Raw genomic sequence first — 72089 nt, 5'->3', positions numbered from 1 at the left:
CTTATAATTTTTCAAAACATATACATTACTATGAACAAAAAACAAGTTTAATAAAAATAATGTTTTTTTTTATTATTATTAATATTACTATAATCTATAATTGATGATATATTCAACTTTTAATCCACTTTTCATTTTTTAAATAGAAGTTTATCAAATTGAGTCTAAACTTATTAAATCCTCATTAAATCCTCATTAAATCCTCATTAGGCACCATGTGCCACACACTAGATCTTAGCAACTCTTTTAGTCAATTGTGGGCATCATAGAAGGAAGCCATAATGTAATAATTCTTCAAAGAAAATCAATGTAAACCAGTAGGGATACAATGAATGAATGAGCAAATCATGCCTTGGAAAATAAAATAATTACTCTTACAGAAAAATTTGTTCTACAATTACTAATTTAAAAGTTAGAACAAAATGAGAAATATCCTTGTGAGACTCCATGCACCTCTATCCAGTGCTCTTCACAAACTATGCTATATCTCTCTTCATTCTCCATAAGCAAATTATTACCTTGACTGGATTTAGTGTTAAAACTGTAACATCTTCATCATTGTTAAAACCTCTTCACTTTCTATTTAAATTTCAGCAGCTCATTCCCCTTGTCTAATGCCTCCTAAGTATACCATCAAGCATAGACAGGTAGAAGTCCATAAATCGTCTCATTCAGCCATAAAAAGGAGTGTTTTCAACTGAATTGTAATATGTTTAAAACCAGAGTTTAATTGTCCTGTCTCAAGGAGAGCACGTTCTGAAAAGCCTCTTAAAACTCGTTATCTAGCCGGCTGACAAAGTGGACAGCGCATTGTGCAAATACGTAAACGAAAGATCATGTGGTTTGGGTTTCATTCTATGGTTTGAGGCGCAAGAAAGTGTATGGAGCAGCTTAAGCTCATTCTTAAGAGCTAACATAATCATAACAAATGAACAATCTGAAAGAATTATCCTAGTTTCCGCAGAAGTGCATTAACGCATATTACATGAATAATTCAACAATTCATGTCACTGTTATATCCATTCGTGTGAATTCGAAAACACAGATGGAGTCGGAAAACTTGGGGCGAATATCAGTTACGAATCCTAAAAGCTCTCACAGCAATCTTTGTCTACTGTGCTAATGTACTAAGTTGTCGTTTTGTTAACCGAGCATACTCGCCATCTAATTTAATTAGCTCATCGTGACTGCCCATCTGCACCATTCACCCAACAAAAAAAAAAAAATGATTAGCAGCACATCACTGCCACTTGTAATCAGCAAAAGTAAACACTCCACATCTACAAAAATTCAAGGACTCCCGCAAAATGGAAAGAAATATACCTCAGCAACCTGGCCATTTGTCATGACCACAATACGGTCAGCAGCGCGTATGGTTGATAGCCTGTTCCAAGATCAGAGAAAATTTCCCTTAGCATACAAAATCCATCTTAAATGATAGATGTGCACCAAATTCTAACAATCACTCGTGTCTTGTACACCACTTGTTATGACCAACGATCTTCAATATACAAGGTCAATTGTGGCGTTTGGAACTTCAATTTAGAACATCTTTACCTGTGGGCAATGACTAGAACGGTGCGCTTATTTTCGCCCACGCCTCCCCGCATAGCTCGATCTAGTGCTTTCTGCAATACGCAATAACAATACTGTGTGAGGCAAGACATCCTGAAAGAGAAACATTCATCATAAATTTTATGAATAACGTCTTATGAGAAGCTTAAGGACCGATAGACGCACACCTTCTTGCACTCACATTACAAGAAGAAACAGATTCTAGACAATGAGAGCATGGTGTGGAATGAAAAAAGCTCATTACCTGCACAAGATGTTCACTCTCAGCATCAAGCGCACTAGTAGCCTCATCAAGGATTAAAATAGCAGGATCTCTTAAGAGGGCTCTTGCAATGGCAATTCGTTGCTTCTGACCCCCACTCAACCGTGAGTTATCAACCATAGTTTTATAACCGTCTGGAAGGGAGATAATGAAGTCATGAGCGTTTGCCAACTTAGCAGCTTTCTCGATCTCCACTTGGCTGGCATCGTCAGACCCATACGCAATGTTGGAGGCTATATTCATACTAAAAAGTCGAGGTTCCTGTAACAAAGTACGAAACAATAGAGTATCGGAATATTAGAGTAAATATAAGACAAGATCGAGATACAATTAAAAAATTAAAAAATTAAAAAAACTGATTTCAGGATATTCTAGCCTCAGTTATGTGCACTATGATCAGCATGTAACGCAAGCAATTCCAACATGGCATAAAAACCTTCACATGAATTTACACGGTCGATAACTTCAACGGTCTTGTGCAATACATGAGCTAATACAGAACTTACCTGGCTCACAACCCCACATTGCTTCCTGAACCACTTTATATCGAGCTCTGTCAGGGAGGCCCCATCAACCACAACCTGCACGGCCATTTTGTGAAATTACCAAAACAAAGATACAGGGCAATATTCAACTGGCATATAATACAGACAACTAGCTCCTAGACCAAATGCACACGTGCACATATGACTTTCTGTTCATCGAAACAATCCCAAGCATGCACGATTTACACCATACTGATCAAACAATTCGTCAACCCTTAAAGATTCGCTAACTACATGCAACCAACAAATCTATGTCCATGCACGACAAAAGTTTGCCTACACTAAAGGCTTACCTGTCCATTTGTAGGCTCATAAAGACGTAGGAGTAAACTCACAAGAGTACTTTTGCCACTACCACTCAGGCCAACCTGCAAAATGTGGAGCGTAACTGTTGTTAAAATTTCTATCCCATTATCGCTAACGATGACGCTTCGAGCTTTACTTTCTCAAGTACACTTGGCCAGGTGTATGTTTCTAATTCTATGCCTTCAGAAAAAATTGAAATGCGTGGTTGGTTTCATATGGGACTCACCACAGCCACAATTTCTCCAGGCTTAATGTCTAAATTTACATTTTTTAGCACATGAGCCTGGGGCCGGGTCGGATAACTGAATGAGATGTCGACAAATTGAATGCGTCCTCTCACCTGAGGAAGAACAATACCTGATGCATAAGAAAAGAACTTTAAAATTAGCGCCGCAAAACAACTAATCCTGTAACTCTAACCCAGAACGTTCAACCAAAAGAACTGTCATAGCTAATGATGAACGAGAATAACAGTACCTACAGAAGACAGCTGCGGGCACGGTGGAAGCTCAAGAAGCTGAAAAACCTTCTCACTAGCACCTATAGCTTGCATCAAAGAAGCCCAATGGTCGCCTACCCACCAGGTGGAATGTACAACCCATTCAGAGTAAAGAATGAACTTTGTAAGTTTCTCAGCACTTATTGCACCGGACATCACAAAGCCGCCTCCGATTATCAGTGCCACCACCTACACAACGAAGATGGCATTGTGACATACGTTCAGCTTCTGTTGCTGAAGCAAGATGTCGGTATGCATCAAGAAATGACTCGCAAGTTACTATTTGGTGTATCCGTCAGAAACTAGAAACCAACGTCAACACTGTAATTTGTACGTTAGATCAGCAGTTTTCCAATTGATTGTGGCCCCTCAATACTTTCGAAGACTACACTACAAGTAGACTTTGCGAAACACTCATCGGAGTAAAATGTATATGCTGTTTGATTATATCCCACTGTTTGGGTACTACCCAAGAAACGCTATCCCTTTAACTAGTCACAAATTTATTAATGAAGAATCCGACGTCAGATCTTTAAAATTCCATTCTTCACATTCCAATCCAAAAAACATGAGCACAAAAGAAACAAGAAATTCAGACACAAAACATTGCTGGAAGATAAAATGGATCTAACCTGAGTAGTATGGTACAGTGTGCAGGAGCTTAAAGTGCTGAAGCCATATGCGATATTCTGGCGAAGGTTGATCTCCATGAGCTTCTTCAACCAATTACTATACCTGCTCTACATCACATGAACTAGGTTTAGCTATGCTATTTACGGATAGCTTATAATACTTCTGAAGATACAATCAGACAATGTATGAGAGTGGACCTGTAAACTTCCTCTTTCTCAGTCCCAAAAGTGCGAACTACTCTCAGAAGTGATAATGCCTCTTCTGCTACTTCATTGGCTGACGCAATTGAATCTTGAGCGAACCTTGCCGTTCGCTTCTGATACCTGAAGCACCGTAAAAGGTTTACGCTGAGAATGAGGCACCATCACGGTGAACTTCCTAGTGAACCACAGCACTATAATTTGCTCCTCGTTTAACTGTTGATACCTGAAGGATTTCAAGTTCTCATTGCTAGAAACTCCATAAGACAACAAGCAAGACAAATTTCCTAAGTAATTTAACAAAGAAGCAAACTCTGTAATGCATTCAGCTTTAACAGACAGAAACATTGAGTTGGAAGTGGGGCTCCGACCAGAGTCCTTCATAATTAGCCACAGCATGTCAAGAAAGTATACATGCGAACAAAAGATTTCAAGAACGAATCACAGACCGGCCGTAGATCCTGGTTAAGAACCACATAAGGCTGCAAACGCCAAGAGTGGTCAATGCAAGTTGCCATGAGAGTGTTAGAAGATACACGAACGCCCCCAAACCCTGCATATGAATGACCTCAAAAGAATCAAAATGGAAACCTGTGATAATGATTGATAAAATCCAGGATATTGTGAAATTCGTTCGATGGTCTTAATTAAGTGATAATTCTAACTTAAGCCTAGCAGGAAGGTTACGAGACATCAATATATAACAATAAAAAATGTTAAGCGCAGTAAAATCTTGAATCCTGAGGTGACTTTTGTCAGATTTTGGGCAACGAATGATGAAAAAGGAAGTAGGGAATGTAGAGGAGGCCAGAATCCGCTCACCTGAAGGCCATTGCGAAACATAATATTCAAATCATTGCCAATAATCCGAGAGACCTGCTGACAATCTGATCCCAATCGGCTTGTGAGGGACCCAACAGCCTCCGTATCAAAAAAGACGATATCCTGTAATAAGAATAAACTTTTTGAGGGATACTTACAGGTAGTATGTATTTTAAAGATCAAACACAACAATGAGCTCAGCTGCAACACACATACCCTCCAAATTTCCTGATAAGTATAGTAATAAATTCACAAATCAAGGTCAAGACGAAACAAAGTATGTGTCTCGTCATCTACATTAACAAACATTCACATCGATGTTGAGGTAAAAATGACAAGACCTGTGATACAAGAGTAGAAAACAACAGTTCTCGCATACGCTTGACCTGCAATCAGAAGAATTCCGTTAGCTTGTGTTAGGGTCCAACAAATAATACTACAGCCCACGAGACTGAGAACCATGAGGATTTTCATGGAAGAGCAGCTACTTACCAGAATTTGATTCGCGATACCAAAGCAACCACCTCTTATACCGCTGCACCATACAAGAAGACATCCTTACACAATGAGTAATAGTGATCGCAAACCTGTTCTATTCACAGCCAAATAGATGAAACAAAGTCATTTTCAAGGAATGTCTGAAAGGGAGAGAATGCTCTTTCAGAAAATCTAACATTTAACTTCAAAGTACATGAACAATAGTTTCATTTTAATACAACATGGAGAAATACAAAAATTTCAAGTGGCAAACCAGACTCAGCATCACTATTGGCAACACAATTGAAATGGACTCAGAAATCAACCTGAAAAGACCGTATGTGCAACTCATCATGACCAGCAATCTTGCATTGTTGTAGAAATCATTTGTCATTCCTTTTTGTGCCGAGAAGATCATTGCTGCCACGAAATGAGGTATTGTGATCTCAGACAACTGTGTTTTCACAGATACACAGTGGATGAGCACCGTCAGAGCACAATTAATCATCCTTGACACTGCAGGAATGATTAAAACAATAACTCCCTGATTCTGACAATGACATTAATATACCAGTAAAAGATCATCGCTGCTTCCTATATAGTGACGTAAGGTGAGAAACTTACAGCTGCAATAACAAGAGCAGTGAAGGCAAAACCGATAATGAGCTTGTCAGGAGAAACAAGAACCCACAGCCTGCTCATGGCACCAGTAAAGGTAATGTTGAAAGTCCGTTGGTGCTGTCTTTCAATGGCCTGCCACCAGCTTCCATTTGGGAGGAATGCCTTCAAGGTTTTCAAACTCAAAAATATTCGCGCCACAAAAGCAAGTTCCTCTGCATACAGAGCGGATCCATTTCTTTCCTTACCTACATACGATATAAAAGGTTGATTGCATCAGAAATCTAGCAGGATTCAAGACCCATGAAAAATCTGTAAGAACGAAGATATCAAGACAGAATCGGGTATCTAACCGCATGTTGATTTGCTCCTGCCCAATGTAACTGTTGTTTCTATTAAGGTATGAGCACACGCATTCAGCACTCCTCACCTTGACATTTACACAATGCATGGTGCAACTGAACAAAGAGTCGGAGAGGACAATTACAACGAACCAGAGTATCTGACGGCTACGTAAGTAATTAGGCATCGCCCAAAGACAGCTATGGTGTTTGCCTCTTTCTCACGAGTGACTCTTCAAAATATACTAAAAATCACTTTAGTTTCAAGATATTACATCTGAGATTATGATGTAGGTTATGAGACTTATATTCCTGTGCTCCAAAAAAATATCACCCCGCTTAGGACAAGACATCCATTTCTTTCAGCCTCAACCAGAGAGAACACATGTTGATTGACGGCTAAATCATAGTAATGATGTACCTTTTTTGAAATCGTAAGACCCATTGGCACCCAAGTCCGCAGAAGAGAAGAGAGCGCCGCTGTCAGCTGCACAGCGCACGGAAGGGTGATAGTGCACTTTCCTGCGCCCAAGCTCTGGCAATCCCTTCCCATTCCACCTATCCAGCGAATTGATAGTGTTTATAGGTAACAGATCAGTGATCCCATCCTTCAGTTTCTCGAAGCCTTTGTCTCGCACCCTGCTCTGACTCTGATTATACCACCTCGCCTCATGTGCTTTTCTTGCTGATACTTCCACATGGTTTGCTTTCAAGTGCCTGGTGCATTGATGTTTTCTTGAGGTCGACCTGCGTATCTCCTCATAATTAAGATACGAGGGGCTTAATGTGCCGTGCTGCCATGACAGCAACCCGAGAGGTGCCGTGCCCATGAAAGCCTACCTTGCTTATGTTATGACTCGAATATAGCTTTACTTCACGAACCCACCCATGGACAGCAGATTAACAATTACCCAGACCATGTTACATCTTCATGTCGCAAGATAATTGAGCATGATCCTGGTTTCCAAGCTCGAAGAAATTGAAGGTGCTAAACTTCACAAAAAGCCACTTCTGCGCCTGGCACAAAAAGGACAAAAAAATATGGCCTTCAATTCTTAAATCTCCAATAGCTCTAGACAAAGAAGTCATGCTCACAACTGAAGCAAAATGAGACAAGGTGAACAAGGTGACAAAACAGCAAAAAACTAACAGCAGTACCAACTTCGTGCAATACCGTAGTACGAAGCTTCTTCAACCTTATTATTCTGTTTGTTCTTTGTTTGTCTAGAAAGGAACAGAATAACATTTGCTTAACATCAGTAGAATCATAACGGCTCTACAGAATAATCTTAAAACAAGCGAAATTCAAAGAATGGACGGTCCAATGATCATGGAGGTCAAAAACCCCATCGAATATCATTTAGGTCTCGACAAACTAATTCCCCACATGATGCATCCAGTTAGCTAAGACAGCACATGGACTCCATGAAACATGCGGATTGGTAGAAATGAGTGCGCGTGAATCCAACAACATATGAGAAAGCGAGAGACTCTACTTAAGATCAGAGCTACAAACCGTGTGTTCCGAAATTCCAGGAAAGAGGCATGGGCTTGACAGACAATATTCCAAATGGTGAAGCTAAGTGCCAGCACAAGAGCCCTTTTACCGTCTCTAAAACCTAATCCAACCCAAAACATCGCTGGTTAAAGGGCACTGGAGTGGAAAGCTGCAACGAAATACAGAATGCACGGGTGAAATGAAAGTGGGCAACCACTCATCTTCCCTAGATCCTCGCCCTCGAAAGAATATAATATGACAGCTGAATGGCGCAACCACCTTACCTGCACTAACCTCTTTATGGTTCTAGACGACTATAACTACGCTGATTGACAACGACAGAATGCACCCAGTTCGAAACATGTCGTCGAATCTACCTAGAAGTATCTTTAGAAACCAGCTACAAATTAGCGTGCACTGGTCTGAACCAACCAATGAATCATACAATTTTGAACTCACACATTATCTAAACGGACCGAAAACAAACAATTGGCTACAAGCAGCACACCATCCGCACCCAAACTATGCATACTCCTCAAGAGTAACCTCAGCAGACCTAAAACTTACACACAAAGCAACAGAGCATCGCAACGCATCGAACAACCGAAAACAGAAGAAGCAAGAGATAGAGGGAAAAAAAAAACAAAACAAAACAAAACAAAAAAACAACAACAACAGCAACAACAACGGATGCACGCGCAAAGCCAATGCACCTGAGAATCGAACTCAAATCCTGGATCTCAAGCTACCTCTAGAATCATGGGAAAAAACAGCTCCAGTTAGACACTCTAGTGATGAGTGGGGCAATAGGAGCAGGCTGGAGGTACCAATGTGCAGAGGGTGAGGCGGGATGCAGAGGAGTAGAAGGAATCCCAGGGCAGAGAAGGCGAAAAGGAAACTTGGATGTAGCGGGGCAACCTTACAGTGGCAACGCAAACGAAGGAAGGGAAGGGAAGGGAAGGAAACGAATCAATACGAAACGAGAGGAGGACTACGGCGAGGACGACGGCGAGGCCGACGACGACCAGGGGAGCAGCAGGAGGAGCAGGAGAAGCAGCAGTCTGGCAGAAGCCCCCGCCCCACCTTGACTGCTTGATGACCTAGCACCGGGTGCAGCCCGCTGGATGGCGGTGGTGGGGATGGATGAATGGATGGATGGATAAGCAAGCTGCTAGTGCCTATTCCTTGCTTGCTTACCCCATTGCCTTTTTAGGTTACTTTTTGCCAGTCCCAGTCCCGGCCCCAGCCTGCTCCTGGCCCTGGTGTGGCTGGCTGGCTGGCTGAGTGCCCTCCTTTCTCCCTTTCTCTCCCTTCCCTTCCCTTGTGAGGGGAGTTGGTGATGCCCTCCTCCACCTGGCACACCCTGATTGCTCTCTTCCTCTGCTATACCTCTCTCTCTATGTTTATGGTTTTATGATTTATGTTTTATGTTCATGGTTTTATGTTTTTGGTTTTATGGTTTGATTTATGGTTTTGCTAATATAGTATGATTCAGGGGGTGGCATACACTCTCTCCCTCTCTCTCTCACTCTCACTTGGTTGTGTGCATTGTCTTTGTCAACCATTCACACATCTTGTACACCCACACACATACTCACGATATATATATATATATATATATATATATGCATACATACATATTTGTTATAAGCATCCATTCATTCTCTCCTAACCAACTCTTCCCCTTCCCCACCCAACAACACTTGCAACCCTGCTCTTGTACTCACTTTCAAATTCCATCCCCCCCCCCCTACTTCACTTCTATGTCTGTCTATTTTTAAAAAACATTCTTACTCATTACTATTCCCATGTTCATTTGTTCACTTACTCATTCAGAAGTCTATATATATATATATATATATAAATAAATGTATTTTTATCCAAGTCTTCACATTCTTGAAAGAAGGATTAATTTTAAATTCCATGAAACAGGTATAGGAAGTTCAACACTTGTATTTATTTTTAGGTAACAAATTGTTCACAAATATACACCTAAGTTTCTACAATCTGTGTATGTATAAATACATATACATACATATGTTCAAACAAAATTTGTAAGAACTCTTGTGTGCTGCCAAATGAAAATACGTTCATCATTATAATTTTTTTAATATAGAATGGAAACAACTTCATTCTATAAACAAACAAATGAATGGATGAAATTGTGGTTGCTCAGCACATCCAGAATGATTCAGATGCATATTTTATTGACATTGTTATATTACAACCATAATTAAATTTTAATATTCTACAATGTGCTGTGTGTATCATATACTACTTGTAAGGAAAAGAAAATGAGACAGAATTATCATGTAAGAAATTTTTTTTATTGTTACAAATATAGTGATGGATATGTGTGTGTATATAAATAAATAAATAAATAAATGCCCACACACATGCTTATGTATGCTTTTTGTTTAAAAAATAATAATTAACAATCCAACTGCAATATTTATTTCATTGAAATAAAAAATTTAACAACATAATTAGAATAAATAATGAACAGAAATTACCTGTTCAAAATTACTCTTTACAGATTTTCATTCAAAAATCAAAAAAACCCAAGCAGTTCTGAAAAAAATCTATATTCATATGTGATATTTTTACAAGAATATTACAAATAATTTTAAACAATTTTCACATGTGCTTCATCTTGCACATGCTACACACAATACATTGGTGTTCAATTTATTTATTTATTTATTATTCTGTTGATCATCATCCAATTTAGTAAATAATTTTAAATTTGAAATATCACATATCACTTTCATTTATCAATTATCACAAATCACATATATCAAACATTAAATAGCACATATCACTTAAGTACATCCTTTTATATGTATTCCAAGTTCCAAATTGGCACCATCTTATTTTGTGATTTTAATGTATATAATAGTACCTACATTCCACCGCTTACTACTCATGGCAACTGCACAAGATTGTAATAATCCTATATCAGTAAAACTGGAAGTTAATGACACTACAAGAGACTCTTGAGTAAACAAAGTCCCTCAACCAAGTCACAATCATGGAGAGTTCGCAAGTCACAGTGCTCTAAAATTTAAAACTGGTATAAGTCAATAGTGAAGGATATCATATCAATATAATCTTGTGATATCAAATAAGTTCAAAATGAAACTACACTTTTTGATAAACAACTTAATAATATCCCAAACACATTCTACATGATTCAAGGTAGATATCATAATTGCTTATGAGAAAGTTTTCACTCTTGCGAATCCTCGTTGCTAAAATTTGACTTCGACCTAGTGAGTTTCGCGGCAGCAATAACAAAGCTTTTGAAATTTTGAGAGGACACCTCCATATCATTCCAGTCATGATAATTCACATCATACCATGACGGCCACAACTGGCAGCAACTATGACATCGAATAATCGAAGAGAAGTGTGTCCGTCACTCGAAGTCTTGATTTCTTTCCTGTTTCTCCCCTCGTGCAAAGACTCAGCGTGAGTCAGTTTAGTGGAAGAAATGGAACATACAGTCCATCGGCTTAACTCATGGTCTAGAGCATTTCAGGTCTGCAAATCTACAGTAGTCGCAGAGGTAACAAAAAACCACGCCAATATAGAAACAGTGGGTAAGGTACAAGAACACCGACCCAAGAACATAAAGAGCAAAAATGCTTCGAGCAAAAGTTAGTTTTGTAGAAGCTCTACTCACAACTAACTACTCATGGTAGGGACTAGAAGCCATACCTTGCTATGCTATGCGATGCTAGTAGTATATTGGGCTATTTATTCTTCATTGCAAGCGACTGCAGTCCCAACAAAAACAACGTTCCAAAATGACACACATGTTCAATTCTTGGAGATGATTGATCTCAGTCTCCAACTCTACCACGGACTTCTTCTTGCGCTGATTTTGACTTAATCCTTCGTTCCTTCGTTCCTTTTGAAATTAACTAATGCAGAAATGCCCAAGTTGCATCTCCCTCTCCACATGAGCACAATCACTACATACCCAAATCAACCTGGTTATGAACCACCCAATCAACACAAATTGAACCAAATTTTAGTGGATCCAAACGAAACAGTAATTGTTTATCTACTCACTCATTTTGTATTTATTTTGGTTCATCTATACAAAAAAAAAAAAATTATTTTCCTAAAATTTAATATGTTGTATAAGTTGAAATACAAACAGTTTTTGAAGTGTATATCTTTAATCTGAATATTAAAAGTATATATATATATATATAAAACTTTACTTAATCTAAGCAAAGATTTTATTTTTTTTGTTTTTTTTGTTTCTTTGTTTTTTTGTTTTTTTGTTCTTTTTTTTTTGTTAGAATGTCAATCCAAAGTATCTATTGTCTTGTAGTTTTATAATTTTGAGTACTAAAAAAACTATCTAAATAATAATAAATAAATAAATAAATAAATAAAAACCAATCAAAATAAACAAAAGATAATTAAAATAAACAAAACACCGAAGTTTTTTAATGCACTTTAGAATGCATTAGAAAACCTCAATCTTTCTTACTTCTATCCCAGTATATTCAATTGGAGATTGTTTGTGATGGCTCATTTATAAATAAAAATTTAAGCACCTTGCCATCAAAATGTCAAATGTACTTTGGAAACTTATAAGTAACACTCATAGTTTAATCAATAGAAATTTACTCAAAATTCAATACTTATTTATTTTTGGTATTTTTTAGTATTGATTTAATTTCAAAAATAAATTAAAATAGATCCTTTAGCAACCAATTGAGTCAAAAAGTATTTATAATTTCTTTTGTATTTTTAATATATTTAGAAAATTATGAATTTATTTTAAAATACCAAAAATAAATATTATAATCAAATAGATTTATAAAATATCTATACTAAGATATCATAGATTGTTTTTAGACTTATTAACTAAAAGTCTAAAGATATATTTAAAAATATACTAAAAAAAGACCATATCAACTATCAAAGCACTTTAGTTTTAAATTTTGACAAGTTTTTTCTATCAAAATCATATTTATTGAGAATTCTATTGTAGATGTTACTTCTAGAAACAAAAATACATAAACATTAGAACAAGTACTGAAATTTTGATAGCAACAAGTTTTGCCTAAAAATAAAACTTGTAGAATTTTTTTAAAATACAAATACAATCTAAACTATGCTTAACATGATTTATTTTGTAGCTTTTTGTAGCTCAAAGATGGTAGTAAATTAAGTAAAAATAAAAGATTTCAACAAAGAAGTGTGTCCAAATTTGACACCAAATAGCACTATATATAGAAGAACAAATATTTTATTCTACCATAAAATATAATTTTACATTAATAAATAAATAAAGTAAAATCAATAGTATACAATTTATTTGTATTGAAGATATTTTATAATGTTAGAAATTTTTAATTTAATAACCAACACACACACATATTCATATATATATAAATAAATTCCATACTTGCAAGTAAAAACTTAGAAGTTACAATTTTAGTCCTAATACTGAGATTTTATTTATCTTTCAAAATAGGAATTAAATCTTTATTTTGAAGTCACCACATAATGTACTATTTTTATGTATATAATCAAAAACATTCAAGAATAATCTAAATTTTAAAAATAAAATGCATATCAATCTTTTGATAACTTCTAGTCTTAAGAGTATCAATTTTACTTGTGTTTTAATCTTTATATAAATTACATACTATTGGAGATGTATTAGAATATTTTACACTTTGATGCTATTTTCTATTACTTATTAGTATGTTATAATTGATGTGCTACAAGATTAAAATAAAGATGAATGGTTTTTTTTTTGAGAAAAAAAATTACATAAAATAAACAAAAGAAAAAGAAATAAACAATATAGAAGTTTTTGTAGTTAAAAACTTTATCTTTACATAGATATGATTTTTTTTTATAGATCTTCTACTACTTTAGTACTTCACAATTAGATAAGAAACATAGATTCAAACAAAAACAAACCAACTTTATAAATCAACCTATTTATATATATTTATCACAAATTTGGTTTGATTTAGCTATAAGAAGGCTATTAATGTGATTTGAGACTAAAGCCGTATTTAGATTCTTGTATTCATAATTTTTTTAAACTTTCAAGTATATAATAGAACACTTAATAGTATTAAAATTTTATTCTATGAACCTCCTTAGTGTTCAAACTTAATTATTATTTGGCAAAACTATCCTTGAACAAAACACCCAAAACTACAAGAAGAAATAAATAAAACAAGATGCAACAAGTTTGAGTTCATTATTTTTTATTTTATGCATAATAATCAATAATACAAAAAATATATATATGAAAAAAAAAATATCTATATATAAGTATATAAATCTCAAAAATAATAAAATTAAAAAAAAATAAGCTTCAATTTTTTAAATTTTGCCCATTTTAAAATTTTAACAATATCTTGCAAGACCAGCTACATAATCCCTATTTGATGATGTTTGTATACTTGTGGCCATTTATATGATTTTTAGTTAATACTCAAATAATCAGAATATGAATTTTAATTAAAATAAATATATAATCATATAAACATGTATACATATTTTAAAGATAAAATATAATAAAAATACTTAGTTAAACTATCACAATTACTTGGACGATATTCTTTAAACTTAGAAACAAAATTTCTTTAAATTATTACTTAATTGAATAAATAAAAAATAATAATACAAACTGAAAGCTTAAAAATAAGTAAATAAATAGGATCTCAAAAAATAAAAGAACCATCAACGTTGTCTTAACTTGAAGACAACTAATTTTGTTTTACTCAAATAGTTATAGATTGGTTGTCTTTATTTTAAGTTTAATAATTTTTTTTGTTATTAATACAAAATCTAAGATAGTATAGCTCCAAAAATTTTGTAACACATAAATTTCTTTTTTAAACTTAGATGTTTCAAATTTCTAGGTATTAAAATTTCTTGAGTTTTAGTTTTGAAGCACCAAATATTTTTAAAAGTTTGTAAATAATGGAATAAAAGACACATAGTGAGGCTACAAGCCTATTGTTAGTTTAGCAAAATGATGAGATTTAGAGCCCTAGTTGATGTCTTTATTTAGAAATATCAAAAAATATTAGTAGATTAGAAATCTTACAAGGCTCATCTTCTTATGGCTTAATCTTTGAATGGTGTTTGAACATGTATGTATGGGTGTTAAACATGCATTGATGTAATATTATGCATTTCTGTACAAAACTGTGTGTGGTTATTTGTTTAAATTCTTGCAAGTCTACCTTCAAGTTGGTATGAATTGAGACTTTTTTATCATAACAAAAACAATTTAGCACTTGCATATATATATATATATATTAATGCGGTTGTGAGGTATACTTAAATAAATCAACTTAAATAAATCTCAACATATTGTGGCTAATTTCTTAGATTTCTATAGATATTTTGTAAAGACAAATATATAGAATTTGTAAGAAATAAACCTTGGTCGACTGTTTGGCCAACTCTATTAGGTATAATATGTAAGCAACAATAGAAAGAAATCAAAAACAATTACAATATCCATTGTTTATATTCATATTTTAGCTTTTTGTCCAATAACATAAAATTTTATTTTTATAATTAACAAATTGGCAAACATCATTTAAAAAAATTAAAACCTAGTTTAGAAGAATCAATGGATAGTATTTACTTCTATAAGTCATATATATATATATATATATATATATATATATTTATATATATATGTAAAATAAACCAATATACCTTATCAATATCAACAGTACAAAAATATAATTAAATTTAATTAGAATTAAACCACTAAAAGTAAATGATATTTTGTAAAAATAAATAAGTTTATACTATTACAATAAAGATTTTGTTCTTATTTGTTGATATTGTGATTTTTTCTTTTTTTATTTTAAAATTAGTCTATTATCTATCTATGTACATTCATCCAATGTTGCATTGTTTTTCATAAATTGTACTACCATAAATCTTTTAAATCCATTAGTATTTACTAAATCTCTCCATACCATTACAAACAAGTTATTGGTATTTTCTTTTCAATGATTAAAACTAAAAGTTCAAATCATTTTAAAAAAATCTAAGTATTCAAATAATTCTATTATCAAAAATACAAACAATATCAGAATAAAATCAAAGAAAATAAATTTATATCTCTTAAGAAAAGAAAAAGCTAAAAATAAAAAGAATTGGACCTTAAAAACATCCACAACTACTTCTCTTAAAGACCAATAAACATTTTTTTCTAGAAATAAAACAAAATTGTAGACCTTTGCAAAACACTACACACCAACAAAAAATTACAAAAAATAGAGAAAAATTTAAAGTCATGCACACCAAACATGTAAGTGCAAACCAAAACCAACAAATTTTTTCATTGTCTACAAAGCACCAAACTTTAAAAAAAAAAAAACAAAAAAAAAAAAAAAACAAATAAATAAATAAATAACAAGACTAAAATAGCACAACAAAAAAAGAAAAAAAGAAAAAGAAAAAAAGGACCTGTTGCACTTTTTTACAATGCAACCAAGTATAACCAAACATGAATCAACCAAAATTTGCTACTAAGAATAATAAAAACATGATAAACTAATGGAGTACTACTACCACAACAAAACCAAAAGGCACCCAACTTTAACACACTTATATGAACAAAATAACAATAAAATAAAATAAAACAAAACACTTTACATATTTAAATGAAACACAAGGAGATTTTTTGCTCCATCATGTTTGTGTCTAAAACTCTAACTACAAACCTCAAACATAACCATCCATTTTAGTCATGTTTCATTTCCTCAAATTATAAAAATCGTGTATTCAAAACATCAACAACACCAACAGCAAACAAATAAACAAACTCATATAAATACAAGATTGTTAATATGGTGGGAAAAACTTATATTCTAAAGATCAATCTTGTAACAAGCTGCACACTATTGCCAATTCTAAAGCAATATTGATCCTCTCACCTTTTGGTTTGCAAATTGCAGCTTCGATGTCAATTCAGTTCCTTGGTATTTGCTACAAAACTACCAAAATTTGAGCACATGTGACCCAAACTTATACGTGTTATACTTTGAGGTCCTAGCATCCGCTCACCCTAACTTCCTAAATCCGCTCAGCCTTTCTTACAGCACCAAACGCATCACATAACATACTTAAAACTATTCAGAATGCATTATGATGGTATACAAGTCTTTTGATTACTATCGCACAATAGCTAATCAGACCATCATTGAGGATCCAAATAAATCAACTGCATAAAATGCTATAGCCAGGTGATGTGGATTACGCAATGATGCATAATCTACTACAAAGTCCGATCGATAAGTGGCTAGTGCCTATGTCATTAACTTCTTCACACCACAATTTACCATTGCACTTAACAAATCGACTAGCACCCTACAAAGAACTATAAGATGTCCAACCAAACCACACAATCCAAAAGCCACATTTATCAATACTACAACACTGAACAAGAGTACCCAATGTTTGCACACTCTGCTGAAAGTTTTATCCTGTTCGAACTTCAATTTACACCCCACAATTTGCCACAAATAACATAATAAATAAATAAATGAAAAAAACCTCATGGCCTTTGCACTCAACCTATTCCAACCCCAAAAAACAACTAGCCACATTTCTAAATTAACCACCTCTCTCAAATAGCACAAAACAGGCACAATATAACCAAATGAACTCAAAGAAGTGATTCGCTTCCCAAACATTCGCCTCCACGAATGTACCGTTAAGTCTGATATTCAAGATAACATGGTACATTAACATCACACTTCCACATCCACAAAAAGACTCAACCTTCAGTGCCTCATCCACATGCCTTCCACTTAACAAAAACAAAGTGAGTAAACATTAACACAACTTCAAGTTCACAAAAGCAAGGACAACTAACACAATCAATGCAGCGGCTAACACCACATACGTAACAATCAGAATCATGCAAGACCAGAGCATCAACAACCATCATACCGCCATCGCACGCCCTCATGCATACAGCACAAAAAGAAACGCTGTTGTCTCAGAACCGATGATTTCAGAGCTATATATATATATATATATATATATATATATATCTTTTATTCACCACTACAGATGCACTGGGTCCGCGAAAAGCGACCACGAAAAATTCGCTTCCTGGACGTTGCTATTGCTCACATGCAGGAGGGGTAGTGATTGCGTCGATCTAAATAATTTGAACAAACGACTCTGTTACACACCACCACTGGCGACGCGGATTCCAACCATCCAACACCACAGCCAACTCAACATGATCTCTACAGCCTGGTATTGTTTCATGTACCCACAGCCCAACGCCTCTACTTTTACAATTCACACGTGGAACGCACGACAACTCCTCCTGCAAAGTGACACAACAAATTTACAGTCACGACCCAGTGCCATCCTACAGCTACAAATCCTCATCATTTGCGTGTTCTAGGAGGTAGTTCGCAGCTAATTGCTCGTTCTTATCGCACGCAAGGAATGCCTCGATTACAAGCGCTCGATTGAATCCCATGGCCTCCAACTGCTCAGCCAACACAAACTGTCTTCAGCACCATTGCAATCCACCCATGCTCTACTTCTTCACATGCACCAGGTTCCCCCAAACTTTCAAACACCTGCCGCCACTACACTTACCTCCACTCCACGTCGCTATCCACACCAAACCACAAAATACACATCACTGCCAACAGCCACGTCTTACGATCACGTCCACACACTTACCCGTTCAATGGACTCTCTCTCTTCAGGGGTCACGTTCACAGACTGCGGATATCCTCCTGCCAGCCGCCCCACAGCATCCCTACAAAATTCCGGGCCGCATTGTCCCTTGTGTCAGCGACGTTCTCCGCAGCTTTTTCACACTACCACCTCACACAATCACTACCTATGACGTGAGCGGTGCGTCCCGCAACACCCTGCGCCTCCCCAGCCGCATACCACCGACACATCCTCACCACCCTCGCACCGCGGCCATGCCACGGATACCAAAACCACAATGGGGGCTGCACTTACCCTCCTTCCGCGCCTTCAGCGCCCGCCTCATTGATCAGCCGCAAAAACTCCGCCTGGTTTTCATTAATCAGCCGCAGCAGAGCGGGATTTTGTTTCCCCAGTTCTTGTAACATAGGCTGTCGCAGTTCGTCAACAAAAGCATGTAAGAACACATGCGCACCTCACCCTTCACTGACAAACGCTATCGCCAACCAAACCTCCACCAACAGACCACGCCATCCACAATTGGCTACTCCCAACCACATGCTCTGTCCGTCCCAACATGCTCGAATCATGCTGCACTCACCTGCAAAATCTGAGGGTTGGCTTGCACCATGGTCCTCAACGCTTGAAACTGCCGTCATTCACAAACGGAATCACATCAGCGACAAAGCATGCCCTACACTCATTGCGATCCACTACACCGACAGTATTGACTGGCACAAAACACCAGCACCACCCACACAACCATTCGCCGCAGGACATGCGCGTTACAAAACCCCCACCATACACATCCAAGTTCATAGGTCTCGAGAGAAAGAACCTGTGGGTTGTTCCGCAGAAAATCCAATGCTCCTAACCCAGCACCTCCTCCGCCTGCGCCCGGCATGCCCTGTCCAACAAAACAACTCATCTCTTTTCAGGCTCGCACCGTCAGGTCGCAAAGTAGTCCAGCACAGCCCTCCATCGAAACAAACGCCTGCACTCACGTACACTCGCTCTTGATAAACCGGTGCCTATGCCAAGGCTGCATTCAACTAGTCCTTTCATTGTACCTAACCTCACAGTCCACGTGGCACCTCTACTACCATCTCCACCTTATACGCCACACCAGTCCTATGAAATCTCACCCACATTGTACCTGAGGAAACAGATCCAGAGGGGCGGCATTTGGTCCTTGAGGATTCGCTGCTACTGCCGCTGCGCCTGCGGCACCAGGGCCTGCTGGCGCCGCCGCGACAGGTGCTCCGCCCGCAGGAGGACCGCGCGCTACAGGAGCTGGAACTTCCGCAGCTTCAGGTATCCCCTGCACAGCACCCATACCAACCGTACCACAATTAGAACGGCACGTCCCACACCTCCACTGCTCTCCATCTCGATCTTCCCCCTCCATGCATCATCACATACCGTTTTACGCGTCTGCTCTTCCACGGTCACTCAACCTCATTTTCACATACCGATCGTCACATCTCCATCCCGAAACAATGACCTGTTCAAGAACATTGCAAAAACACAACGTGCTCCTGAAATATCATACCAACCATCCTGAACCCTCCACTGTCACGCATGCTCACTTCATCATTCGCAACCTTATCTCACACCCTCACTGCACACCCTCTCTCGCGGAAGGAGAAGCTTACAGAGTAAAGATACTCCACGGCTCTCTCGGGGTTGTTGAAAGCAGCTCGCAATGCGCGTAGAACAGTGTCGCGATCCCACGTTCCTCCCCCCATGTCCATAATTTGCTGCACTGTTGACTCAAGAGCAGACCCTGCGACAAGGTTTGATGCAGCCTGACCATATCCATCTCCCGTGCCTCTGCACAGCGCAACCCTCCGCTAAATCAACAACACCTCCAGCCACCACCCTCCCCCAATTGCCGACTCCAACACCTTAGCACTACTGAGCCCCCGCACTCATCAAGTAGTTGCACTCCCACGCCACACATTTGCACAATCAAGGCGGCACAAGTATCCCATTCTCTCGGTTTCATCGCTGCACTAACAACCACAATAGCTCTCGTTCTGGCCTCATCTCACAAGCCTTGCTCTACAGCACCTCCTTCGCTACTCGTCATCATCCCTCAAGGGGGTTATTACTCACGCTGGAGCTCCTGCACCCGGGGTTGCTGCCACCGCAGCCGGAGCCGGAGCAGGTGCCGCTGGCGCTGGCGTGGACGTTGATGCAGGAGCTGGAGCTGGAGCTGGAGCGGGTGCTGCAGGAGCCTGGTCACCGGAAAATCAAATAACTGAATCACATCAATCAGCAACAACACTAGCCGCATCCGGCACACCCGCTTGCTACTGCTGCTAGCAACTGTCTTCCTCACCCTCCACGCGCCACTACTCCCTGCAAATCGCTTCCAAATATGGACCCAATTCAGCCGCGCCTCAACTACACAATACCTGGACAGGTCCCGACGACGACGCGGGTGCGCCACCTGCTGGTGCCGGTGTTGCTTTCGTCTGCCAAAAAAACACATATGCCGCGCTGATTCAAAATTCCGACATCGTGCAATCCGCTTGCGCATCACAATTCCTTCTGCCCCTGGCTCCTACTCCCAGTCTCACACGCAAAACCCATTCGTCTAACCAAATGCACGATCACATACATTCCGCAAAGCCACCGCCGGGCGCCACGAACTGCACAACCCACCTGCAACTGGACCCAATAGATTACCCACGCCAGCAACGAAGCCTTACCTTTGTCAACATCACAACGAGGAAGCCATTCTCTGCCACCTTGTTATCAGCCATGGTTGTCTCGTCTTTCAGAACTTTCCCTTGATGAATGAGAAGTTGCTGCGCGCAAGGGAAGGCATCCTTTCCTTGCAACTCTTCTATCTTCCTCTTCACGGAGCTGACCTGTATGCCACACACATCATCTCGCACTTCATGCACCACATCACCCTCGCAATCAATCCTCCCCATCCTTGCACGCTCACACACGCACACGCACACGCACGCACAGACTACTACCAAAACCAGCCTACGACAACGCAGGTTACTGGGAAATTACTACAAAGGCACTCGAACATCATCCAGATTTCATCAGCGCCAGCCATGTCCCAAAACCTGGATGCATAGCAAATATTTTCGACTAATCGCCCAAATCATGGGCATTCATTCAACCAGACCGCGCATTACGTGGGGATTCATCAGCCGCGGAGCTACCTCGCCCACGTCTGCAATGCTTGTACACGTTACTAACTAGCTGTCCAGAAATCTCTCCTTACCCTAGCTTGTCACACGCGCTCCAAATCACACACCCAGAACAATACCACATGCTCTCGCTCCCCTGTTCTACACGAACAACCCCCTGGAATTTCAAACCCACGCGCCCTCGTGGGAAACAAAAACCGGATGTGCGCGATCATGCACGAATCAGCAGCAGTCCAACAACCACATCTTCTGCGATCAAACCAGAGTGCACGCAAAAGAGAGCAGCCCGCTCACGACCGCCCTAGCCATAATCCCACACCTCTATGCTAACCCCGTCCTGGGCCCTTTAATGCCGTGATGAACTGCATCATCGCGCACACGAGTAGCACAACACGCTCCACACACTAACACCATGCACTATGCAGGACGCACCAACATAGATGCCAGAAGTACTGAAACGACCAACAATTTGGAACACAAAAGGCTACGACAATATCCCAGTTCAAGCTCGAAGCAGCCCCTCGCACCCACGCATCCACAAGCACCCGACGCCCCAACTAGCTCTAGCTATTCCACCACAGACGCGGGAAGCGTCAGAGAGAACGTAGCCCACACCGCAAGCCATGTTTACCAGCTCGTCTTCCGCGACGTGCAGATCAAAGTGGTTCCCCTTCAGAGTCTTCACGGAGATCTTCATGGTGTGCCGATCCAAAACCCCCGAGCTCGGACGCGGACGCACGCAACAATCTGCGACCGCCGATGATGGATCCCCACCTCTAGAACCACAACAGAACACACAATTGGCTGCGATGATGATGTCCCCTGCTTCGCAAGCCCTAGCGCTCCCCACACACTCAATTAGTTCCCGGAGCAGCACACAAGAGGGAAGACGAGAGAGAGCGCCTTGCCTTCCTTCCTTCCATTGCGTTGCGATCCGTTGCCGACTCGGTCAGACGCTCGTTCGTTCGTTCGCCATGCTTGCGCAGTGAGTGGTTTGGTTTCTTTCATCTCTGCCCGGATCCTGGCTGCCCGCGCCTTGTGGCGTCCCACCCGACGTCGCTCGGCTCGGCAGCGCTGGCTGCCAAGTGAAAGGGCCTTGGTGCAGCATTGTCTTGCCGCGGCTCCCGCCCCCTGGGGCACACAACCCCTGGCTTTGGCTTCTTGCATGTCTTTGGAAACTTTAAGTTGACGTGTTCTTTATATTTATTTGTTTATTTACTAATTTATTTACATAATCCTTTCTCTTGTGTGGTTTTTCAAATGGATCATGTCATTGTAACTTTCATATTGACCAACTTCATCAACATTAAGAATGAGTAAGCATCCTTGAAAACCTTGTTTTTCACAGAAATTTTAATACACTGAACATAATATAATATGAAATTTTCACTTGTGAATTTTTTTTTAAACCAAAATAAAAGGAAAATCTACAACATAAACATAAAAATTTTACAATACAAAGATTAATAGTATAGAATTAATAGTAGCTTTAAGTTACTTTAATAATAATAATAATAATAATAATTAGATGTTAATACATATTTTGCACTCATTATCTAAAAGTAATTACAAGATAGTTAGATAAAATAATTTTAACTATTTGGTGGTGTATATAAAAAGAGATGAATAAAAAATTAAAAAAACATTCATATAATGAATATCCATGATCATCTAATTGCAAAGATTATCAATAAAATGATTGTTTGTTATTTATGATTTTGAAGAATGTTAAATATATCCATCATTTTAGTAAATTTATCCATCTTATTTTAATCATTATGAAAAACATGATGATTCCCAACCTTTGCACAGTCTGATCCCTCCATTCCCAATTCTTACTCCAATCCCTAGTTTCCACTTAGAAGTTTTGTATTGCAAAGCAAGAAGGTTGATACAAACTTGTGTGTTTGACCACATGGTGTGATAAAGCTATAACAAAGGAATGGTGGAGAAAAAGAGGGGAGACAAGATTCTTTGAGAAATATATGGATCATGCCTTCCAAATTGTTTTTGTGAAGGCCCAATACCAAATTCTCGATGTTATGAATCAAGGCATTTATTATAAGCACAATAGATTATTAGGTTGAGTAATTTTCTAGTTTAAAGTGGATATGTATTTCATGTGGTTTCAATATACCTACAATAACTAAACAATTGGTTGACCAAAGTAATTAATCATCCACAACAAACTCTAAACCACCACTAACTTAAGCAATTTGAATGAAAGTATACATGTTTTTTCTTGTCAATATCAATGGAATAATTGGTTGTATTTTTTATGTTAGAGCGAGCAATGAATGATTTCAATGTTTCTTTGAAGCAATTGTGAATAAGATGCAATAACACAATTGTGCATTCCTTATTGACACACACCTTTTGGTGCAATATCACAACACCTTTGAATAATTTGGAGTCCTTTCTTTTATTAATTGACAACTTCATACTATAACAAAATGTTGATCAAAATTTATTACTGCAAAAATTAAAATGAAATTTAAATATACTCAAATACATGCCTTATTGATCAAATATAGTAACTATAATAGTAAATTTTAAGAATATTCTTTTTTACACTCTTGTGTCACTGAAAAGAACAGTTTGTCACTGAGAGATATTACACAATTGAAATAGAATTGCTATTTCTAAAGAGAAGAAGATGAGAAAGTCCTAGAATAATACTAAAATCTAAAGACGCCTTGTCAAGTGTGGGGAAGGCTTCATTTTTACCTCTATATATACTCTTTAACTAAGAGCTACATGGCGATATTATATAGGACCTCGAATATATGTTGACTTTGTTAGCCACATGTCTGAACTTGCAAGATATGTTATTTTAATTATGTGCCACATAGCGTTTGTTTCATAAGCTACTATATGGAATTAACTTGTTGGCCTAGTTTCTAACCTACAAATACATCTAAAGTCAAAATCGCATGTACAAAAGTTTTTAAGAAGCTTTTGTAGAAGACTTTTTGTAATTAATCTAGATTCACATACTTCTAGTTAATTATATAAGTAACTATTGAAGTAAATGTATACATCGATGATATCACCACCTCTTTCTGGGCACAAGTTCTATAAAGAGTAATCTTGATATGTTAACGAAGTCCAAGATGCGGCAATTGATATTTGCAATATACTCTAATCTTTGCTCTCTTTGAAGATGGTTGATAGGCCATCTCAGCCATCGATAGTATCTCATACCAAGACAAGAAGATTATCGTATTATTTGCTTGTTATTCAGGCCTTTGTAACTTCTTTCAAATAAAACATTTAGAACACTAGTAGAAGTTATTTCTATCCCTAATAAAATCACAAAACATTGAAAGTTTCTTCCAAGGTCGTAATACTAAACACATTGTAGCTTGCCATCTATTCGAGGAAGGACATGTTATTCTTCAGAATCTTCATCTCGATTTTATCATCTTGAAGGTTGTAACTATCACAATATCTTGTTTGATAAGTCCTCAAATCAAAGCTCTTGAGTTGAATCTGTTGGTTGTTAGTTCTCCATCTCTTTTGTGTTACAAATACACAGAAGCTACAAATAAAGATAAAAGATAGAATGTTATCTTCTTTTGATCTTATTTCTTTTATAACAAAGATTTGTTATTCTTCATCTTGGTTTTGGTAGATTTTGTGGATGAAAGGCATCAACTTTCTTTATTGTATTTGCAAGATTTTTTAATAGCTCCCATGTACATTCACTAATATCATATTTGTACCAATGAATAAGATATTTCAACATATTTTGGCACTGCCTTGAGTCTAAGACTTCTTCCACTTCAAACTCTTGATTATTATTTACTTCTATAAAAGAATGTGGCATTTGTCTTCTTCCTAAGATATTCACTGTCTTATACGGCTTAAGAAGGGACATATGAAATACAGAGTGAAATTCCATAGACTCCAATAGATGTAATTGATAAGTAACATGATTGATTTGTTCACAAATAGGAAAAGGTGATAGCCTACAATAGTCTAACTTATCACAAAGACGGATAGTCTTGATATTGTGACAAAGTAACCATATCTTATCACCTATGTTGAATTAAGGTTATTACTTGCAATAGGCATCCACATTGGTCTTTTTTCATTCTTGAGTTTTTTTTTTTTAATTATATCTTCATTGTTACATGTAACTCTAACCAACGATTTGCTAAATCTTCCGCCACAAGATTATCAACTTTTGAAAAGTCAAAAGTACCAAGTCATGGATGATAACCATAATTGATAAAGAAAGATGTTTGTTGATTAAAAGAATGTACCAAATTATTATATGCAAACTCTGCCAATGACAAAAGAGTTGTTCAATCATCTTGATGATAGTTGATGGTACACCTCAAATACTGCTCCAAAACTTAATTCACCAGTTTTGTTTGCCTATCAATTTGAGGATGAAAAGCCAAAGAAAGCTTTATATGTACTTTTAGAATCTTGAATAGGATTTTCCAAAGTCTTGATACAATTGAATCCCCTATCTGATATAATATCATTTGGTAATCCATAATAGCGATAGATATTGTCAATGAAAAGCTTAATTATTTCTTCACCTGAAATAGATTTTATACATGGTAAAAAATATATTATTTTAGTAAAGCAATCTATAATTATAAATATAGAGTCATATAAACTTGAACTTGAAAGATTTGGATTAAAATCCATAGAAACAAAAGACCATGATTATTCTGGAATTGGTAATGGTTGAAAAAGTCCATAAGGTCGATGGCGAGGAGTTTAGGATCTTGAATAAATATCACATGATTGTACAAAGTCTTTGATTGCCTTCCACATTTGAGACCACTAAAAATCTCTTGATATTAGCTCCAAAGTCTTATTATATCCAAAATATTTGGGGGCTGAAAAATCATGAGAAGTTTGAAGGACACGTAATCATGCCTTGCCTTTTGGAATATATAGGTAAACTTTGAAATATAGTAGGTTGTTTTTGAATTCAAACTTTGAAGTGTCATAGTACTTAGAAGAAGTATTCTTAATATCATGAACAAGAGGATCAGAGGACATACTTGATTGAATTTGCTTAATAAAGATTGAATTAATAGTCAATGTTGATTTTATTGCTCAAAGATAAAAATGCTCGGACTTCAAGAGAATCATTCTTTGTTGATCAAAAGTTACATCTCTTTCTTTTGGTGTAAAATAAGAATGTCTAAAAAGGACGTCTGGTAGACCTTATTGTATTTTGAGTTGATAAGTAAACTTAAAATTGAATCTAAATAAAGACATGCTCCAACAAGCTTAACGACTATTCAAAACATGTGTTGACATGAAGTACTTAAGGTTCTTATGATCTATATACATGATGACTGGACTTGAGGTGCTTTCTAGATAATGATGCCATTCTTGAAATGAATCCATGATTGCAAGGTGCTCTTTGATATAGATCACATAATTAATCTCGGATGCTAAAAATTTTCTAGAATGGAAAGCTACAACACCCATAATAAAGTCTAATGCATCTGTTTCCATAAAAAATGTCTTAGAAAAGTCGACACAATATAAGATTGATACAAAAGTAAATTTCTTCTTTAAAGCATCAAATGATACTTTTGCTTCTTTATTCCTCTCAAATTTGTCTTTATAAGTCAATCATATAAGTGGACCTTCAACTTGAAAAAAGTTCTTAATGAAGATTTGGTAGTAATTAGCAAAGTTCAAAAAGAATTGCATATCTTATATTATTCTTGAAATCTTTCAATCTATAATAGTTTGGACCTTCTTAAAATCCATCATAAGGCTTTTGTTGGAAATGATGTATTCTAAAAAGTCAACTTGAGTAATATAAAATACATACTTTTTTAATTTGTCATATAATCCTCCATCTCTAAGTTTTTGTAATACGCAACGAACATGGTGTTTATATTCTTCCGTCTTCTTAGAGTAGATTAGAATGTCATCTAAATATCAAAGGACAAAATTATCTAGAAACTCACAAAAACCATCATTCATAAGATGTTGAAAAGCGATTAGTGCATTTGTGAGTCCAAAAGACATGACATTACATTCAAAATATCTATATTTAGTTCAAAAAGTAGTCTTCCATTCATCCCCTTTTTTGATAAGGTTTAAATTGTAAATCTATTTTGGTATAGATCTTTGCTTAATTGAGTTAGTCAAGAAGTCCTGATATCAAAGGCAAATGATACCTATTTTTAATTATGATCTTATTGAGTCCTCGATAATCCACACACATACTTAGAGATCTGTCTTTCTTCTTTACAAATAAGATAGGAGCACCAACTGGAAATTTAGAATGGCATATGAAGTTCTTTGCCAAGTTCTCATCAATATATTCCTTTAATGCAACCAACTCAGTCTACGATAAGCTATAGATTGGTCTGAATGGTGGTTCAGCTCCTTCTTGCAAATCAATTGAACAATCATAAGGTCAATTTAATACAAAGATGGATCTATTTATTATTTTTCATAGTTTCCAATCTTTTATTTTTGTATTTTAATTGCATGCTTTTTATTCTTATTATTATAATTTTATAGCATTAATAGTTAATTTTCAAATAATAATTTGTATTAAAATTATTTAGATATTTACTTCGATTATTTTCTTAGCATTGTCTCTAAAGTCAATTAATTCTAATGAAAGAGATAGAATCTATGTTTATTAATATTATATTTAATTTTTATGTTTTGATTAAATATTATTGTTATTATTTTATTTTATATTATTTTATTAATTATTTATAATTGTAAAACAATCACTCGATATTGCAAGAACTATTAATGTTTCAACTCTATTTAAATTTGTCCATCATATTTTTTTTTACTGCTACAAGATTTTAGATTTATTTTGTGTACCACTAAATGATCAATCTTTAATTTGCATGAGATCAAGGTATAAGTTGATTTTATTCTTAAACAAATATTAGCCAATTATTTAATTAAAATTTGAATTAACATAAATTGAGCATAATACATATGGTATTGTGTTGGTGTTGACTAATTAAATTTATGCTTTAATCCTAATTGGATGGCATTGCAACACATCTAAATACCTAAATCTTAACTTATTTTTATAAAAATAAATACATGTATTATGCTTAAATTATTTTGATGTTTTAGTCATTTTATTAAAAATGTACTAAGATAGTTTACAAGAACTATTTAAATTTGAAACATTATCAAAATCACTACATTTGTTTGAATGCATAGAAAATATGTGATGTGTGATATTCATCCTTTATTTGTGAATTCTTTAATTATTGATGCAAATTTACTTATATAAAAATATAAACTTATTCTTAACTTATTCTGAAATCAACAATAATAGAATAGATATTGGTAAAACATGTATTTATGCATTATTACAACATCACATGTATAATGCATCTATTTCAATTGACAACTATCAATAATTTATAAATTTTTATTATTTTATTATTTAATATTCTTTGTACCATATTAAAATATTGAAGTATTAAATACTATCAAAAAGGGTCAATATAGAAGGTGTGAGACATGTGACAATCACATGCGCCATTAGATGTAATACATAACAATCATGTAGTTTGGTGCAAAGAAGTCATTGGGAGATATGAATAGTCTTCTTTGATGATGATTTAATGAAGGTATGATGATAAATATTTTCATCTAAAAACTAAACATATATAGGCAATACATTATTTACCTCTACTTTATTGTGGAATGCACTTGCAAAATGATAAGAATGTTTTAGAAGGAGAGAGAGCTTCTAAACAAAACTATGTATTGATGTAGTTGTCTCACTTATATACAAGAGAAAGAAGAGAAGATAAATAATTTCTCTTCACTACATTCTAAATATTGTAGCTATAGTATTTACTCTGATTATCATAAATATTATAGAAAGCATGTCACAGACATAGACATGTAAATCAATAATTACTTATATGATTTAGATAATAGAAGGTAAAAGTAGGTCAATTCCATAATATCTTCTATAGTAGCTTTTTAGAAGCTTCATAGACGCTGCTTTGACTTTATAACTGTCTTTAATTAATTTTTTAAGTTAGAAAAGAGGTCTACAAGTTGGCCATGTGCCACACATATTGATAGCTTAAAGAACAAGCTAACTATGTGGCCCACATGTAGAAAACTTGCCTTCTAAGCTAAGGCATGTGTCCTGCAAAGTCAACATATATTAAAGTTCCTATAAAACATCGCCACGTAGCTTCTAGTTAGATAGTATATGTAGAGGTAAGAGTGAAGACTTTTTCACTTTTTTCAACTCTTTTCTTGCTTCTATTCTAGTTTCAAGAGTCTTAAGTTTTCATTTCTTTTGGCAATAAGCCATTCTAGTTTCTTTTTAATATACGTACTTCCTTATTTTTATTTTGTCACTTTTTCTTTGACATAGATTTCATTGGTTTATGCATCATCTTTCAATTCACATTCTTGACAGATTGTTGGCTACATTTAATACTCTCAACAATCTTCATTGCTTATCATAATATTTATATAATATAAAATTTTCATAGAATTATGATCTATATTTTTTTATAATCTTATATAATCAATAATTGTTGCCTTATTAAAATCTTATCTAATAAAATCTTATTGTATTCAAGGACAAAAATTATAGATGAAAGAAATAGAATACAATATCATTTTTATTAATTATTTACAGAGTTCATTAACTTTCTTGCTCAAGAAAAGCAAATTGCCTCATGCCTATACCATGAATAAGTTGGCAATGGTTGCACAAAGAAAGAGCTTTGGTGAGGAGATCAACAAGATTATTTGTAGATTTAATTTTCTTTATTTTAAGAGCTTAATCAATAACTAAGTCATGGATACAATTAAAATATTTTGAATCAATATGATTTATCTTGTTGCCTTTGATGAAATTGACTTACATTTGTGCAACACAAGTATTATTGTGTTTATGCAAAATAGTTGGAGAAACATCATATGAAAGTCCACAGATTATTTGAATGAATTTATCAATTAATCACAACCAAATACATTTGTACGATGCTTCATGTAAGGCAATAATTTTTGCATGGTTGGATGAAGTTGCAATCATAGTTTATTTCACTGATTTCCATGATATTGCAGCTTCATGTCTTAAGAATACATAGCATGTTTGAGATTTAAATGTTGCAATATCATATTTATATTATACATTATAATATCCAACCAATTTTGGATCTAAAAATTTTATGTAATATATTTCTAAGTTTTCAGTATTTTTTTAAATAATATAATAAATATTTGATGTGATTGCAATTTGGTTTAAATCATCTATTGCAATAAAGATTTTTTCAACAATTTTATGCTTCTATGCAAGAATCAAAATCTCTCTCCTATTTAAAATAGGAGTTGAAAAGAGTTAACTATTTTCACTTATATTTTGGTGTCATATTATGTGTTGTCATATTTAAAAATGCACTGGGTATTTGGTTATGGAAGGTGGGATTGTGTTTTAGAAGTATCTAAGAATCTTAATATGTAACACCTTTATAAGATGAATGCAAATTGAATTTTAATTTAAAAGTACTTAAATCTAATACAAAGTGATCAAAAACACTCTTTTTAGTAATCTTAATAATAAATAAACTCCATTTGCCTTATTACTTTTGTAATTAGGTAATTTTGAACTTTCTTTGCAAACCTTAGCTCTAATCAGCAAGCTTTTGTAAGCTGTAACTGCTAATCTAATCATCCACATACAACAAATTTTTTCATACAAATGCCACTATAAGTTTTTTATGTGTACAAAAAGAATTGACTCCAATCCAACTTACTAATCGTGAAAAAATGCCCAAAAACTACACTGATGTTTTTTGGCTGCCAACTTAAAAGTTGATACAAATGTTTCAATAATGATTTCTCCTTCTCAAACTATTAACTTTAATTCAAAATTGATGTGTAGCTTGATCTTTAAGTCTTCTAATACCATGCCAAATTTCACTTTGATCTGATTAGTAGATCTTTAGATATCATAGAAATCCTACTCAACCTCAAACTGCCAACTTTCGATACCTTCTTGTACTAAAACCCAAATATCTCTCAACTACACTATTAGATTATTACAAAATTTTACATATATTTAACACACCCAATTAATCAAGCACATATCAAATTCTGAATTATATATGTGACATCAATTTTATGAATTAGCCGAGAGTGCTAGCCCTAATTGTATTGTATAAATTCCAAGTCACCAATACAAACCCTAACTTTGAACAATAATTGGAAAGTCAAACCAAATCTTATAAAAAAAAGCCTTATGTTTCAAGAAGAAGCTTCAAGCTAGCTTTTTAATTCTAATTGCCAATCTTTGAATGACTTTATATTTTGTCCTAGTGGGTCATTTTAATGGCTAGAAATCTGATTTTGACCCTATTTCACAAAAAGTTGACCTCCAGATATCAATCCAACCTATCTTAGGGGTTTTTTAGCCCAATCTTATCCTCAACTTAATACAAGTATCAACCATACTTATTATTTATCTTTTCTAATCTAATTTTAATAATTTATGGTCTTTCTAAGGCAATAAAAGAGTCTCTATTGCCTAGAAGGTAGAATTATTAACCAACCTTTAACCTACTAACTATTAAGAGAAGAAAATTCACTAAGAGGCTTTTATAAAAGCTATGTTTAAATACCTTGAATTATTATTGAATCAAGATAATTAGATATTAATTAAAAAATAATTTTTATTATATTTATCACTATATAGTTATGTTACAACATGACATTGGTAGCTGATCAAACTCCAAAGTGTTGAGGGTGCAAACATTCTATGTTTATATTTTATGATGGAGCTCACATGCAATTTTACCATTGTTGTTCATTCTTAGAAACAAATTGCATTTGCTCTAGACGTAGTCATCAAATTTCTAGTTTAACAAGTTGAAGATTTTTTAATAAAAAATCATCTATCGTGTAGGATAATATATGTTGTTGCAGAATCAATGAGTGCATCATTTGACTTATTATTTGAGGTTTTGTCATTTCTATAAGTCTTTAAATCATCAATATCAATTGATTCCATAGACGCATCCATGATATGAACTTCACAAATCTTAACTTGAAGTTTCTTATTTTTTTGGAGCTTTTTGATTAAGTATTTTGAAGTTCGGCATGCATGTGTTAAATGTCCAATCATGCCATATTTATAGTAAGAATACATCTTTGATTTTTATTTTCTATTGTAATTAGTAATAAAATATTTATTCTTTCAATATAGATGGAAATAGTCACAACCATGACTGCTTTAGTACTTATGATCACTTTTTCTATGTTTGTATAATTTTTTTTTAGACTTTGAAATATTAATTGCATGAAATTTTGGAACCATGGTTCCAATACGACAAGCTTCTGTATTATGCAAAAGTAGCTCATTTTGTTTCTTTGCAAGAAGTAGATAGGATATGAAATCAGGATAACTTTGAAATTTCATGTTCTTATATTGTTTTGCAAGTATTACAGATGGGAGAAGAAATGTAGAGAGAATTTTCTCAATCATTTCTTCTTCAAAGATGCTTTGTCCAAACAATTATAGTTGTGAGACAATATGACTAGTTGTGAGACAATATGATACATTTCACTGTTGAAAGTATTTAAATTTTGAAAATCTAAGATACATAAATATGTTCAATCACGTGGAAGGAAAATAGTCTTTTGATGATCAAACTTGGAATTAAGATTCTCCAAAAGCTTGGCTGAATCTTTCATTTCAAATATTGATGTTGCAATTCAAGTATAAGATGGCTATGAAAGAGAAGAAGTACTTTCCAACGGATAGCAAGAGAAATAGAAGTACTTACAAGAAGATATTTTTTAAATAAAATTGCATCCGAGAGTTGTTTTGCAAATAAATTTCTTTTGTCATTTTTGTCCATAATAAATAATTGTTTCTATCACCAGTCAATGGTAGAAATAGAAGAGTTTGAAATGTTAGGATGCAACGGTAATAATTGAAACATAGTAGAGGTAGTTAAAGATGTTAAAGTACTCATTATAAATAAATATGTGAAGAAAATACAAGATCAAGTAGAAATGGTTGAGTTAATGCACCTAAAAAAATATAAAGTTAAATAAAATGATAAAATTTAACTTGAAATCAAAAATATTTTTTTATTTTTTTTTATTTTTCACAAAAAAATAAAGGTCTATAGTAAACTATGACAAGAGCAGCATATGATGGAAAATAGATGGTGACAACAATAGTGATGGCGATGGCAGATAGTGAAGGTAGGTGAGAGCAAGCGACAAGCAACAACAAACAAGAAAGCAAGCAGGCAGGGCAATGCAATGTAGGGAAAAAAATGAGGGGAAGATAAAGGACAAGATGTATACAAGTTTTTAAGAACCAAGTGTATTGCACAAGAGTCGTGTTGATAATGTATTTAGAATGTTTTAGAGAGAGACACAAAAATAGCTAGAAGGAATGTGCACATACATACCAAACACACACATACACACACATACACACAAAACACACACATACATACAAAACACACACATACACACACATACATACAAAATACACACATACACATACATACATACAAAACACACACATACACATACATACAAAACACACACATACACACAAGAGAGTATAGAGAAGAAGAAAGAACTTCTACACAAAACAAAACTGTGTCTCACTTGTATAGAAGAGAAGGAGGAGATAAGTAATTTTTTCTCACTACATTCTAAACACTGTAACTACAATAAATGTTATGGAGAGTGCCGGTCTCAACAGAAATGCTCTCAACACAAAAAAAGACTTTTCTACAAAAATCGGTCCGAAATCGGTCCCGAGCAGTGCCGTCTTCAGAACATCTCGGTGAATCGACGGAGCCAACGAGGCAGCCAACGAGGCAACACAGGATCCATCATACACTTGTGTTACGAAGGTTCTGAAACTCCGAGTAGTAAGGCCGTGTCTTTGAGTTGCTGCAGCTCTGCTGTGATGGACTGGATTGTGTGCATGACATCGGGGATGGAGACTTTCAACCTTGTGTGGCGTGAGGGTTAAGCTGATTTGTCGGTATTTTTGTAAAAGTTACGGAATTGATTCCCAGAATGATATTTATGCCACCCGTTGATAGCAATGCATTGATTCCGCGTTGTCCCTACTATCTGCGATGTCCCTTCTCAACGAAATTGTCTATTTCGGATTTCGGTGGAACTTAATTTAGATAGTTCTAAAATAATTCCGACACAAATGGCTTAACCCTCACGCCACACAAGGTCGGCTCCTTCAACGGGTTCAGTGTTGCATGTCGAAATCCTCCATTCCTGATGTCGTTGGATCCATAAGTGTTGATCGCAGTAGCCTATATGAGCTTGGAGGCGGTGCTGTTGTTGATTTCTTTCAGAATGAGGGTGGAGGGTGTTGTTGACTCCGTCTTGAAATTGTGTTCGAAGGTGTGGCAGCACCGTTCTGTCTATCTTTTTAGGCTTCTTTTTTGCCTTTACGGGTTTCTTTCTCTGCAGTTTGAAGCTAGTGATTCATTGTATTAACTTTCAGAAAAAGCTATGAAAAGATGATGGGTCTGTTCATTATGTGGGTTTACAACAAAATCTGAAGCCCCAGCTTTATTTAAATGTGACGTTGGAATTTGCCGCGAACGAAAATTGTTGTAGAGATCGAAGTTTGGGCTGTTCGCAATGTTATCCCGAAGCATGTTCGGCTTCGAGACGCGGAGACTGGGCTCCACAGACTCGTTGAATCTTATGTCACTTCTAGGAATAATGACGCTCGCACGAAGCTTCATTCCTCTAGAGATAGAATATGCCATTCGCCAGTTCTGGACCCTGCTTCAGCGGTTTGGAAATTCTTTTTGCATCTTCCGTATTTATGAGCAAAAAAAAAAAACTGCACGGAGAATGATCTCTACAGGGTAGTGGAAACATATTTGCAGGCCTCTGGACTGTGCAAAACAGCCGATCAATTGGTCTTAACAACGCCATGTACGAATGAGAAAGACATCAATTTTAAGCTCACTGGTATGCAATCGCCGTCCCCTCGCAGTAAATCACTTACCAGATTTTTGTCCTGCAAAAAATTGTGCTGGGTTTGGGGTTTTGGGTTTGGCATGACGGGGATTGTCCCTTGTGCGCAGGTGCAGAAAGCGTTGAAGACAACTTTGAGGGTGTTACTGTCTGGTGGTCACGGTCCGCGTCTTCTGAAAACGCAACCCGCGGAACGAAGCGTGGAAGAGGAACTTTCTTAAGAAGAGGGGGACGAAATGGCAATGAATCGCTGCGTTTTTTGGACCCATCGGGCCATACAGATGCAAGAGGGTCATCAGACACGATGAAGTTCGATTTGAAGATGCGTAAGAAGGACAAACAGTTTGTGTCGACGGATTATCTAGACCATGTCCTGTCAGTGGCCGCGGATTTCAAGCACCAGCAACGGGACATCAACCTGTTTGGTATACAGTGCGGCAGGTGGAAGGGCCAATCGTTCAAGCATCCTTCCACTTTCGATACCCTCGCCATGAAGCCAGAGCTGAAGGCTGAAGTGAAAGCGGACCTGGACGCATTTCAAAACAGTGAGAAGTATTTTCGCCGGGTTGGACGGCCCTGGAAACGCGGCTATCTCTTGTATGGACCTCCTGGCACTGGAAAGTCAAGCATGATTGCCGCTATAGCCAATTACCTGAAATACGACGTGTATGATTTAGAGCTTACCGAGGTATGCTATCTCCAGCGAATTGAATAGAGCGAATGTCGATATAGACTCCAGATCTTCTGTAATCCTCCACCTCTGTGTACAACGTATTTGTGGATGGATGCCAATTAAAACATGTACTCACTGTGATCAATTTGCATTGATTAATTTCGGAACTTGACGAAGTGAGAGGGTGTTTTGTGATGCAGGTTCAGAGTAATGACGCCCTGAAGCGGCTGCTCCGGGACACTAAGAGCAGGTCTATTATTGTCATTGAGGATATTGATTGCTCGCTCGACCTTGCAGGAAAGCGCGACACAGAACCTAATTCTAGTCGATCGGAGGGTGTAAGGTGGCGCATGAGAGGGGGCAGAAGCGGGGGCAGAAGCGGGGGCAGAGGCAGGGGCAGAGGCAGCGGTTCGGGGCCTAGAAACGTAACTCTATCTGGTCTCCTTAACTCCACAGATGGATTGTGGTCTTGCTGCACTGACGAGCGTATCATCATGTTTACTACCAACTACGTCGAGAAGCTCGACCAGGCCTTGATCCGCCCCGGTCGAATGGACATGCACATTCACATGTCCTACTGCAACTTTGAATCTATAAAATCACTTGCATACACGTACTTGTCCATCGAGAGCCATCCTTTCTACGACACCATAAGAAATCTACTAAACGAAGGTATCCTCATCACTCCAGCTCAAGTGACGGAGCATTTGTATGCAAATCGAAGTGATCCGACTGCTGCAATGCAGTCTATCACAGCGGAGCTGGAGCAACTCAACGACACGGCCTTACGACCCGGAGTCTCAGAACCTTCGTGACACAAGTGTATGATGGATCCTGTGTTGCCTTGTCTGCCTCGTTGGCTCCGTGATCCAAGATCATCTAGTTGCAAAAATTATCAATAAAATGATTTTTTGTTATTTATGATTTTGGAGAATGTTAAATATACCCATCATTTTAGCAAATTTACCCATCCTATTTTAACCATTATTAAAAACATGAGGATACCCAGCCTTCGCTTTCTCCATTCCCTCCGTTTCCTCAGTTCCCAATTCCTACTCCAACCCCCAATTTCCACTCAGAGGTTTGGTATTGCACCTTCTAGTGTAATACCACAACACCTTTGAGCAATTTGGAGTCCTTTCTTTTATTAATTGACAACTTCATACTACAACAAAATGCTGATCAAAATTGATTGCTGCAAAAATTAAAATGAGATCTAAATATACTCAAAGACGTCTTATTGACCAAACAAAATAACCACAAGTGCAAATCCCCAAAAATGATAGGTTTCAATAACATGAAAGATTTATAGCAAACAAATGCAAGACATCAAGCCATGTGGTTATAACCAAAACGATTGTCACTATTGAGAATACAAACTACCATACCACATTTTCAAAAAGGCAAGGTTCTATATCCATCCCTCTTGGATTTTGTGCTTCCTTCGCTTTTGAAACGTGAGATGCTTGATTACAATGTTGTACCTTTAACTACCTCCATAAAGCTCCATTGCCTTGTTCTTCCTCCACATGACAAATTTCACGCCTCTATTCTTATTATTTACTAGCTTTTGCAATAGTTTGTAAGTGGAATCCATGAGGTGTATTTTGATGGTTGATGAACATATTGTTATATTTGTATTTTTATATTTGCATCTCAAATAGATCGTGTTTATTTTTTGGATACTTATATACTATAAATAGAAGAGGAATTAAAAAGACGTTGACAAGAATGAAGGCTTTAAGCTTGTATTGATATTTAGTCTTAACTATGAGGTACATAACAATGTTCTACATAATCTCCAAAATGTAATAAGTTTGCAAGACATGTATCTTTTTTTGCAATGCAAGTTTTTTATATGTGTACCATATAGTTTGCTTGTTTTATAAGATACTTATGTATGGTTAACTTGTTGATTAAGTTTCCATGCTTTCAATCAATTACAATCACATGTTAAGTCAAAGTAATATCCAAGCAGCTTCTAAAAATCTTCTTTAGAAATTATTATAAATAAATTTTATTTTTTCTTGCTTTTACTTAATTATAAAAGAAAATTTTAAAGTAAATATGATTATCTGTGAGAAAGACAAGCTTTGCAATATTACTCATGAAAAAAGATTCTTTAAAAAATCAATTACAAGCAATGCAACGGGTGGTTTGTATCTTCTACAATGTTCTTGCATAGGCTCTAGTACCAAATTACTAAAGTATGATCATTGATTCACTAGTGATTCCAAATGAAGTAATTGTTTGTATTAATAATACTTAGTAGATTTCTTTTGTATCTATATACATTAACCACTTGAATTAAGACGACATTTATCTCTAAGTTCCTTTGTAGGATTCAATCATGAAAATATTCTATTTATAGTATAAAGCATCCAATAATTGAACACAATCTTTTCTAGCTGGAAGAATAAAGATGCACATTAGTAACAATGCATTAACCAACAAACAAAACACACCTCAAAGATTCCACTCACAAACCATTGCAAAAGATAATAAATGATAAAAATGGAGGTGTAGAATTTGTCATGTAGAAGAAGAGTGAGGCCATTTGTTTATGATGAGGATCTTCATGAATTTGTCAACATTCTTAAGATAGAAATTTTATGGATCACCAACATCAACCATGGGAGCACTACTTCTATATCTATGGAAGAAGTCCAGAGTCTATATCAAAAAGTTGTACAGTTGAGGGAAACAAGTCAATTAGCCTCACAACCAAATTCAAGGGATCCTACTTCTACAAGCTCAAGGGATGCAAGAATTAGTATGCCCAAAAAGTTTGATGGAACAAGAGCAAAATTTTGAGAGTTTTAACAACAAGTTTACTTCTACTCAAAGTTACATCTTTTCCAATATATAGATGGATTTACTCAAGTCGGCTTTATAAAAGCACTTCTATCTAAAAGTATTCTTTCTTGATTTGTACCTTTGATGGAAAAGGATTCATGACTCCTTTATGATTTAAATTCATTCTTAGAAGTGTTTACTGCAACATTCAAAGAAAGTCATTGAAAACGAGTAGTAGAGACTAAATTCTTATCTTTACGACAAAGATCACGATCAGCCACCATATATGCTGCTGATTTCCAAAACCTCGCTTACAATATGGACTGGAATGATAAAGCACTTATTAATCAATTTTGATATGGATTGAAGAATAGCATTAAAGATTTTTTATTAATAATGCCAAAAGTAGAATCTTTAAATTAATTTATTGCTCAAGCCATTAAATACAACAATCAATTATTTGAAACGCGTGAAGAACAAAGACTTGGCTAGAGAGGAACAAGTCAAGTAATGGCAGCAACTTCTAAGTTTTTTGAAACATATTTATCAAGGCCGAGACAAATGTAAATTGATATGATATATTTTAAACCTCTCACAAAACAGAAAAAGACTCGACGTTGCCAAAAGGATTTGTGTTTATATTATGGAGAAGTTAAGCACACTACTCAATATTATCTAAAGAAATAACACAATTACAAAATGAGGAGCATAATTTCCAAAGAAGATAATCTGTCAAAAAATGAGTTTTTCTAGCTACAATAGAGACAATGTGATTGGAATCATGTGCAATATCTAGTAAAATTTATATTCTCTTCTCGGATCCCTCATTTTGTTTTACAATAGATATGTATTTAGGATCTAAAAATCACAAAGTCTTTGCCTTATTAGATTGAGGAGTCTCAGCTTGTTTTATAGACGAATATTTTGTCAAAAATCAAAAAATATCTTTAATCAAGAAAACTAAACCCGTACATATAGAAGTCATAGATAGTAGTTTCTTCTCTTCAAGAAATGTTATACATGAGACTGTTCTTTTAGATGTAGTAATTAAATATTATAAAAATGTGATAGTATTTAATATAATAAGAACTTCTATCAATTCAATTATTTTAGGATTATCATGGCTAAAAAAAATTTATCCTAAAATAGATTGAATTTTTGATAATCTTAACTTTTCTAGTAGTATAATTTAAGATCACATTAGAAAAGTAGAAGAACATAAGTCTAGTACATTCAAACCTTTACTAATAGATGCGAGAGCTTTAATTCATGTTGTAAAAGAAGGATCATCTTTTATTATATATGCTACACCCATTTCTAATAGAGGAAACATGTCAAGTGGTCCTTCTAACCAATATCAAAAATTCAAAGATATTTTTGAAAAAAAAAGAATAGACATATTCTTTGTATTAAATTGACCTTATGATTGTTCAATTGATTTGCAAGAAGGAGTTGAACCACCATTCAGACCAATCTATAGCTTATCGTAGACTGAGTTGGTTGCATTAAAAGAATATATTGATGAGAACTTGGCAAAGAACTTCATATGCCATTCTAAATTTCCAGTTGGTGCTCCTATCTTATTTGTAAAGAAGAAAGACAGATCTCTAAGTATGTGTGTGGATTATCGAGGACTCAATAAGATCATAATTAAAAATAGGTATCATTTGCCTTTGATATCAGGACTTCTTGACTAACTCAATTAAGCAAAGATCTATACCAAAATAGATTTACAATTTAAACCTTATCAAAAAAGGGGATGAATGGAAGACTACTTTTTGAACTAAATATAGATATTTTGAATGTAATGTCATGTCTTTTGGACTCACAAATGCACTAATCGCTTTTCAACATCTTATGAATGATGGTTTTTGTGAGTTTCTAGATAATTTTGTCCTTTGATATTTAGATGACATTCTAATCTACTCTAAGAAGACGGAAGAATATAAACACCATGTTCGTTGCGTATTACAAAAACTTAGAGATGGAGGATTATATGACAAATTAAAAAAGTATGTATTTTATATTACTCAAGTTGACTTTTTAGAATACATCATTTCCAACAAAAGCCTTATGATGGATTTTAAGAAGGTCCAAACTATTATAGATTGAAAGATTTCAAGAATAATATAAGATATGCAATTCTTTTTGAACTTTGCTAATTACTACCAAATCTTCATTAAGAACTTTTTTCAAGTTGAAGGTCCACTTATATGATTGACTTATAAAGACAAATTTGAGAGGAATAAAGAAGCAAAAGTATCATTTGATGCTTTAAAGAAGAAATTTACTTTTGTATCAATCTTATATTGTGTCGACTTTTCTAAGACATTTTTTATGGAAACAGATGCATTAGACTTTATTATGGGTGTTGTAGCTTTCCATTCTAGAAAATTTTTAGCATCCGAGATTAATTATGTGATCTATATCAAAGAGCACCTTGCAATCATGGATTCATTTCAAGAATGGCATCATTATCTAGAAAGCACCTCAAGTCCAGTCATCATGTATATAGATCATAAGAACCTTAAGTACTTCATGTCAACACATGTTTTGAATAGTCGTTAAGCTTGTTGGAGCATGTCTTTATTTAGATTCAATTTTAAGTTTACTTATCAACTCAAAATACAATAAGGTCTACCAGACGTCCTTTTTAGACATTCTTATTTTACACCAAAAGAAAGAGATGTAACTTTTGATCAACAAAGAATGATTCTCTTGAAGTCCGAGCATTTTTATCTTTGAGTAATAAAATCAACATTGACTATTAATTCAATCTTTATTAAGCAAATTCAATCAAGTATGTCCTCTGATCCTCTTGTTCATGATATTAAGAATACTTCTTCTAAGTACTATGACACTTCAAAGTTTGAATTCAAAAACAACCTACTATATTTCAAAGTTTACCTATATATTCCAAAAGGCAAGGCATGATTACGTGTCCTTCAAACTTCTCATGATTTTTCAGCCCCCAAATATTTTGGATATAATAAGACTTTGGAGCTAATATCAAGAGATTTTTAGTGGTCTCAAATGTGGAAGGCAATCAAAGACTTTGTACAATCATGTGATATTTATTCAAGATCCTAAACTCCTCGCCATCGACCTTATGGACTTTTTCAACCATTACCAATTCCAGAATAATCATGGTCTTTTGTTTCTATGGATTTTAATCCAAATCTTTCAAGTTCAAGTTTATATGACTCTATATTTATAATTATAGATTGCTTTACTAAAATAATATATTTTTTACCATGTATAAAATCTATTTCAGGTGAAGAAATAATTAAGCTTTTCATTGACAATATCTATCGCTATTATGGATTACCAAATGATATTATATCAGATAGGGGATTCAATTGTATCAAGACTTTGGAAAATCCTATTCAAGATTCTAAAAGTACATATAAAGCTTTCTTTGGCTTTTCATCCTCAAATTGATAGGCAAACAAAACTGGTGAATTAAGTTTTGGAGCAGTATTTGAGGTGTACCATCAACTATCATCAAGATGATTGAACAACTCTTTTGTCATTGGCAGAGTTTGCATATAATAATTTGGTACATTCTTTTAATCAACAAACATCTTTCTTTATCAATTATGGTTATCATCCATGACTTGGTACTTTTGACTTTTCAAAAGTTGATAATCTTGTGGCGGAAGATTTAGCAAATCGTTGGTTAGAGTTACATGTAACAATGAAGATATAATTAAAAAAAAAAAACTCAAGAATGAAAAAAGACCAATGTGGATGCCTATTGCAAGTAATAACCTTAATTCAACATAGGTGATAAGATATGGTTACTTTGTCACAATATCAAGACTATCCGTCTTTGTGATAAGTTAGACTATTGTAGGCTATCACCTTTTCCTATTTGTGAACAAATCAATCATGTTACTTATCAATTACATCTATTGGAGTCTATGGAATTTCACTCTGTATTTCATATGTCCCTTCTTAAGCCGTATAAGACAGTGAATATCTTAGGAAGAAGACAAATGCCACATTCTTTTATAGAAGTAAATAATAATCAAGAGTTTGAAGTGGAAGAAGTCTTAGACTCAAGGCAGTGCCAAAATATGTTGAAATATCTTATTCATTGGTACAAATATGATATTAGTGAATGTACATGGGAGCTATTAAAAAATCTTGCAAATACAATAAAGAAAGTTGATGCCTTTCATCCACAAAATCTACCAAAACCAAGATGAAGAATAACAAATCTTTGTTATAAAAGAAATAAGATCAAAAGAAGATAACATTCTATCTTTTATCTTTATTTGTAGCTTCTGTGTATTTGTAACACAAAAGAGATGGAGAACTAACAACCAACAGATTCAACTCAAGAGCTTTGATTTGAGGACTTATCAAACAAGATATTGTGATAGTTACAACCTTCAAGATGATAAAATCGAGATGAAGATTCTGAAGAATAACATGTCCTTCCTCGAATAGATGGCAAGCTACAATGTGTTTAGTATTACGACCTTGGAAGAAACTTTCAATGTTTTGTGATTTTATTAGGGATAGAAATAACTTCTACTAGTGTTCTAAATGTTTTATTTGAAAGAAGTTACAAAGGCCTGAATAACAAGCAAATAATACGATAATCTTCTTGTCTTGGTATGAGATACTATCGATGGCTGAGATGGCCTATCAACCATCTTCAAAGAGAGCAAAGATTAGAGTATATTGCAAATATCAATTGCCGCATCTTGGACTTCGTTAACATATCAAGATTACTCTTTATAGAACTTGTGCCCAGAAAGAGGTGGTGATATCATCGATGTATACATTTACTTCAATAGTTACTTATATAATTAACTAGAAGTATGTGAATCTAGATTAATTACAAAAAGTCTTCTACAAAAGCTTCTTAAAAACTTTTGTACATGCGATTTTGACTTTAGATGTATTTGTAGGTTAGAAACTAGGCCAACAAGTTAATTCCATATAGTAGCTTATGAAACAAACGCTATGTGGCACATAATTAAAATAACATATCTTGCAAGTTCAGACATGTGGCTAACAAAGTCAACATATATTCGAGGTCCTATATAATATCGCCATGTAGCTCTTAGTTAAAGAGTATATATAGAGGTAAAAATGAAGCCTTCCCCACACTTGACAAGGCGTCTTTAGATTTTAGTATTATTCTAGGACTTTCTCATCTTCTTCTCTTTAGAAATAGCAATTCTATTTCAATTGTGTAATATCTCTCAGTGACAAACTGTTCTTTTCAGTGACACAAGAGTGTAAAAAAGAATATTCTTAAAATTTACTATTATAGTTACTATATTTGATCAATAAGGCATGTATTTGAGTATATTTAAATTTCATTTTAATTTTTGCAGTAATAAATTTTGATCAACATTTTGTTATAGTATGAAGTTGTCAATTAATAAAAGAAAGGACTCCAAATTATTCAAAGGTGTTGTGATATTGCACCAAAAGGTGTGTGTCAATAAGGAATGCACAATTGTGTTATTGCATCTTATTCACAATTGCTTCAAAGAAACATTGAAATCATTCATTGCTCGCTCTAACATGAAAAATACAACCAATTATTCCATTGATATTGACAAGAAAAAACATGTATACTTTCATTCAAATTGCTTAAGTTAGTGGTGGTTTAGAGTTTGTTGTGGATGATTAATTACTTTGGTCAACCAATTGTTTAGTTATTGTAGGTATATTGAAACCACATGAAATACATATCCACTTTAAACTAGAAAATTACTCAACCTAATAATCTATTGTGCTTATAATAAATGCCTTGATTCATAACATCGAGAATTTGGTATTGGGCCTTCACAAAAACAATTTGGAAGGCATGATCCATATATTTCTCAAAGAATCTTGTCTCCCCTCTTTTTCTCCACCATTCCTTTGTTATAGCTTTATCACACCATGTGGTCAAACACACAAGTTTGTATCAACCTTCTTGCTTTGCAATACAAAACTTCTAAGTGGAAACTAGGGATTGGAGTAAGAATTGGGAATGGAGGGATCAGACTGTGCAAAGGTTGGGAATCATCATGTTTTTCATAATGATTAAAATAAGATGGATAAATTTACTAAAATGATGGATATATTTAACATTCTTCAAAATCATAAATAACAAACAATCATTTTATTGATAATCTTTGCAATTAGATGATCATGGATATTCATTATATGAATGTTTTTTTAATTTTTTATTCATCTCTTTTTATATACACCACCAAATAGTTAAAATTATTTTATCTAACTATCTTGTAATTACTTTTAGATAATGAGTGCAAAATATGTATTAACATCTAATTATTATTATTATTATTATTATTAAAGTAACTTAAAGCTACTATTAATTCTATACTATTAATCTTTGTATTGTAAAATTTTTATGTTTATGTTGTAGATTTTCCTTTTATTTTGGTTTAAAAAAAAATTCACAAGTGAAAATTTCATATTATATTATGTTCAGTGTATTAAAATTTCTGTGAAAAACAAGGTTTTCAAGGATGCTTACTCATTCTTAATGTTGATGAAGTTGGTCAATATGAAAGTTACAATGACATGATCCATTTGAAAAACCACACAAGAGAAAGGATTATGTAAATAAATTAGTAAATAAACAAATAAATATAAAGAACACGTCAACTTAAAGTTTCCAAAGACATGCAAGAAGCCAAAGCCAGGGGTTGTGTGCCCCAGGGGGCGGGAGCCGCGGCAAGACAATGCTGCACCAAGGCCCTTTCACTTGGCAGCCAGCGCTGCCGAGCCGAGCGACGTCGGGTGGGACGCCACAAGGCGCGGGCAGCCAGGATCCGGGCAGAGATGAAAGAAACCAAACCACTCACTGCGCAAGCATGGCGAACGAACGAACGAGCGTCTGACCGAGTCGGCAACGGATCGCAACGCAATGGAAGGAAGGAAGGCAAGGCGCTCTCTCTCGTCTTCCCTCTTGTGTGCTGCTCCGGGAACTAATTGAGTGTGTGGGGAGCGCTAGGGCTTGCGAAGCAGGGGACATCATCATCGCAGCCAATTGTGTGTTCTGTTGTGGTTCTAGAGGTGGGGATCCATCATCGGCGGTCGCAGATTGTTGCGTGCGTCCGCGTCCGAGCTCGGGGGTTTTGGATCGGCACACCATGAAGATCTCCGTGAAGACTCTGAAGGGGAACCACTTTGATCTGCACGTCGCGGAAGACGAGCTGGTAAACATGGCTTGCGGTGTGGGCTACGTTCTCTCTGACGCTTCCCGCGTCTGTGGTGGAATAGCTAGAGCTAGTTGGGGCGTCGGGTGCTTGTGGATGCGTGGGTGCGAGGGGCTGCTTCGAGCTTGAACTGGGATATTGTCGTAGCCTTTTGTGTTCCAAATTGTTGGTCGTTTCAGTACTTCTGGCATCTATGTTGGTGCGTCCTGCATAGTGCATGGTGTTAGTGTGTGGAGCGTGTTGTGCTACTCGTGTGCGCGATGATGCAGTTCATCACGGCATTAAAGGGCCCAGGACGGGGTTAGCATAGAGGTGTGGGATTATGGCTAGGGCGGTCGTGAGCGGGCTGCTCTCTTTTGCGTGCACTCTGGTTTGATCGCAGAAGATGTGGTTGTTGGACTGCTGCTGATTCGTGCATGATCGCGCACATCCGGTTTTTGTTTCCCACGAGGGCGCGTGGGTTTGAAATTCCAGGGGGTTGTTCGTGTAGAACAGGGGAGCGAGAGCATGTGGTATTGTTCTGGGTGTGTGATTTGGAGCGCGTGTGACAAGCTAGGGTAAGGAGAGATTTCTGGACAGCTAGTTAGTAACGTGTACAAGCATTGCAGACGTGGGCGAGGTAGCTCCGCGGCTGATGAATCCCCACGTAATGCGCGGTCTGGTTGAATGAATGCCCATGATTTGGGCGATTAGTCGAAAATATTTGCTATGCATCCAGGTTTTGGGACATGGCTGGCGCTGATGAAATCTGGATGATGTTCGAGTGCCTTTGTAGTAATTTCCCAGTAACCTGCGTTGTCGTAGGCTGGTTTTGGTAGTAGTCTGTGCGTGCGTGTGCGTGTGCGTGTGTGAGCGTGCAAGGATGGGGAGGATTGATTGCGAGGGTGATGTGGTGCATGAAGTGCGAGATGATGTGTGTGGCATACAGGTCAGCTCCGTGAAGAGGAAGATAGAAGAGTTGCAAGGAAAGGATGCCTTCCCTTGCGCGCAGCAACTTCTCATTCATCAAGGGAAAGTTCTGAAAGACGAGACAACCATGGCTGATAACAAGGTGGCAGAGAATGGCTTCCTCGTTGTGATGTTGACAAAGGTAAGGCTTCGTTGCTGGCGTGGGTAATCTATTGGGTCCAGTTGCAGGTGGGTTGTGCAGTTCGTGGCGCCCGGCGGTGGCTTTGCGGAATGTATGTGATCGTGCATTTGGTTAGACGAATGGGTTTTGCGTGTGAGACTGGGAGTAGGAGCCAGGGGCAGAAGGAATTGTGATGCGCAAGCGGATTGCACGATGTCGGAATTTTGAATCAGCGCGGCATATGTGTTTTTTTGGCAGACGAAAGCAACACCGGCACCAGCAGGTGGCGCACCCGCGTCGTCGTCGGGACCTGTCCAGGTATTGTGTAGTTGAGGCGCGGCTGAATTGGGTCCATATTTGGAAGCGATTTGCAGGGAGTAGTGGCGCGTGGAGGGTGAGGAAGACAGTTGCTAGCAGCAGTAGCAAGCGGGTGTGCCGGATGCGGCTAGTGTTGTTGCTGATTGATGTGATTCAGTTATTTGATTTTCCGGTGACCAGGCTCCTGCAGCACCCGCTCCAGCTCCAGCTCCAGCTCCTGCATCAACGTCCACGCCAGCGCCAGCGGCACCTGCTCCGGCTCCGGCTGCGGTGGCAGCAACCCCGGGTGCAGGAGCTCCAGCGTGAGTAATAACCCCCTTGAGGGATGATGACGAGTAGCGAAGGAGGTGCTGTAGAGCAAGGCTTGTGAGATGAGGCCAGAACGAGAGCTATTGTGGTTGTTAGTGCAGCGATGAAACCGAGAGAATGGGATACTTGTGCCGCCTTGATTGTGCAAATGTGTGGCGTGGGAGTGCAACTACTTGATGAGTGCGGGGGCTCAGTAGTGCTAAGGTGTTGGAGTCGGCAATTGGGGGAGGGTGGTGGCTGGAGGTGTTGTTGATTTAGCGGAGGGTTGCGCTGTGCAGAGGCACGGGAGATGGATATGGTCAGGCTGCATCAAACCTTGTCGCAGGGTCTGCTCTTGAGTCAACAGTGCAGCAAATTATGGACATGGGGGGAGGAACGTGGGATCGCGACACTGTTCTACGCGCATTGCGAGCTGCTTTCAACAACCCCGAGAGAGCCGTGGAGTATCTTTACTCTGTAAGCTTCTCCTTCCGCGAGAGAGGGTGTGCAGTGAGGGTGTGAGATAAGGTTGCGAATGATGAAGTGAGCATGCGTGACAGTGGAGGGTTCAGGATGGTTGGTATGATATTTCAGGAGCACGTTGTGTTTTTGCAATGTTCTTGAACAGGTCATTGTTTCGGGATGGAGATGTGACGATCGGTATGTGAAAATGAGGTTGAGTGACCGTGGAAGAGCAGACGCGTAAAACGGTATGTGATGATGCATGGAGGGGGAAGATCGAGATGGAGAGCAGTGGAGGTGTGGGACGTGCCGTTCTAATTGTGGTACGGTTGGTATGGGTGCTGTGCAGGGGATACCTGAAGCTGCGGAAGTTCCAGCTCCTGTAGCGCGCGGTCCTCCTGCGGGCGGAGCACCTGTCGCGGCGGCGCCAGCAGGCCCTGGTGCCGCAGGCGCAGCGGCAGTAGCAGCGAATCCTCAAGGACCAAATGCCGCCCCTCTGGATCTGTTTCCTCAGGTACAATGTGGGTGAGATTTCATAGGACTGGTGTGGCGTATAAGGTGGAGATGGTAGTAGAGGTGCCACGTGGACTGTGAGGTTAGGTACAATGAAAGGACTAGTTGAATGCAGCCTTGGCATAGGCACCGGTTTATCAAGAGCGAGTGTACGTGAGTGCAGGCGTTTGTTTCGATGGAGGGCTGTGCTGGACTACTTTGCGACCTGACGGTGCGAGCCTGAAAAGAGATGAGTTGTTTTGTTGGACAGGGCATGCCGGGCGCAGGCGGAGGAGGTGCTGGGTTAGGAGCATTGGATTTTCTGCGGAACAACCCACAGGTTCTTTCTCTCGAGACCTATGAACTTGGATGTGTATGGTGGGGGTTTTGTAACGCGCATGTCCTGCGGCGAATGGTTGTGTGGGTGGTGCTGGTGTTTTGTGCCAGTCAATACTGTCGGTGTAGTGGATCGCAATGAGTGTAGGGCATGCTTTGTCGCTGATGTGATTCCGTTTGTGAATGACGGCAGTTTCAAGCGTTGAGGACCATGGTGCAAGCCAACCCTCAGATTTTGCAGGTGAGTGCAGCATGATTCGAGCATGTTGGGACGGACAGAGCATGTGGTTGGGAGTAGCCAATTGTGGATGGCGTGGTCTGTTGGTGGAGGTTTGGTTGGCGATAGCGTTTGTCAGTGAAGGGTGAGGTGCGCATGTGTTCTTACATGCTTTTGTTGACGAACTGCGACAGCCTATGTTACAAGAACTGGGGAAACAAAATCCCGCTCTGCTGCGGCTGATTAATGAAAACCAGGCGGAGTTTTTGCGGCTGATCAATGAGGCGGGCGCTGAAGGCGCGGAAGGAGGGTAAGTGCAGCCCCCATTGTGGTTTTGGTATCCGTGGCATGGCCGCGGTGCGAGGGTGGTGAGGATGTGTCGGTGGTATGCGGCTGGGGAGGCGCAGGGTGTTGCGGGACGCACCGCTCACGTCATAGGTAGTGATTGTGTGAGGTGGTAGTGTGAAAAAGCTGCGGAGAACGTCGCTGACACAAGGGACAATGCGGCCCGGAATTTTGTAGGGATGCTGTGGGGCGGCTGGCAGGAGGATATCCGCAGTCTGTGAACGTGACCCCTGAAGAGAGAGAGTCCATTGAACGGGTAAGTGTGTGGACGTGATCGTAAGACGTGGCTGTTGGCAGTGATGTGTATTTTGTGGTTTGGTGTGGATAGCGACGTGGAGTGGAGGTAAGTGTAGTGGCGGCAGGTGTTTGAAAGTTTGGGGGAACCTGGTGCATGTGAAGAAGTAGAGCATGGGTGGATTGCAATGGTGCTGAAGACAGTTTGTGTTGGCTGAGCAGTTGGAGGCCATGGGATTCAATCGAGCGCTTGTAATCGAGGCATTCCTTGCGTGCGATAAGAACGAGCAATTAGCTGCGAACTACCTCCTAGAACACGCAAATGATGAGGATTTGTAGCTGTAGGATGGCACTGGGTCGTGACTGTAAATTTGTTGTGTCACTTTGCAGGAGGAGTTGTCGTGCGTTCCACGTGTGAATTGTAAAAGTAGAGGCGTTGGGCTGTGGGTACATGAAACAATACCAGGCTGTAGAGATCATGTTGAGTTGGCTGTGGTGTTGGATGGTTGGAATCCGCGTCGCCAGTGGTGGTGTGTAACAGAGTCGTTTGTTCAAATTATTTAGATCGACGCAATCACTACCCCTCCTGCATGTGAGCAATAGCAACGTCCAGGAAGCGAATTTTTCGTGGTCGCTTTTCGCGGACCCAGTGCATCTGTAGTGGTGAATAAAAGATATATATATATATATATATATATATATATATATATAGCTCTGAAATCATCGGTTCTGAGACAACAGCGTTTCTTTTTGTGCTGTATGCATGAGGGCGTGCGATGGCGGTATGATGGTTGTTGATGCTCTGGTCTTGCATGATTCTGATTGTTACGTATGTGGTGTTAGCCGCTGCATTGATTGTGTTAGTTGTCCTTGCTTTTGTGAACTTGAAGTTGTGTTAATGTTTACTCACTTTGTTTTTGTTAAGTGGAAGGCATGTGGATGAGGCACTGAAGGTTGAGTCTTTTTGTGGATGTGGAAGTGTGATGTTAATGTACCATGTTATCTTGAATATCAGACTTAACGGTACATTCGTGGAGGCGAATGTTTGGGAAGCGAATCACTTCTTTGAGTTCATTTGGTTATATTGTGCCTGTTTTGTGCTATTTGAGAGAGGTGGTTAATTTAGAAATGTGGCTAGTTGTTTTTTGGGGTTGGAATAGGTTGAGTGCAAAGGCCATGAGGTTTTTTTCATTTATTTATTTATTATGTTATTTGTGGCAAATTGTGGGGTGTAAATTGAAGTTCGAACAGGATAAAACTTTCAGCAGAGTGTGCAAACATTGGGTACTCTTGTTCAGTGTTGTAGTATTGATAAATGTGGCTTTTGGATTGTGTGGTTTGGTTGGACATCTTATAGTTCTTTGTAGGGTGCTAGTCGATTTGTTAAGTGCAATGGTAAATTGTGGTGTGAAGAAGTTAATGACATAGGCACTAGCCACTTATCGATCGGACTTTGTAGTAGATTATGCATCATTGCGTAATCCACATCACCTGGCTATAGCATTTTATGCAGTTGATTTATTTGGATCCTCAATGATGGTCTGATTAGCTATTGTGCGATAGTAATCAAAAGACTTGTATACCATCATAATGCATTCTGAATAGTTTTAAGTATGTTATGTGATGCGTTTGGTGCTGTAAGAAAGGCTGAGCGGATTTAGGAAGTTAGGGTGAGCGGATGCTAGGACCTCAAAGTATAACACGTATAAGTTTGGGTCACATGTGCTCAAATTTTGGTAGTTTTGTAGCAAATACCAAGGAACTGAATTGACATCGAAGCTGCAATTTGCAAACCAAAAGGTGAGAGGATCAATATTGCTTTAGAATTGGCAATAGTGTGCAGCTTGTTACAAGATTGATCTTTAGAATATAAGTTTTTCCCACCATATTAACAATCTTGTATTTATATGAGTTTGTTTATTTGTTTGCTGTTGGTGTTGTTGATGTTTTGAATACACGATTTTTATAATTTGAGGAAATGAAACATGACTAAAATGGATGGTTATGTTTGAGGTTTGTAGTTAGAGTTTTAGACACAAACATGATGGAGCAAAAAATCTCCTTGTGTTTCATTTAAATATGTAAAGTGTTTTGTTTTATTTTATTTTATTGTTATTTTGTTCATATAAGTGTGTTAAAGTTGGGTGCCTTTTGGTTTTGTTGTGGTAGTAGTACTCCATTAGTTTATCATGTTTTTATTATTCTTAGTAGCAAATTTTGGTTGATTCATGTTTGGTTATACTTGGTTGCATTGTAAAAAAGTGCAACAGGTCCTTTTTTTCTTTTTCTTTTTTTCTTTTTTTGTTGTGCTATTTTAGTCTTGTTATTTATTTATTTATTTGTTTTTTTTTTTTTTTTGTTTTTTTTTTTTTAAAGTTTGGTGCTTTGTAGACAATGAAAAAATTTGTTGGTTTTGGTTTGCACTTACATGTTTGGTGTGCATGACTTTAAATTTTTCTCTATTTTTTGTAATTTTTTGTTGGTGTGTAGTGTTTTGCAAAGGTCTACAATTTTGTTTTATTTCTAGAAAAAAATGTTTATTGGTCTTTAAGAGAAGTAGTTGTGGATGTTTTTAAGGTCCAATTCTTTTTATTTTTAGCTTTTTCTTTTCTTAAGAGATATAAATTTATTTTCTTTGATTTTATTCTGATATTGTTTGTATTTTTGATAATAGAATTATTTGAATACTTAGATTTTTTTAAAATGATTTGAACTTTTAGTTTTAATCATTGAAAAGAAAATACCAATAACTTGTTTGTAATGGTATGGAGAGATTTAGTAAATACTAATGGATTTAAAAGATTTATGGTAGTACAATTTATGAAAAACAATGCAACATTGGATGAATGTACATAGATAGATAATAGACTAATTTTAAAATAAAAAAAGAAAAAATCACAATATCAACAAATAAGAACAAAATCTTTATTGTAATAGTATAAACTTATTTATTTTTACAAAATATCATTTACTTTTAGTGGTTTAATTCTAATTAAATTTAATTATATTTTTGTACTGTTGATATTGATAAGGTATATTGGTTTATTTTACATATATATATAAATATATATATATATATATATATATATATATATGACTTATAGAAGTAAATACTATCCATTGATTCTTCTAAACTAGGTTTTAATTTTTTTAAATGATGTTTGCCAATTTGTTAATTATAAAAATAAAATTTTATGTTATTGGACAAAAAGCTAAAATATGAATATAAACAATGGATATTGTAATTGTTTTTGATTTCTTTCTATTGTTGCTTACATATTATACCTAATAGAGTTGGCCAAACAGTCGACCAAGGTTTATTTCTTACAAATTCTATATATTTGTCTTTACAAAATATCTATAGAAATCTAAGAAATTAGCCACAATATGTTGAGATTTATTTAAGTTGATTTATTTAAGTATACCTCACAACCGCATTAATATATATATATATATATATGCAAGTGCTAAATTGTTTTTGTTATGATAAAAAAGTCTCAATTCATACCAACTTGAAGGTAGACTTGCAAGAATTTAAACAAATAACCACACACAGTTTTGTACAGAAATGCATAATATTACATCAATGCATGTTTAACACCCATACATACATGTTCAAACACCATTCAAAGATTAAGCCATAAGAAGATGAGCCTTGTAAGATTTCTAATCTACTAATATTTTTTGATATTTCTAAATAAAGACATCAACTAGGGCTCTAAATCTCATCATTTTGCTAAACTAACAATAGGCTTGTAGCCTCACTATGTGTCTTTTATTCCATTATTTACAAACTTTTAAAAATATTTGGTGCTTCAAAACTAAAACTCAAGAAATTTTAATACCTAGAAATTTGAAACATCTAAGTTTAAAAAAGAAATTTATGTGTTACAAAATTTTTGGAGCTATACTATCTTAGATTTTGTATTAATAACAAAAAAAATTATTAAACTTAAAATAAAGACAACCAATCTATAACTATTTGAGTAAAACAAAATTAGTTGTCTTCAAGTTAAGACAACGTTGATGGTTCTTTTATTTTTTGAGATCCTATTTATTTACTTATTTTTAAGCTTTCAGTTTGTATTATTATTTTTTATTTATTCAATTAAGTAATAATTTAAAGAAATTTTGTTTCTAAGTTTAAAGAATATCGTCCAAGTAATTGTGATAGTTTAACTAAGTATTTTTATTATATTTTATCTTTAAAATATGTATACATGTTTATATGATTATATATTTATTTTAATTAAAATTCATATTCTGATTATTTGAGTATTAACTAAAAATCATATAAATGGCCACAAGTATACAAACATCATCAAATAGGGATTATGTAGCTGGTCTTGCAAGATATTGTTAAAATTTTAAAATGGGCAAAATTTAAAAAATTGAAGCTTATTTTTTTTTAATTTTATTATTTTTGAGATTTATATACTTATATATAGATATTTTTTTTTTCATATATATATTTTTTGTATTATTGATTATTATGCATAAAATAAAAAATAATGAACTCAAACTTGTTGCATCTTGTTTTATTTATTTCTTCTTGTAGTTTTGGGTGTTTTGTTCAAGGATAGTTTTGCCAAATAATAATTAAGTTTGAACACTAAGGAGGTTCATAGAATAAAATTTTAATACTATTAAGTATTCTATTATATACTTGAAAGTTTAAAAAAATTATGAATACAAGAATCTAAATACGGCTTTAGTCTCAAATCACATTAATAGCCTTCTTATAGCTAAATCAAACCAAATTTGTGATAAATATATATAAATAGGTTGATTTATAAAGTTGGTTTGTTTTTGTTTGAATCTATGTTTCTTATCTAATTGTGAAGTACTAAAGTAGTAGAAGATCTATAAAAAAAAATCATATCTATGTAAAGATAAAGTTTTTAACTACAAAAACTTCTATATTGTTTATTTCTTTTTCTTTTGTTTATTTTATGTAATTTTTTTTCTCAAAAAAAAAACCATTCATCTTTATTTTAATCTTGTAGCACATCAATTATAACATACTAATAAGTAATAGAAAATAGCATCAAAGTGTAAAATATTCTAATACATCTCCAATAGTATGTAATTTATATAAAGATTAAAACACAAGTAAAATTGATACTCTTAAGACTAGAAGTTATCAAAAGATTGATATGCATTTTATTTTTAAAATTTAGATTATTCTTGAATGTTTTTGATTATATACATAAAAATAGTACATTATGTGGTGACTTCAAAATAAAGATTTAATTCCTATTTTGAAAGATAAATAAAATCTCAGTATTAGGACTAAAATTGTAACTTCTAAGTTTTTACTTGCAAGTATGGAATTTATTTATATATATATGAATATGTGTGTGTGTTGGTTATTAAATTAAAAATTTCTAACATTATAAAATATCTTCAATACAAATAAATTGTATACTATTGATTTTACTTTATTTATTTATTAATGTAAAATTATATTTTATGGTAGAATAAAATATTTGTTCTTCTATATATAGTGCTATTTGGTGTCAAATTTGGACACACTTCTTTGTTGAAATCTTTTATTTTTACTTAATTTACTACCATCTTTGAGCTACAAAAAGCTACAAAATAAATCATGTTAAGCATAGTTTAGATTGTATTTGTATTTTAAAAAAATTCTACAAGTTTTATTTTTAGGCAAAACTTGTTGCTATCAAAATTTCAGTACTTGTTCTAATGTTTATGTATTTTTGTTTCTAGAAGTAACATCTACAATAGAATTCTCAATAAATATGATTTTGATAGAAAAAACTTGTCAAAATTTAAAACTAAAGTGCTTTGATAGTTGATATGGTCTTTTTTTAGTATATTTTTAAATATATCTTTAGACTTTTAGTTAATAAGTCTAAAAACAATCTATGATATCTTAGTATAGATATTTTATAAATCTATTTGATTATAATATTTATTTTTGGTATTTTAAAATAAATTCATAATTTTCTAAATATATTAAAAATACAAAAGAAATTATAAATACTTTTTGACTCAATTGGTTGCTAAAGGATCTATTTTAATTTATTTTTGAAATTAAATCAATACTAAAAAATACCAAAAATAAATAAGTATTGAATTTTGAGTAAATTTCTATTGATTAAACTATGAGTGTTACTTATAAGTTTCCAAAGTACATTTGACATTTTGATGGCAAGGTGCTTAAATTTTTATTTATAAATGAGCCATCACAAACAATCTCCAATTGAATATACTGGGATAGAAGTAAGAAAGATTGAGGTTTTCTAATGCATTCTAAAGTGCATTAAAAAACTTCGGTGTTTTGTTTATTTTAATTATCTTTTGTTTATTTTGATTGGTTTTTATTTATTTATTTATTTATTTATTATTATTTAGATAGTTTTTTTAGTACTCAAAATTATAAAACTACAAGACAATAGATACTTTGGATTGACATTCTAACAAAAAAAAATATATATATATATATATATATATGTGTGATTAATGCTTGTTTCTCACTGTCCGCAATGCATCATTTGTGTTGAAAATGTGTTCTTTCTTGCTTTCCACAGTTTTAATTGAAAGTCTGCCAGAGAGCAACAAATCATATATAGGAGCTCTGAAGGATTTGGACTTGGTCCATAACGGAGATCACCAATAAAAGTCAAAAAAATGTTTCACAAAATTGACTACAAAGTTGAACACAGTAATAAACATTCCAGTCTACCATCCTGTACGGAAGGTTGCAGGTAGGAGTCAGGATTCTTCCTTTCCGCCTGTTCCAAGCTTTTTGCTATAAGCAGTCCATCACATTAATTTCTAGAAAGCTCTACGTACCCCTTTCCTCGAAAGTGTCCACTATGGGCGACGCCAATGCAGCCCACGTCAACGAAAAAAATGACAGTTTCCCAATAAAAAAGTCTCCGAACCTCTACGCCACAAGTTATGAATCTATGTTTTCTACGTGAGAGTACAAGTGGAAGCTTACAAGAGGTAACCGACAGCAAGGGTTTTGCATCGAGCAAGATGTTACTGGATAAAAAGGCAGAGGACTTGCTCGTTGGGTGAACGCGTAATATCCTGAATATAATGGACTGAGGTGGTATTTGTGACGACTTTCCAACCACCACGAAGTCCGGACGCACATCCTGACTGGGTTCAAAGGTTCCCTGGGCGGTTGAAGGGTTTAGGGCTTAGAAGCCTAAAAGTGTGATCGACCTAAATAATCTCAAACTGTGTAAGACAAAGAAGACTAGCAAAGTTTTCATCAAGTCTAAGTAGAGCTGCCTAGAAAAGCAGAAATCAGATTCCGATGACGATTCCTCACATACAGCGAATGCAGAGAAAAGAGCCACACACACCGGCATGGTCGTTGAAGCGATGGAGGACAACAAATGAATCTTTATATGCATTAACCGAAGGGCATCGGTAGGAAAGAATTACAAAATTTCTGGTGACCAGGCAATTAATCAGCATGTTCAATCTTTGTAGCCAACCTTGAAGAATGTTGGTGATGTAGTTGAATAGCGTGAACGTAACCTCTAGCAGTTGTGTAACCAACGTCGTATTTCTCGCATAACCGAGCAACAATTGGTTGCAATTGCGGAAGATGACAGTGGTTCACTGTGGGAAACAAGTGGTGAATGACTTGATAATTCAAACCTCCACTGAAGAGGTGGCAGAACTTGCTTCCCACTCCAAAGTCCTGGGCGGTGATGACCTGATGCTTGTACCAATCGGCGTCAGCTGCGTGCGTCGTGTGGGGTAGAAGATGGTTGATCTGCGTGTTCATCATGAACAAAACCGAGAAAAATAGATACGGGATGAGAGAGAATGCAAAGGCCTTCCCCCAAGTCTCCACCACGAAGAAAGGCCAGGCGTGAATAATTCCAATTGTCAAAACTCTCCCAAGAATGTGCCTGAGCCTCCTCGACCCGCTAATGGCCATCATAGGCACAACCTCATTGTAAAGATTGGTCTGCAGCATCCAAAGGTCCTGCATGGTTGTCAAGCCAAACTCAACCGACACACTCCACCAGAAGAGCATAAACCACCAAGTGCTCTGATTCTTGTGAATGGGCAACCACTTCACGTCTCTGTGTTCACGCTTCATCCAATAGTGGTGTAGCACATCTGGATCCCGATCGGAAACATTCGGATAGCTGTGGTGACCTATATTGTGCTGATGATACCAAGAAAAGGGAGAGGAAAAGTAAGGGAAAGCGTAAGGGATCAAGGCATTCCATCTCCAGTTGTCGGAGAAGGCGAAGTGAGTCGCGTCATGGAAAATATTCACTCCAAGAAGCCAAGCGGTAAGCGGGAACAGAAGCAAGAATCTCCAATCACCTCTAAAGAACCCGTGGAATGTACTTAAGAAGAGGACAGCCAAGATCGCGATCTCAACCCACCGCGAAGGAGAGGCCTTGGTCGCTTCTCGGAGGGAGATATTCCGTCTCTTAGACTCCCCTTCGAAATACTCTTTAACCTGAAATTTCAGGGCCTCGCCAAAGGCACTCGGCCATTCGAAAGAGTGTTCGGGTACGCCATGAAGCTGCTCCAGAGTCTGTAGGTGTTTGCTGTCCGAAGCATCGATTTCATACTTCATTAAAATGGCATCTAAAATTTTCCGGTTGGTGAATGGATGGTGACTCTCAAACATAACGGTGGCGTCTCGGCCTCGCGCCAGACCAAGCGCCACTGGTCCTCCCGGATGACGTTTCTCGAATTTTGTTAAGTCATACCACTTGCCATGGATTTTAGTGAGAAGTCTTGTAGGTTTCGACGCTGTAAAGTCGCTCAATGGTGGAAGCACAATATTGGGCCTGCCAACGATTCCTGGCTTGATGTGATTCCGCACAGCTTCAGATGTCGCCATGCTCTCGCACTCCGCATCCAAGGAAGGGGGGCAGGAGCTTCAGAACCACCCAGCTCGGTTGAAAGTCGGGTTTCACTGCAATTCCGTCTCCTTGCCGCCCCTACAAAGATCTACAAGATCTTCATCAACAATAAGACTGAAAAGTCAGGAACCGAAGAAAATTCTGCGCGCTACAACATAGGTAAGCTCCTCTGTATGGCATCACCGAGCAAGAAGATCAGAGTACCCCGTGCCAAGCAACAACTCCGCGTAAAAGGGACCTCTCTCTCTCTCACTCTATCTCCCTCTTTCCCTCGAATGAAGAATAAGAGTGCCACCACAGAACGATTGCTATTGAAATGCTAGTTCAAATGGCAGGAGCAGACGCTTATTCCGCTTCCAGGGCAATGTTCTCAACAAGCTCAGATCCACATCTACCGATACCAAAGGATCCTGACACCGCGACTGGCTATCTATAGACACGAGATGGTTCCCAAACAAAGTGAAAACACTCGGATCCTTCCAAGAACGTCCATGCGCTGAGATGATGAATCTCCTCCGTTGCATATCATTCTTCAGCATGTGCTTTCACACAGAAAACGCTATCAAAACTTTTAACTCCTTACAAAAACCCGTCCATCTACATCTTTCCCCTCTGTCCCACCACACCATGGCACCCCATCGCCTTAACCGTGAGGCGCACGGAAATATTACTGCAGTCAACAAGAATATCCACTGAAGGAATGTAAATACGAAGCATGCAAAAAGGAAAACTAAAGAAAAACAAAAAACAACGCACATTTAAAATGCATGCACTCCCGAAATATCAAGCAATGCAATCCCATAGTCAGGATATCACATCCATCACAGCGACCCTCGCCCACAAGATGTGCTTACAGAGCAGAAAAAACAAAACTGAAAATCATCCAAATGGATCTTTAGCTTGATAAGCACAAGAGAGTGTAGTCCGTGAATTCGGTTTCTACTTCCGCTCAGGAAGGGGTAGGGAGGCATGGAAGAATGAATTCCCATGGGCAACTTGACGTGTAACGTGGACAATAGTTAGGTTCAAGATATTTTGGAGAGCTAAGAAGTGAGGGAGGGAGGGAGGGAGGTGGCATTTGATTCTGGGTGGCGCCGCTGGGTTTCAGGCTCAGCGTCGGCGACTTCCCCTGGTCGACGAGGCAACACATCCCCCACCCCCCCCCCCCCCCTGCCCTGCCCTGATCTTCCCTTCCTCCCTCCCCTGGTCGCCGCGCCTGCGCGGTGGCGTCGGTGTCCTTGCCTCCACCCATCCGTATATCCCATCTATACCATTCATGCATACATTCCATGTATTCATCTATGTCACTCATCCATCCATTGTCCTCTCCTCTCTTCTCTTCTCTGTTCATCTCCAGAGTGCTATATATCATCCGTCGCCCTGCCCGATCTCGTGACCTCGGCTTCATCTTGTTGTGGGGGGTGGGTGATTTCGTGTTCGACTCCTACACCCAAATGATGTCCTTTCTCTTCTTTATCATTTTACTTATTATTCCTTTACGAATTTTCTTACCTTCCTTTCTCCATATCAATAATATCAATGCATATGGATAGAATACACTGAATTTGGAATGCACAAAAAAATTCTAGCTTTTATATAGGATCAAGAAAGTTGATAATTTTTGAATTTTTACTAAAAACTATCATCAAAATACAGAACATGATGAACATAAGCTGTTTTATTCAATCTGTATACATGAGAAATATTAAATAATTTTATAAAAATATCTTGTAAATAATACAATTTATAAGAAAATCAACACCATCAGAAGTAGATTAAAGACATGTAATAACCATGAATTGTTTGCTGTATGAACCTCGTTTATGCTATGTATTTGTTTATTTTATGGGTAGAAGTCTTGTTTTAGATTTTAAAATGATTCAAAAATATGATACATGAGTATATGTTTATATATATATATATATATATACAAATGTTTTGATAACTGTATGGTAAATTCAATGGAATAATGTCAGATTTTGATTGGTGTTCCTTTAAAATTGATATGGCACTTTATAACTTCATTTTTAAATTATTATTATTATTACCAAAATATGTCTCAAACTATACAAAATCAGTTAGAAACAAGTTTTGAAATAAGGTTTTTGTTCTGATATTTCAATACCCTTACACATGTTTATTTCAGACCTTTTCAAAGAAATATGTGAATGTGATTGCTACTATTTACACATGTGTATCTAAAGATTACTTGTTCCATGCCTGTGGCCACACATTCCACTCAACAAACTGCATAGTTCTAATGGTCTTATCATAACGTAAAAGAATACAAATATAAGTTTGTAGATTTCATTTTACACATGTTAGTTGATTTCATTTTATTTTTTGCTTTTTTGTTCAAAATATCATCATACACGTAAAGTAGTGTTTGTGTGTATATATATATATATATATATATATATTAGATCCAAGCTTTTATTTACAATTTTTTAGTTATCTTTATTTTTTATTTTTTTCAATGGATTTAGTCTGAATGAAAGAAACCAAGCAATGAGAAAAATGATCAATCAATTGGCTTGGTTGAACCTCAAATAAGATTCCCAGGCCATGTGCATTCTAATCATTGAGTCAAAAGCTAAACTTAAAATTCAGCTTCTTTGTCTATCAAGCTTCCATTTTTTATATTTTAATGTTTCTTGGTTAATTTCATTCCTTTTTGAAAAATAATGTTAATAATGAACTGTAATTATTGGTGTTGTTTAAAGTCTTCATTCCACCCCAAAAATGATTTGATGGACAGGTGGTTGAAACACATGAAATGTTCAACACCAATGTAAAATTACAGCTTTCCGAGGGAAAATTAATGCACAGTAAGAATAAAAACTGAAAATTAGAGTAAGAAATTAGAACTTGTGTGGCTGTCTTTGGTGAGATGATAGACATACAGGAATGTTTGAGAAAGGCTTTTAAAAATTGGTCATTAATGAAAAATAATCATCCCATTCCCTCTCAAGGAATGGATTTGTTTTATTAGGGTGGTAAGAATTATAGTGGCAGTAGAAATGATATTAACAACTGATTTTGCATGAATAACTTGGTCATCACCTTTCTTTTCAAGCACAGCCCTTTTTGTACAAGCCACTGTCAGCTTTCACACCTGTTTTGAAAATTTGAACATGAAGCAAAACTCAGCTGTAAGGAGAGGTTGAGGCCAGAAAGGGACTTGAATGTGAGATACCAAAGTTGGAATTCTAGCAAGCAACTGACATGTGGAGTGCATCACAAAGGAGAGAGAGAGAGAGAGAGAGAGCATGGTTTGTTATCCTTTATCTAATTATGCAACTTGTCACCATCTCAACTAAACCATGCAACACATTGATGTGTGACAAGATGGGTTTATAAGATTTGAAGGTGAAGGTAGCCCTTACAATAAGAAACCATATTATGCATTTATTATACATTTCAAGTGTGAAGTCCTGTACTTTCAATGCTGTAAACTTCATGTGTTGTGTATATATGTATGTATGTATGTACAAAAATAAAAAAATATAACTTCCTTGTAATCCTTTTTCTTTTCCATATTCAATAGAATGTTTTTTCCCCTGGTTTCTTAAATATTAAATCATTGCACACAAACAACTATCCATACTTCTAGTAAATATCTATCAACACTAACTGTTTTCAAATTCGTTGTTAATATGTATGTGTAAATGTTTGGAAATCAGTTTTATACATACATACATATATATACATATATATATAGCGAGAGAGAGAGAGAGAGAGAATACTTTATATATATGGTTTTTTTCAGATTTACATATTTGTTCACAAGGTTTTCTGACCCACCTCTATTTTACTTTCCTATTTTAGGGTTGAATGAAAATAAATGTGTTTTTCATATAAAATAGATGCAAATAACATGGTTTTATAATCTGAATTTGGTTAAAGAAACTGTTTTGAAAGAATTGTGGGCTTTGCTAGCCATTTGAAGGACTTCTGATTAGCTTGTGTCAGTGAAAGCTCATACATATGAAAGTACAACTATTTTTTTTTTTTCTTTACTTTATCTTTGATTCTCTTTTGATATCTTTTTATGAGATATGTCAAACATCCTCTATACAGATGTTTTCCAAAAGCACATGTGAGAATTTGCACTCACTAATGCAGGTTTTTCAATTAAATGTGAGTCATGAAGTCTTAAAGCAATTCATTTCCTGGGTTATCAAGAGAGTCAGAGTTTGTATAAATTCACAGAGGTAATACTATTCCCCGCAAGAATTGCCACAATAATACCACATTTGTCTTATGAACATGATTCAAACTTTGACCTTTAATTTCTTTGAAGATTTATGAGTATTTGAAAAGGAATTTAGCAAATATAATTTTTTCTATCTAGATGATAAATGTCTATAAACATCATAATCTAAAAATTGGAAAAAAAATTGATGCAAAGTTTTACAAAGATAATAAACTTATTCTGGTAACTCTTAGTACTAACCTTGTGTAAATTTGCTTACATGTGCCCTAAAAATAGTATCTGCTTTGATAATTGATGATTATTTGTGTGGTATGTATGTATTTATAGGGATATCCTTTTCAAGTTGACATTGAACCCTCAAAAGTTAAAGTTTTTGGTATGTAAATTTATCATCCATTTGTTTCTAAGCAAATTTGAACACTGTATCCACATGGTTTGATGTAAGATTACATATTACTAAAATCAAAATATGAATCAAAGCTCCAAACTCAAAGTGGTTCTATATGTAAGTAAAATGGTTGGAGTTGTTGAAAATAAATGAAAAATGTTATCTTAATGCTTTATGTTACATTCTATATGTGCACAAGTACATGCAAGTGAACTTTGAATTAATTGATTTAAAAGGATACTGTAAAAAAGTGTGCATTGGGAAAAATCATTATAACATAAAGAAAATATCTAACATGCATGATTGTAAAGAGCAAATCATAGTTTAAAACAATTATAAGATAATAAAAGTTTTATTTAAAAAATACAGACAAGTAAATGTCTTGGCTTTTTAATACAACCAACCAATGACCATCCAATGGCTATGATTATTTTCTACTATAAAAAACATATAATTTATTGAATGACAAAGAAGTCTTACATAATTCTATGCGAAACTTGCTAAGGAATTTTTTCTCGTTCTGTTTTCACTTTACAAACAAACATTATGTAAAAGGTGTGTCCACATGTTTTCATTTTGAATCCATAATTTCAGCAACCAAAGTACTTTGATAAGGATATATGGAGCAGGATTGATTGATTGATTGGTTTGAAATATGAATCCATAATCATAATGAAGAAGAGGACTGAAAACAACACACATCCTGTATTTGTTGAGCTTTGAACCCTTGTTGACTTTACAACCTCAATATTTAATTGGGTTCTCCAAATGCAACATTTTCAAATCATCTGGACTTCAAAATAATGGTGATATCTTGGAATTAATTTTAAATCCATGAGCTCATTCATAGTAGCTATCAACACATATGTATATGTCTAGATAAATATATATATATATATATATATATGAAAGGAAACCCATGCTGTTGGGCACGAAAATTGTGTCCTAGATGTTAAATGAATAATTAAGTAAGATTTATTTTGTTTTTTAATACCCCCGATCCCCCCTTCTCGTTCCCATAGTTCTCCTGTCTCCTGACTCCAGTTCCCCGTTTCCATCTCCGTTCCGAATGTTCCCAGAGTTCCCTTCTTCAGAAGCCTTCTTTGTCTGTGGTGAGTGGTCCCAATGTCTCCTTAGAGATATATATATATATATATATATATATCTACATAAAAACTTGGGTAGATATGACTGTTTAAAGCAGGTATCCTTTATATTGTAGGGGACACCTACAGGCTCAAATATGCTGATATTGCGACCATTGGTCTTTTTTCTCATGTTCCAACTTGGGAGGCGGAGATCAGTTGATGTGTCAGGTACGACGTCTACTATATATATATATATATATGTATGGGACAACGAAACATCTCTACATCGAAAGACGTTAAGGGGAAGAAGCATACAAACGGACGGAGAAGGTAGCCAAAGTAGGTGGGCATCCCACTGCCCATGCATGCTTCTTCTGCGCAAGTCCACCCCTGCAGTCAGTCAGTCAGTGTTGTGGCTCACATTCTTACATTCATACAAACGAATCTCGTCCTCTGTCCAAGCCGCAATCGCATTTGGATGGATGATACTAACGGAACTCCACTCCATTTCACAGTGACTTCAGAATCTTCACTTTACAGTAACACTTAAAGTAACAAGATATCAATATGCTTCAATTTAATTTCCTATATCCGAAGTAAGACAACAACTAGCTTGTTTGAAATGGGCGCCTATTGCCCGTGATCGTGGGTTCCAGGCTGGAATATGCACTAAACCCAGGAGAAAACAAATATGAGCACCGGAAATAATAACTAACTACCTTACTCATGTCTCACTTCTTACTCTCTTTTGGCAATCGAGTAAAGAAAGGATGTATGTGAAGGGGGTAATCCAATGTGATAGTTTAATGTACACCTCATAGCTTATGATATCCAGAGTGGATTAAATTGGTTTCATCAAAGACGGTAAGAATTTACTTCCTTTCAAGTGCAACATCAGATCCAAACGTTAATATTTTGTTTGTGTACATATATTTAAATAAGTTTTTTCACCCCCCCCCCCACCTTTCTGTATATTGCAGTACATGCGTTGGATTATACTACTCAAGCTACGTAAGAGGGTTGAGATGTTTTAATGTGATTTTTCAAGAAATAAAGGATGAATTTGAATGCTGAATGGTTTTTAAATTTAAACAATAATATATACAAAATACATCAAAATATGAACTGTAATATATATATATATATTTGGTGTGAGTGCCATGTTTCAATAACATTCACAGAAAAGTCACAAATGGAAGGTGTTTTTCTTTTGATTATATATATATATATATATATATATATATATATTTCACACATATATTTGGGAACTTGTTTAGAAAACATTATTTGATAAAAGAATTGTGAATATCAGATACAATAAAGAATCAAAATTCCATCAAAGTAACCAAGGATTAAACAAAGCAATTTCACCTAAATCTAAAAAAATACCTATACATAAAAAGTAAAAATAAAAATTTATAACTGAAATAAAAATACCCATACCAGTAAATGTTGTTTACAATTTTAAGAAAGCACAACAGCAAAGGAAAACGTGAGTACATAAAAAAAAAAAAAATCAAAGTGTTTCACTAGTTAAATATTCCTCAACTATCATATCTTACCATATCAATTTGGCAAACAGTTGGATGTTCAACAAAATACTTGTTAGCAAGGTAGTACCAGAGCACTTCATATTTTAAAATGTTACTTGAAATAGTTCATAGAAAGATCCATGGGAAAGTTGCAAAAACTATATTATGTCAGGTCAAAGAGATTTTTTTGTTGAGGACAGAGGCACAAAAAATCACTGCTTTTTTATAAGCATATATTTGAAAAGATAGATTGATTATATATATATATATATATATATGTATATTGAAAACTAGCCTCTTTGCTATTCTTATGTTTTTTTGAAATTACGTTTTTATTATAGAAATAAAAAATAAGTATAATTCATTTACAATACCACAAGTGGAATGAAAAATCAATGTATATATATATATATATATATATATATATATATATATTTTATTGTTTTTAAATATACATGAATTAGATTGTTCAAAGAAATATTGTTCAAATTATAAGTAATTTATATGAATTACATATAATTGATTCAAATGTATTAAAAATTTCAATATATATATATATATATATATATATATATATATATATTTTTCAATAAATAGTTTAAAAAGTATACATGTGAATGTGAATATTAAATTTATGTACACATATGTGTATATGTATAAATAGAGAGGAAAATCACAAATTAATTTACAATAGAGCTTATTATTAAAAATATATTTTACACAAAATAATGCCATAAAGATGATTATAAATAACCACAAAATATTTATGTATTTTTGAATGTTATGTACTGTTTCTGTTATTTTAATTAAAAAAATTCCTCATAACTATTTTCTAAATATTTTATATATTAAACTACAATTGAATTCTTATTTAGAAACTTTTATTTTAAGTTTCTGAAATATTTTATCCAAAGTAAGCATTATACTAGATTGTTTTTACTCCTTATATTAATAAGGCATTAATAAATATATATTCTGTTTAGCATATTTATTTTTGAATAATGTAGTTTTAAAATTAATGATCTAAGAGATATAATTTATATATATAAAAATATATTTAAGGTATTTATTAGTTTGCAATAAATTGAGTTGAATGCATGTATGAGTTAAACATCAAAATTTGATTGCATGTAAGTCATGTCTTCAGCAGTAAAAAACTAATTTATAATATAAATAAATGAATAAACAAATATATATATATATATATATATATATATGTATACTTTAATGAATATACATATGATTCCATGCACATGAAATGATAGTGGAATTGTATTCTTTGTATATTTAAGTGATACAAGTTTCTTTTTTCATAGAAAAAAAAATCATTATCATATTTTGGTGTATTTTTATCAAATAACTTGATTTTAATTTATTTATGTATTTAAATAATTAAAAAAGATAATTATATATTTTTAGATAAAATAAATGTAAATAATTAAACCTTAAAATCTATAATTTGAAATTACACAACTTACAATTTTTTGTAATTTAATTGAATTTGTAACTAGAAAAGAAGTATTTTTGATAATATCTTGTATGTTAGATATATGTTTTGCAAGTTGGACACATGTCAATAGTTTTGTAGAACATTGCTCTATAATTTCTAATTAGATAGTATATATAGAGGTAAGTATAATACCTTCTTTACTCTTGTTAACTACTTTTTTGTTTTAAGTCTTCTTTTAAGAATCTTTAATTTTCATGTTTTTAATAATTTGACAAGAATACTCATTTAATAATTTGATTTTGTTTAAGAGGTGAGTAGATTATTTTACTCCTTTTGTTGTTCTTTAAAGATTGTAGATTATTTGAAACATGACTAAATTGTCTTAAAGATTTAAAAGCTCCTCTAGTCTATAGCAACATATATCTCATCACAAAGTAAGAAAAAATGGACCAAAACAAAATTGAATAGACCTAACCATAATAGAACATGGAAGACAAAACAAAACAAAAGAAAATTGAATAGAATAGAGCAAAAAATACAAACCAAACTTTATTGAGAGAAACAAACCAAAGCCTTACTTGATCAAATGCCCCAAATGGCCTCAATTAATTCTATTTATAATTTTTCCAATCATCTTAGAACTTTTAGAATATTTTTAATAGTGGATTTCACCAAGATAATTATTCTTCTAGGAGATTTTAGAGATGGGCCCTACTTAGATGATTGCCTTTAATTCTTTTAGGATGTTCCATGGTAGGCCCTATATGAGCCACCAACTTGGCCCCAATTCTAAAAACTTCTAGAAACTTCCCAAAAACGGCTCCAATTACATATCTCTACCCATCAATGATACAATTATCTTATCCATGCTCCGTTATAATTAATCTCTCTCCACTAATGCAAAACATCCTTGTTTCACTCATAATGGTACCTCCAAATTGTTTCTTGATAATAGATGAGATTTTGTACAAGTTCCTACCTTGCATCATAAATGAGATAGCCTTTTTAGAGGACCTTGTATTAAAGTTGCAGACATCCATTGCTACGACAAATATAGCGATGTTCCAAAATTCTATTTATTTCATATTCTTATTGGTCATCAATTACAATTAGTAGTGGTGATTGATGTCAATTTAGGAAGCTCTTTAATTCAATATAAAACTCTTTGTGCTGTAAAAGATAGAAGATCAGATGGATCCAAATATATCACATAAGCTTGAAGCAATATGCAACATTAGAAATCATAAAAAAATTGTAAAAAAGTTTAAGCCATCAAGGTGGTAGCTTATGGACTTGAATTGATGTAGCAAATATAAAGTTGGTATTGAAAAGTAATACTTGGTCACTCTTTCAAAATGTCTCTTATTTTCGGTAATTATTTACATATTACTTTTTTATCAATTCTATGCAATAAAGAGGCCATATTGTATTTTTAACAAAGTAATTATAAGCCATTATATAAACTCTTCTATTATTAGATTGTTAGTATCTGTGGGATGATAGAGAGTATTGACATAATTGAATGGTGATGGGTGTTGAAGAAGAATCGTGAATGATTAATACTTACTTGAATACTATCATTGTAATCAAACTCTAAGAGTGCCAAATATTCATCCCAATCATTATCATGAACTACCACGAATATTTGCTAAATATCAATCTAATCTACCTTAGGAAATTTTTATCCCAATCTTATCCTTAACTTAATTCTAGTATCAATCATATTAATTATTTATCTCTTTTAACTTGATTTTACCAATTTATGGTCTTTTTAACTTAATAAAAGAATCTCTACAGCATAGAAGGTAAAATCACTAACCAATCTCTAATCTATTAGCTATTAAGATAAGAAAATAAACTAAAAAGCTTTTAAAAGCCTTAAATTGAACCTTAGAAGATATCTTGAGAGATATTTGGATTTTGATACAAGAAGGTATCAAAAGTTGGCAATTTGGAATTGGATAGGATTTCTATGATATTTGAAGATCTATTAGTTAGATCAAAGTGAAATTTGGCATGGTGTCAAAAGACTTGAAGATCAAGCTACACACCAATTTTGAATTGAAGTGAACAATTAAAGGAGGAGAAATCATTACTGGAACATTTGTATCAACTTTCAAGTTGCCGACCAAGTAACATCAATGTGGTTTTTGGGTATTTTCTCACAATCTGTAAATTGAATTGAGGTGAATTCTTTTTAAGTATATAGAAGGCTTATAGAGGCATTTTTATGTAAAATTTTGTTCAAAGTAAAAAGTTAGATTAAGAGCTATAGCTTACTATAGCTTATAAATTAGGATTGAGGTTTGCAAAGAAAAATAAAAATTGGCTAATTATGAAAGTAATGAGACAATTGGAGTTTATTTATGATTGAGATTATTAAAAAGAATATTTTTGAATACTTTATATTGGATTTAAGCACTTTTGAATTAAAATTCAATTTTCATACTTCTTATAAGAGTGAAATATATTAGGATTCTTGGATACTTGTAAAATAAAATCATATCTTTTTCAATGAGATGCTTGGTACATTTTCAAACAAGATGAGATGTAATACGACACTGCAAATTTTAATCTAAAATAATGACACGAAGTAACTATGGTGGCAAAAGAATTTGTCAAAAAAGACCCATGGAAGTATTAAGGTATCAATATTAGATTACAACATAGCTAAGTGAAGTTGCTTCAAGAGTCGGTCTACAAAGATAGCAATCGAGGTATAATTATGAAGCGTTTGTGAGAAACAGATAATGAGGTCCATGGTCACTTGTTCCCAACATGTTGTAAGTAATAGAATTCATTGTAATAATCCAAAGATATCACGTCACATGCTATATTATGTTGATGTGACTCGCAAGAATTTACAAAAGCTCAAATATTATAGTCCAAACCTATCCAAAATCACAACTTTGAGATTTATTCTATAGTCTTTTCACGCCATAGATGCGATGATATTAGAATGTTGTGTTCTTCTTAAAGTATAAACTTCCGGAGTATACTATCATCAGGTACATAAATCTTCTTCTTGAAATAAAATAAGCCATTACTAAGACTATAATCTTAATATTGTATATTGCCCACGTTCAATTGATTGCTAACTATCTTGAAATAAACATCTCAATGCATAGTTTCCTTCTATTCTACTTCTTTGGTTAGGTTTGAAATGATACTGCTAACGGTTATAACTTCTATCTTATTTCCACATTTGGCCATTAAATCTAATCTCTACAAAAAGTTATCTAGCATAATATGTTGTCACCTATGCTTGTACTTAAGCTAAATGTCAAAAAACTGCAACTATTTTTTTTAACAATATTGTTGTAATTTCATATTTTTTAGATACGAATCCTATAACAAGGGTCAATAGTCAATCCAAACAATTACTAGCTTATCCAATAGATAGTGTTGCCATACCTTTGTGGCATGTACAATTGCTAATTACTCTCAATCACATAGAGAGTAATTGTGCTTTGCCCTTTTGAGCTTATGTGAGACATCAAATTGATTTACTAGTTGTTTTAGCATAAAATGATGCATTTAGAGTGCTTAGAAGCACAATATAGAGTGAATAGTATAGAAATCTTTAGATAAATAGAAAATTGGAGTGTTAGTTGTAGAATTGGAATCTTAATAAGTCTTCGAGGTAATTATCTTAATTGGTTTAGTATTTGTTTTTACTTATTATTGAGTATTGAAGAATATTTACTAAGATCAATATTTATATTACCTTCTATCCATACATATTATTTATAAGAAAAAATATAAATTTTAGTTAGTAGTTAGAAGAAGCATGAGAAAGAATCTCATGTCTTTTTAGTTAGTTATATAGAAAGTAGGATTCATAATAGATTTAAATTGATTTTATTAGTATAAAAATAATAAAGGTAGGAAATTATATCTTTTAGCTGATATTATTATTATAGAATAATTATAAGATTTTTTAGAATTTATTTAGAATTTATTTAGAATTTATTTATATTTTTTTATAGAATTTTTAGAAGAATTTCCATGACTTTGGTAAAAATAAGTTTTACCACTTTGGGAGCCATTATGAAGAAATGGAGCAAATTATGAAGGCCATACTAGGTTTTTGTACTAAATCAATGTTTTCAAAGACCATGGTGAAGTCAAAAAGGAAAATTATAGATTTTACTAATAGAAAATAAGAGGACGAGCATCTAGTGTAGTCCTTGTAAGAAGGGAGGTGCACAAGTCCCTTATGGTTTGTAGCACCTTGAAGGTAGTTAGGAAGAAAAGACTAAGGCCTCATGGCTTCTCTTAAGAATCCATATACACTACTTGTGAGCCTTGGTGAAGCTCGAATTCTTTTTCTTTTAAGCAAGTTATCATTGAGGTAAAACTTATTTACTTAATTTTTTATTTATTTACTTATTATTTTTAAATCTTCATAATTTATTCATAATAACTCGGATTTACTTGTTTCTTATACCATTGAAAAGATATA

At 35.0% G+C, this 72089-nt stretch overlaps 5 protein-coding genes across 7 annotated transcripts; 2 read left to right on the top strand and 3 right to left on the bottom strand.

The window, feature by feature from the left end:
- Nucleotides 1–938: 938 nt before the first annotated feature.
- LOC112274406 (ABC transporter B family member 26, chloroplastic) lies at nt 939–8840 on the bottom strand. 3 transcript variants are annotated; one of them, XM_024503872.3, is made up of 18 exons: nt 8604–8840; nt 6700–7295; nt 5944–6185; nt 5646–5773; nt 5335–5377; nt 5184–5228; nt 4843–4965; nt 4470–4573; nt 4018–4143; nt 3820–3922; nt 3166–3376; nt 2915–3045; nt 2676–2750; nt 2344–2418; nt 1820–2098; nt 1558–1628; nt 1324–1384; nt 939–1195 (listed from the first exon to the last, which is right to left on the bottom strand). In XM_024503872.3, exons 2-18 carry the CDS (start codon nt 7106–7108, stop codon nt 1112–1114), a joined length of 2310 nt encoding a protein of 769 aa, XP_024359640.1. In that variant the 5' UTR covers nt 7109–7295; nt 8604–8840; the 3' UTR covers nt 939–1111. The 3 variants fall into 3 exon arrangements, with proteins under 3 accessions (XP_024359640.1, XP_090101730.1, XP_090101731.1); XM_090245604.1 differs by having other exon boundaries at nt 8490–8839; XM_090245605.1 differs by having other exon boundaries at nt 8526–8822.
- Nucleotides 8841–17792: 8952 nt separating this feature from the next.
- Nucleotides 17793–22522, bottom strand: LOC141044715 (ubiquitin receptor RAD23c-like). The gene is made up of 11 exons (XM_090245907.1): nt 22288–22522; nt 21198–21359; nt 20901–20960; nt 20599–20720; nt 20136–20313; nt 19637–19801; nt 19319–19387; nt 19082–19129; nt 18796–18911; nt 18505–18583; nt 17793–18304 (listed from the first exon to the last, which is right to left on the bottom strand). Exons 1-11 carry the CDS (start codon nt 22351–22353, stop codon nt 18188–18190), a joined length of 1182 nt encoding a protein of 393 aa, XP_090102033.1. The 5' UTR covers nt 22354–22522; the 3' UTR covers nt 17793–18187.
- A 12477-nt stretch (nt 22523–34999) lies between these two features.
- Nucleotides 35000–37236, top strand: LOC112274004 (AAA-ATPase At4g25835). The gene is made up of 4 exons (XM_090245961.1): nt 35000–35533; nt 35574–35584; nt 35753–36330; nt 36516–37236. The coding sequence occupies exons 1-4, from the start codon at nt 35298–35300 to the stop codon at nt 37128–37130; spliced, it is 1440 nt and encodes a 479-aa protein (XP_090102087.1). The 5' UTR covers nt 35000–35297; the 3' UTR covers nt 37131–37236.
- Nucleotides 37237–46071: 8835 nt separating this feature from the next.
- Nucleotides 46072–50642, top strand: LOC112274407 (ubiquitin receptor RAD23c). The gene is made up of 11 exons (XM_024503874.3): nt 46072–46307; nt 47236–47397; nt 47635–47694; nt 47875–47996; nt 48282–48459; nt 48794–48958; nt 49208–49276; nt 49466–49513; nt 49684–49799; nt 50012–50090; nt 50291–50642. The coding sequence occupies exons 1-11, from the start codon at nt 46242–46244 to the stop codon at nt 50405–50407; spliced, it is 1182 nt and encodes a 393-aa protein (XP_024359642.1). The 5' UTR covers nt 46072–46241; the 3' UTR covers nt 50408–50642.
- A 6876-nt stretch (nt 50643–57518) lies between these two features.
- LOC112274553 (uncharacterized) lies at nt 57519–58928 on the bottom strand. Its single transcript, XM_024504210.1, has one exon. It carries the CDS (start codon nt 58926–58928, stop codon nt 57519–57521), a length of 1410 nt encoding a protein of 469 aa, XP_024359978.1.
- Between the last annotated feature and the right edge of the window lie 13161 nt (nt 58929–72089).

The sequence above is a fragment of the Physcomitrium patens genome, chromosome 21, assembly GCF_059467195.1.
Source record: "Physcomitrium patens ecotype Gransden chromosome 21, ASM5946719v1, whole genome shotgun sequence".
Lineage (NCBI taxonomy): Eukaryota > Viridiplantae > Streptophyta > Bryopsida > Funariales > Funariaceae > Physcomitrium > Physcomitrium patens.
Note: the sequence above shows the minus strand (reverse complement) of the source record. Positions and strands in the feature narration are given on the sequence as shown.

Excerpts from the sequence above, each read along its gene's own strand:
- LOC112274553 (XM_024504210.1), bottom strand. The coding sequence starts at position 58,928 with ATGGCGACATCTGAAGCTGTGCGGAATCACATCAAGCCAGGAATCGTT.
- LOC112274004 (XM_090245961.1), top strand. The coding sequence starts at position 35,298 with ATGTTATCCCGAAGCATGTTCGGCTTCGAGACGCGGAGACTGGGCTCC. Across the intron at positions 36,331-36,515 it reads ATGATTTAGAGCTTACCGAG|GTTCAGAGTAATGACGCCCT; the intron begins GTATGCTATCTC and ends TTTGTGATGCAG.
- LOC141044715 (XM_090245907.1), bottom strand. The coding sequence starts at position 22,353 with ATGAAGATCTCCGTGAAGACTCTGAAGGGGAACCACTTTGATCTGCAC. Across the intron at positions 21,360-22,287 it reads ACGTCGCGGAAGACGAGCTG|GTCAGCTCCGTGAAGAGGAA; the intron begins GTAAACATGGCT and ends TGTGGCATACAG. Across the intron at positions 19,388-19,636 it reads CTCTGGATCTGTTTCCTCAG|GGCATGCCGGGCGCAGGCGG; the intron begins GTACAATGTGGG and ends TTTGTTGGACAG.
- LOC112274407 (XM_024503874.3), top strand. The coding sequence starts at position 46,242 with ATGAAGATCTCCGTGAAGACTCTGAAGGGGAACCACTTTGATCTGCAC. Across the intron at positions 46,308-47,235 it reads ACGTCGCGGAAGACGAGCTG|GTCAGCTCCGTGAAGAGGAA; the intron begins GTAAACATGGCT and ends TGTGGCATACAG. Across the intron at positions 49,277-49,465 it reads TTCTGCGGAACAACCCACAG|TTTCAAGCGTTGAGGACCAT; the intron begins GTTCTTTCTCTC and ends GAATGACGGCAG.
- LOC112274406 (XM_024503872.3), bottom strand. The coding sequence starts at position 7,108 with ATGGGCACGGCACCTCTCGGGTTGCTGTCATGGCAGCACGGCACATTA. Across the intron at positions 5,774-5,943 it reads CTGCTCTTGTTATTGCAGCT|TTGTCTGAGATCACAATACC; the intron begins GTAAGTTTCTCA and ends GTGAAAACACAG. Across the intron at positions 4,966-5,183 it reads TTTCTACTCTTGTATCACAG|GATATCGTCTTTTTTGATAC; the intron begins GTCTTGTCATTT and ends TTCTTATTACAG.